At 60.7% G+C, this 66,386-nt stretch overlaps 5 protein-coding genes and 1 non-coding gene across 8 annotated transcripts in view; 4 read left to right on the forward strand and 2 right to left on the reverse strand.

The window, feature by feature from the left end:
• Positions 1-66, forward strand: part of LOC100930520 (transmembrane protein 145) — an 8,664-nt gene extending 8,598 nt beyond the window's left edge. The window contains exon 12 of the mRNA XM_031963248.1: positions 1-66. This exon is cut by the window's left edge and continues 25 nt beyond it. Coding sequence (XP_031819108.1) covers positions 1-60 — 60 coding nt within the window. The 3' untranslated portion in view covers positions 61-66.
• An 18,969-nt stretch (positions 67-19,035) lies between these two features.
• On the forward strand, positions 19,036-21,213 carry PAFAH1B3 (platelet activating factor acetylhydrolase 1b catalytic subunit 3). Of its 3 annotated transcripts, none has more exons than XM_031963251.1 (5): positions 19,036-19,295; positions 19,541-19,630; positions 20,001-20,190; positions 20,346-20,468; positions 20,899-21,213. In XM_031963251.1, exons 1-5 carry the CDS (start codon positions 19,218-19,220, stop codon positions 21,063-21,065), a joined length of 648 nt encoding a protein of 215 aa, XP_031819111.1. In that variant the 5' UTR covers positions 19,036-19,217; the 3' UTR covers positions 21,066-21,213. The 3 variants fall into 3 exon arrangements, with proteins under 3 accessions (XP_031819111.1, XP_031819109.1, XP_031819110.1); XM_031963249.1 differs by having other exon boundaries at positions 19,039-19,295; positions 20,071-20,190; XM_031963250.1 differs by having other exon boundaries at positions 19,049-19,295; positions 20,074-20,190.
• Positions 21,214-22,238: 1,025 nt separating this feature from the next.
• Positions 22,239-38,717, reverse strand: CIC (capicua transcriptional repressor). Its single transcript, XM_031961673.1, has 20 exons — positions 38,144-38,717; positions 31,110-31,259; positions 30,681-30,915; positions 30,438-30,567; positions 30,165-30,347; positions 29,750-29,915; positions 28,562-28,761; positions 28,256-28,478; positions 27,839-27,942; positions 26,488-27,760; positions 25,722-25,909; positions 25,520-25,641; positions 25,259-25,434; positions 24,870-25,169; positions 24,363-24,691; positions 24,036-24,262; positions 23,812-23,966; positions 23,599-23,730; positions 23,350-23,481; positions 22,239-23,264 (listed from the first exon to the last, which is right to left on the reverse strand). The coding sequence occupies exons 1-20, from the start codon at positions 38,715-38,717 to the stop codon at positions 22,912-22,914; spliced, it is 5,352 nt and encodes a 1,783-aa protein (XP_031817533.1). The 3' UTR covers positions 22,239-22,911.
• A 9,893-nt stretch (positions 38,718-48,610) lies between these two features.
• ERF (ETS2 repressor factor) lies at positions 48,611-56,469 on the forward strand. Its single transcript, XM_031961674.1, is given in 11 exon segments — positions 48,611-48,871; positions 51,481-51,681; positions 51,977-52,019; positions 52,021-52,285; positions 52,288-52,314; positions 52,317-52,437; positions 52,440-52,512; positions 52,514-52,720; positions 52,722-52,992; positions 55,717-55,856; positions 56,349-56,469. Coding segments are annotated over 11 exon segments (1,491 nt in total). The 5' UTR covers positions 48,611-48,849.
• Positions 56,470-61,979: 5,510 nt separating this feature from the next.
• On the forward strand, positions 61,980-62,959 carry LOC100920380. Its single transcript, XR_004233417.1, has 2 exons — positions 61,980-62,109; positions 62,207-62,959. It is a non-coding gene; the product is annotated as an uncharacterized LOC100920380 (transcript).
• A 1,869-nt stretch (positions 62,960-64,828) lies between these two features.
• Positions 64,829-66,386, reverse strand: part of ZNF526 (zinc finger protein 526) — a 2,775-nt gene continuing 1,217 nt past the window's right edge. Inside the window, 5 exon segments of the mRNA XM_031961675.1 lie at positions 64,829-65,627; positions 65,668-65,908; positions 65,911-66,127; positions 66,129-66,273; positions 66,275-66,386. The exon segment at positions 66,275-66,386 is cut by the window's right edge and continues 15 nt beyond it. Coding sequence (XP_031817535.1) covers positions 65,411-65,627; positions 65,668-65,908; positions 65,911-66,127; positions 66,129-66,273; positions 66,275-66,386 — 932 coding nt within the window. The 3' untranslated portion in view covers positions 64,829-65,410.

Genomic DNA, 66,386 nt, shown 5'->3' on the forward strand with positions numbered 1-66,386 from the left:
GTGAAGCTCTCTGTCTACATGACACTGTACACACTCACACACGTGGTTCTCCTTATCTAGGGGCTGGGAGGCCAGCCCACCCGCCGCTCTCCCTCCTCCTCTCCTGTCTCTGCTCTCCCTGCCCCGCCCCCCAGGGCTCTGTTCCCTACCGGGGGGGGCTCCTGGGCCCTGGGACGGCACCCGGGCCCGGGTCTCCTCAGCTGTAAAACGCAGGGGTGGGGCCAGGCCGGGGGCTCAGGCTCTCTCCCTGCCCCCTGGGGGCTGGGTTTTGACCCAGGGCGGGTGCTGCCCCTCAGGTCCCCAGCGATGCAGGGCTCATCGGGCGGGTGGCCGCCCCTGTGGTTCTTTCGCCCGTGCTGGTGTCTCTGGGCCTTCCCGGCACCGTTCTTGGGCCCTTTTTGCCCCTCACCTCTGGTGGGCCGGGGCGGGGTCCGGCGCTTCCGTGAACCTCTGGACCCCGGGCGGGGCCTCCCCTCCGGCCCCTTCTCACCCCCGCGTTCCCCATGCGGACCCGTGTCCCCTGCGACCTCCAGTGCCCTCTGATCCTGTGACCTCTGACTCCTCTTTGTGTCTGTTCCCTGATCTTTGCTCAAAACTCCCCTCCTGACCTCTGACCTCTCCTAATCCAGGCACCTTCTCTGCCTCTGACATCTTCTGGTGAGACCATGGCCCGGCTGGCCTGGGAGACCCCGATCCGGGAGGGACCCTGGGCACGGCGCTGGGGGAGGGGTGGCCGCTGGTTCCTGGCACAGGAGCCCTCTCCCTGCCCGGGGGCAGGGGGGCCAGGTCAGGGGCTCCCCACCTCCCCCCCCAGGTTTTTTGGGTCCCTGCGGCCCTCATTGCTACTTTGGCTCCCCAAAGGGCTCAGGGGAAAGGATGTCAATGGGTCCAGCGGGGTTCCCCTTTCTGGGGTCTTTCTGGGGGGCGGGGAGGGCCGGGGTGGGCCCGGGGTTTTTCCCTCGAGGCCCTCTTGTCCTCCCTTTCTTTTCCCCTCCCCCCCCCCCTGTCCCCTCCTTCCTTCCTTCCTCCTTCCCCTCTTACCCCCTCCCCCCCCCCCTTCCCCCCTCCCCGTCCCGATCATGGGGGCCCCTCCCAAATTCCCCCCACTCTGATCGCCTCCGGGGGGGCAGAGGGGGGCCCCCCTCAGAAATTTCCCCAGCCCGCGACTTTCTGGGCGCTCGGTCCCCGCTTCCGGACTCTTCTCCTCCCCTTGGGCTCTGGGGGGCGTAAACTCAGCCCTCAGGGGTCCCGGCCCGCCCCTGGGGGGGGGGGGCCCCCCCCCCCCCCCCCCTGGCTCCCGCCCTGGGGCCTCCCCCGGCCCCCCCCCCTCACCCCACCCCCCTCCCCCCGCCCCCCCCCTTCCCCCCCCCCCTCCGCCCTTTTTCCCCCCCCCCTTCCCCCCCCCCCTTCCGGTCCCCCCCCCCCGGTCCCTTTCGGGTCCCCCCCCCATTCTCCCCAACCCCCCCTTTTCCCCCCCCCTCCCCCTCCCTCCCCCTCAGGGCCCCGGGGGGGGGCGCCTTTCCCAGGGGAAACCACGTTCTCCCCGCCTCCTGGGAGTTCCCGCCAGCTACTGATCATCCCCCTCCCCTCCCCGCACCCTCCCCCTCCCCCCAGGCTGGGAAGCGGGGGGGAGGCGGCGGCAGGGGGCCTCGGGGCGGGTGTCCTCCCAGCCCACCCCCGGTGGGCCTGCCCCCCCACCGCTCCCCCCCGTCCACAGGCCCCACCCTGGCTCCGGTCTTCCCCGTCCAACCGTGCGGGGCTGGGCCCCATCTGGGGGCCCCCGGCAAGCGGGGGAGGGTTTGGGGGGGGTGGCCCAGCCTGAGTCCTGGGACCCAAGAGGCCTCTGCGGCCGGCAGCTTCCCTCCCCCAGCCCCCACCCGACTCAGAACCCCCCACCCCCTCATTTTGTGCCAAATGGCCCCAGTGGGAGCCTCTCTCCCCCCACCCCTCCCTCCCCTCAGCCCCTACCCCGAAGGTCACCGAGGGACCCCAGCCTCCTCCTGCTCCGGGATCTCCGGCCTCCTTCAAGTCTGCACGGATACTGAGGTACTTCCTCCAGAAAGCTCAAGATCCAGGCCCAGGCTCCGTCTGACCTCTGAGATGCCATGACCTCTGGCCTCCATCCCTTCGCAGTCTCCTGCCACAGGCTTTGACCCCTGCCCTGCGACAGATGTTCCGCTGGATTCTGACCCGGTGACCCCCTGGGATGGTACTCAGCCAGCAGCTGGCTTTTTTGTGGGGTGCCTAGGGGAGGGGGTTCCTTTTCTTGCCAAAATAAAAGATATGAACTCTACGGGCCAGTGTGGCCTCTGCCAGCCTCCAGTCTCGTTTGCCGGGTGTGTGAGTCAGGCCCTGTGGGGTGAGGGAGGGTGTGGAGAAGCGCTGGGAGCCCGGTGTGGCCCAGAGACTCCCCGGGGGCCCTGGGTCCCACCCAGGATGCCTTCCTCTACTCCGGGACCCTGGCCCGCCTCTGGTGCAGCAGGAAGCAGCTGGGCCTAAACCAAGAGGCCTGGAGCCCAGGGCCCCAGCCCTGCCCCAGCAGGTCAGCTCCATTCCCGGGGCCTCCACTGGGTGTCCTTGGCCACTTGTGAGCGCGATGCCTGCTCTTGTAGAAGGACTTGAAGCTAGTGGGCCTGAGGGCGGCTCCCCCAAGCACAGAGCCCTGACACGGCCCCCGGGGGATGGGAAAAGCCGTTACTGAGCATCTGTGCCGGGCCAGACCAGACGGTGGGGGGGGGGGGGGGGGGGGGGGGGGGGGGGGGGGGGGGGGGCACTGGTTAGCTCATCTGTGGAGACAAGGTCAGGGTCAAAGAGGACCCTTAGAATGGGGGTGTCAGGACTGGAAGGGGGCTTAGAACAGGGGAGTATCAGGGCTGGGAGAAAAGAAGGCAATCTGGGGGCCGAGGGTCTGGGTTTAAAGCTCAGCTTTGCCATTTGCTGCCTGTGTGGCCTTGGGAAAGACTAGCTCCAAGCTCAGAGTGAAGGGCCTGTGGCCGCTGAGAACTTTTCTGTCTTTAAGTCTCTGTGATGTAAAAGCCAGAGTGGGCCCAGCCTCCAGGAGCTTCCCAGGGCCTAAAATCTGTCTTCTGAGAAATTATACAAGGTGGTGAGTGCATAGAGTGCTGAGCCTGGACCCGGGAGGACCCGACTTCAAATCCGGTTGCAGGCGATTTCTTGCTGCCTGACTCTGCACAAGTCACTTAAGGCAAATCTGCCTCAGTTTCCTCATCTGTAAAATGAGCTGGAGAAGGAAAAGCCAACCACTCCACTAGCTCTGCCAAGAAAAGCCCACATGGGATCACGGAGCCAATGCAACTGAAAACTGACTGAACAGCAGCCTGAACAAGCAGCAACGTCCGGTGTGGAGAGCACGGCACAGGAGGGCTTCATGGAGGAAGCGGCGGCTGGGCCAGGCTCCAAGGAGGATCCTGAGTCCGAAAGCTTGGAATAAGGAGCGGGGCATTCTGGGAGTGGTGGCCTGGGCTGTACCAAGGCTCAGAGGCTGGAGGAGGGAGCTGGGCTTCAAGCACCTGATTGGGTAATTGGTATTCTACCTAAAGGCAACAGTCCCAGTGAAAGGGCCTTGGCTTGGAACTGGACGCAGCTGAGTTCAAATTCTAGCCGTCACTAAGGCCTTGCTGTCCCTTTGACTGACAACCTACGTTCTAGATAAAATCCCTCCAGCTGTGATCCCTGTGAGCTTAGGGCCTCTCTGGCCCTCAATCCCGTCTTCTCTGGGCCGTACAGATTATGTGATTTGCCCAAGGTCACATAACTAGTAGGTTCTGAACTCGAATCCAGGTCCTCCTGACTCCAAAGCTCTGGGGACTAGACCACCCAACGGCTCCCCCGATTCCTTCTAAAAAAGGAGAAGACTTGGACTGGCCGCGCCGATGTCATCCACCAGCAGCTCAGAAAGACTCGGGAGAGCTGATTGTTAAACTGTGCGAGCGCCTCAGAAACCAGCAACTGCCACAAATCAGGGCTGCTTTGGTTGCTCTGTTGTGAGGTTCCCCTTAAGAAAGGGATGGAGACAATGGGAATGATGCAAATTCCGCTTGAAAAGTGGTCCCTGGGCCTCTGTTCTCCTCAAAGAGCCGATCGTTAAACATTTACCAAAATGCCCCCACTATCAACTATAGAGTCGTGATCCCCCCAGGGAGCCAAGGAAGATCCCGGGGCAGAGGAGTGACGTCATCGGCCGGGAGATGATTTTGCCCCCCCTCCTTCGGGAGGGCAGATTGGAGAAGGAGAGACCGGAAGGCCCCGATTGGGCTTTACTGGTTCTGATGAGGGAGGGTGAGATTCCATCGGGGCTGATGGCTGTGTCAGCGGGGAGAGGGGCCGGGGAAGGGGGGTCCGTGGCAGGAGCGGGAAATGGAACCCGGGCTTCCGGAGGTTATTGAGAAAGAAAAGGCCAGGGCTGGGGTGACGGGGAGGGTAACATCCCCTCCCCCTCCCCCCTCTCCCTCTTCCCTCCTCCCCCCTCTCCCTCTTCCCCCCTCCCCCCCACAAAGGTGTGGTCAGGGACTAGTTTGGCTGAGGGGAGATGGGCGGGAAAGCCCCGCCTCCGGCCTTCCCAGCCAAGTTCCTCAGGGGCCATCGGCAAGGGGAATGATGGGAAGGAAGAAGTGTCCAGCGAGCGCCAAGTGTTAGTGTCCGGGACGGAGAACCGGGACTGCGGAAATCGGGGCTGAAACCCACGTTCCCGGCCCGGAGTCCCCCACTGGTGTGCACTCTAAGGAGGGGGGGAGGGGAGGGGAGGAGACAGAGGAGGGGGAGAGAGAGACAGAGACAGAGACAGAGACACACAGAGACACAGAGAGAGACACAGAGAGACAGAGACAGAGACACAGACCCAGAGAGAGACAGAGAGACAGAGACAGAGGGAGAGACAGACACAGAGACAGACACAGAGACAGAGAGAGACAGAGAGACAGACCCAGAGAGAGACAGAGACACAGAGACACAGACAGGGAAAAGAGGCAGAGAAAGACAGAGACAGAGAGGTAGAGACAGACAGAGGGAGAGACAGAGAGACAGACCCAGAGACAGAGACACAGAGAGACAGACAGAGACAGAGACAGACCCAGAGACAGAGACCCAGAGAGACAGACAGAGACATAGAGAGAGACACAGAGTCAGACAGAGACAGAGAGACAGACAGAGTCACAGACAGGGAAAAGAGGCAGAGAAAGACAGAGACAGAGAGGTAGAGACAGAGACAGAGACAGACAGAGACAGAGAGAGACAGAGAGAGAGACAGGGAGAAAGAGACAGAGACAGGTGGGTGGGGAGGGCGAGTGAGAAAGAGACAGGGATGGAAATCCCTGACAGACTGAAGAAGAGGCAGAGAAAAAAGAAGAAAAAGGTAGCATCCTTCCCATCACCCCTCCAGGCCACACCATGTGCACACGCTATAGTGGCTTTGGGGCGGGGCGAAGAACCGGAGACAAGCATCGGCCCATTGCCTGGGGAACGCAGGAGAACCCGCGGGCTGCGAGAGCCCCCGGCGCTGGGCGGAGAGAAGCCCCGGGAGTGAGAGCACCGAGGCCCGAGCCAGGGTCAGCGGGAGGGGCCAGGGCGGCTCAGCGACTCCCCCCGGGGCTGCAGGCCGGCGAGGAGCGGGCGGGCCCACGGCGGGCGCCGGAAACTCCCCCCTTTTTCCTTTGCCAGGTCGGGGTCCACGGGAGCGGGCGCTGGGTCTGACGTCGGGGTTTTAAAAAATATGTTACTGGGAGCCGCTAGGGGGCGCAGAGGAGAGAGCGCCGGCCCTGAAGTCAGGGGGCCCCGAGTTCAAATGTCGCCTCAGACACTTAACGCTTCCCGGCTGTGTGACCCTGGGCGAGTCACTGAACCCCGAGCGCCTCGGGGAAAAGTCTTTGTTCTCAACTGTGGACTCTAAACTCTGCTCCGTGGGAAGGGAGGGGCCCGGACCCGCGGCCAGCGCAGGCCGTATAAAAGCCAGAGATATACATGAAAACACCTTCCTGAAAGGAACCTTCTCGATTTAGCCCAAGGAGCCCCGGGCTTGGAAGGTCGGCAGCCGAACCGGGCGGGAAGCGGCTCCGAAGGCGGGCCCGGCCCAGGCGGCTCGGCCCGCACGGACTATTGCTCGGGACTCCCCACGGGGGCGGCCCCCTGGGGCCTGCAGCGTGGCGGCGGCGGGGGAGGGAGGGAGAGGGGAGGGGGAGGGGGGGGAGGGAGGGAGAGTGGGGGGAGGGAGAGTGGGGAGGGGGAGATCCCTCCGCGCGGCCGCAGCGGCAGAGGCGCTCCGGGAAGGCCGCAGTGCGGGACGCCCGCCCGCCCTCTGCCGCCGCCCGCCTGCCGAGAGCGCCCCCACTCTTTGTTCCTTCTGTCCCCCTTTCCCCTGCGGGTCCCGGGGCGCCCTTAGCCAGGCCCGCGCAGCCCGGCTGGTTCCCCCCCGCCCCCGCCGGGACCCCCGCGAGGGCCTTGGGGGGAAGCAGAGGGAAGGCCTGGAATTATCCGGAAAGAAAACAGTGCGCGGGATTTATCCCGTTCACGGATGTTTCATTTTTGTCTCCCGTTCGATCCCCATAAGAACGCTGTGGCGCAGGCACCGCGGGCCTTTCTGAGGAGGAGGAGACGAGCCTCAGGCACGCGCGCGGTCCCCAGCATCTCCCGGGGTCCCGGCAAAAGCGCCTCACCGACGGCTGCTCCCGCCAGCGCTCTGGGAGGCGGGCTTGGAGCCGGAGGCGGAGGCGGGCGGAGCCGGAGGCGGGCTTGGAGCCGGAGGCGGGGGCTGGCGGAGCCGGAGGCGGGCTTGGAGCCGGAAGTGGGCGGAGCCGGAGGAGGGCTTGGAGCCGGAAGTGGGCGGAGCCGGAGGCGGGGCTGGCGGAGCCGGAGGCGGGCTTGGAGCCGGAAGTGGGCGGAGCCGGAGGCGGAGGCGCCGGCCCAGGCCCCACAGCTGCCCAGCCCCGCATCGCGCTCCGACTCCGGCCCTCTGGGTCGGTGGCGCACGTGGGCGTCACGCTCTTGGCGGCGGGCCCCGGGACTCCGGAGAGAGACCGAGGCCGGGGAAACGCAGAAGAGTTACAGGGCAGCCCCTTGGGAGGGAGGCAGGGAATGCAGAAAGGCCGCACGCAGAAGGGGGTCCCGCTAAAAACGCCTGCGAGGGAGCGGCTCAGACAGGAGGAAGGCGACCTTCCCTCTGGCGGCCGAGCTCCGGGCCTGGTTCTTGGCTCCCGCCGACCCCCCAGCCCGGGCCTCGGCCGGGAGCTCCTCCGGAAGCTCCGCGTGGGGGACTCGGGCCGCTGCGGTGGCTCTAAGCCCCTTGCGGCTCTGCCCCAAGTCACCAGCTTCCCGCCTCAGGCCTCCGGGCCGGCACCTTTGCCCCCAGCCCGCTTCTCAGCTCGCCCGTCCCAGCGTGAGCTTCCTGGGCGTAAGGGGCGGTCTCTGGGGACAACGGGGAGAGAAGGGGAGGAAAAGCCCCAGGACCGCTCCGGAGGAACGCCGACCAAACGCGCCCAGTAAACTGAGGCACCGAAAGCAACGGCTTCCGAACGGTCTTTTCATCTGCTGCACGTCTTCTCCTCCTACGGGCAGCCCCCGGGAGGGGAGAGCTTTCCCACAGCAGCTCAGGTATCCGGTTCCGTGGGAGGAAAAAGCACCGCAGAATGATGTTGGTTCTCACTTCTCACCCACTTGGTAAATAATTTAGAGGCCGCCCGGCTGCAGCCCTGTTCTCTCCCTCCTTCTCTTGTTGAGTCAGTCTCCCCATCCCCGGAGTGGTGGGAGTAGCTGGCCGCCTTGGGTGCGCCTCCTGCCTCCGCCGTTCTCTGCCACAGGGGCCCTTCCGACTCGAACCGCCTCCCATTTCAGAGCTCCAGTCTCACATGTGGAATAAGTGCCCCCGCTGGGGCCCTGAAGCCTGGGGCTGCCCGTGGTCGCTCACACTCCTTTAGAAGCGTGGATGACCGCGGAGCGGAATCGGTCCGCAGGCCTGGGCTTACTCTCTGATCATGACTAGGCTTATGCCCCCAGCGGGGCCGAAGGAAGGGGAAGGGGCCGTATGTCCCAAAGTGTTTGTCGCAGCTCCTTGTGTGGCGGCAAAGAACTGGAAACCCGGAGGCTTCCTCCCTCAGCCGGGGAATGGCCAAGCGAGGTGTGCCATGGGGATGCCCCGGACCGGGAGAAAGCAAGAAAGGGCTGATTCTGAAGAACTCTGCAGAAATAGAGAAAGAGCGTCAAGAGAGCCGTAGAATCACTACGGATTGTAAGCTGTTTGACGCCGGCACTCTGGTCAGCACAACCACCGTTCCAGAGAAACACAGATGGTGAAACGCTCCCCCGGCAGGGAGGTGAGAGGTCCACATTCAAAGGGAGGCCCACATGTCTGGACAAGGCCAACACAGACGTTCATTTCGCTTTGCTCTGCATACTGCTCCCTCTGCCCCCGTGGAGGTGGATAGGAGATAAGATAAACTCTTGGGAGTCTTAGGGCAAGTTTTTCCATTTCTTTATTTTTGTTGTATTTTTTTATGTTTATTTTCCCCAGTTACATGTAAAAAAAAAATCATTTGTAATTTTTTAATATATTTCCTTATGAATCATGTTGGGAAAGAAAAATCAGAACAAAAGGGAAAAATCATGAAAGAGAAAAAAAAACAAGAAAAAAGGGGGAAGTGAATATAGCATGTGTTGATTTATGAAAAAGAAAAAAAAGAAGAAAAGGGGGGAAATGAACATAGCATGTGATGATTTACAAGAAAGAAGAAAGGGAAGGGAAATGAACACAGCATGTGATGATTTACAAGAAAGAAAAAAGAAGAAAAGGGCGGGAAATGAACATAGAATGTGTTGATTTACAAAAAGGAAGAAAGGGAAGGGAAATGAACATAGCATGTGTTGATTTATGAGAAAGAAAAAAAGAAGAAAATGGGGGAAGTGAACATAACATATATCGATTTATGACACAGAAAAAAAAATAGAAGAAAAAAAGGGGGGGTGAACATAGCATGTGTTGACTTACATTTAGTCCCCACTATTCTCTCTCTGGATTCAGATGGAGGTTTCAATCCAAAGTTTATTTGAATTCCCCTCTGAGAAGGATCAAGTCTCTCCAAATTGCTCATCACACAATCCTGCTGTTGCAGTGTATAGTGTTTCCCTGGTTCTGCTTCTTTCACTCGGCATCAGTAAATCTTTCCGGGCCTTTCTGAAATCAGCCTGTTCATCATTTTCTATAGAAGAATAATATTCCATTATCTTCAGGTACTATTACTTATTCAGCCATCTCCTGATCGATGGACATCTACTCATTTTCCACTTCTTTGCCAACACAGAAAGAACTGCTACAAACAAAATAAATACTTGTTAATGGAAAAAAAATTATGACATAAAACGTGGCTAAGAACGCAAAACTTTACAAAAAAAACCCTAAATTTGTTTTACACGTACTCGGAAAAATGAAATATTCACAATAAAAATATGTTTAGTAAACAAGGTGAACTGAAGTTATTCCTTTAGGTAAGAAGAATGACCCTCAGAGGGGCCACTTGGTAGAGTGCTTGGAGTATGGCCAAGGAGGGTTATAGCTGAATTTTTTGTTGTTGTTGTTGTTATGGTTTTTTTTTTTAATTTTTTAATAGCTTTTTATTTACAAGTTATATGCACAGGTAATTTTACAGCATTGACATTTGCCAAACCTTTTGTTCCAATTTTTCCCCTCCTTCCCCCCATCTCCTCCCCTAGATGGCAGGATGACCAGTATGTGTTAAATATATTAAAGTATACATTAAATACAAAATAAGTTTACATGTCCAAACCGTTATTTTGCTGTACAAAAAGAATCAGACTCTGAAATATTGTATAATTAGCCTGGGAAGGAAATCCAAAATGCAGGGGGGCAAAAATATAGGAATTGGGAATTCTATGTAGTGGTTCTTAGTTATCTCCCAGAGTTCTTTCGCTGGGTGTAGCTGGTTCGGTTCATTACTGCTCCATTGGAACTGATTTGCTTCATCTCATTTATTGCTGAATTTGTAAAGAACCAAAATTATCCAAGGCACAAGGAAGGAGTATCTTTTTTTTTCAATCAAACAACAATCAACAAACATTCATTAGGTGCTTACTACTCACTGGGTTCTGTGTTAAGCTCGAGAAAAAAATGTCCTACTCAAGGGAAGGGAGAAAGGGATGGGTCCAAAGTTTCACTGTGAAAAGATCTCCTACCTGAAGAATATTGACCAGCGCAGTTCGGTGCCTTTCTGGTAAACCGTGGTCACCAAGTGCTTCAATCACTCTCTGCAATAGCTGGTAGGTGGGTGAGCTCCCATCTGAACTCAGGTCTTCTGGCATTCTCTCTACTCACCAGCATCAGCAAGAGACCCAGGACTTGGACTTGGGTTGTGGCCATGTTGGTAGAGAAGGCTTGTACATTAGAGAAGCTGTGGAGCGCAAGATCTGTTAGGCAATGTATGGGGTGAAAGACAAAGAGAGAGATACAGAAAGACAGAGACAAAGAGACAGGGAGACAGAGAGAGACAGTGAGACAGAGACAAACAGAACGAAATAGAGACAGAGAGAGACACAGTGAGACAGAGACAAAGAAACAGAGACACAGAGAGAAAGAGACAGAAAGACAGAGACAAAGAAAGAGACACACAGAGAGACAGAGACAGAAAGGCAGAGAGAGACAGGGAGATAAGAAGACAGAGACAGAGAAAGACAGAGACAGAGAGATAGGAAGACAGAGAGAGAAAGACAGACACAGAGGCAGGGAGACAGAGACAGAAAGAGACAATGATAGAGACAGAGATATAGAGACAGAGAGAAAGGAAGAAAGGAGTCAAGGATGACCAAGGGGATGAACCTGGGTTACTAGAGGATTGATGGCAGTGTTCTCAACAGTAATAGAGAAGTTTGGAAGAGAGTGGAGATAGTGGGCTCTGCTTGGGCATGAAGTGTGTGAAATGCTTAAGGGCCCTAGGTGCCAAAGTGGATAAAGCATCAGCTCTGGAGTCAGGAGGACCTGAGTTCAAATCTGACCCCAGGCATTTACTAGTTATGTGACCCTGGGCAAGCTTAAACCTGATTGACGCCCCCCCCCCCCAAAAAAAAAAGAGAGAGACAGAGACAGAGAGACAGAGACAGAGAAATACTTATGGGCTGTCCAGTTTGAAATGTTCAATAGGCAACTAATGTGAGATGATCGCTCAGTAGAGAAATTAGGGCTGGATTTATAGAGTTGAGAATCATCTCTGTAAGGGTCAGGGGAGAAACCTCGCACAGTGCAACAAGGAAGCAAAAAGGCAGTCACACATCTCCATAGCAATGATAATTGGAATTGGAAGACTTTAACGAAATGCTTGGGAGATCACCAAGTGAGACAGAGCAGGAAAAAAAGAGAGAAAGAGAACAGAGATTTGGAGGTCAGGGATGTGCAGGAGAACCAATAGCTAATTTTCAGTTTGAGCATTTACACCTGAGAAATTAAAAGATACTACAAATCAGGGCTTCATTTATTGTTCTGTGGGTTGTCTAGACTTAAGAAAGTGATGGAGGAAATGTGTTTTTTTTTTTTTTTTTAATTGAAGGAAGTTTTTTATTTTCAAAACATATGCCAGAATAATTTTGTCAACATTGACCCTTGAAAAACAATTTCTTCCCCTTCCCCCATAGATAGCATGTAATCTAACATATGTTAAACATAATGAAAACATGTTAAATCTAATATATGCATACATATTTATACAATGCTCTTGCTGCACAAGAAAAATCAGATCCAAAAGGATAGAAAATGAGAAAGAAAACAAAATGCAAGCGAACAACAACAGAGAGAGTGAGAATGCTATGTTGGGATCCACACTCAGTTCCCACAGGCCTCTCTCTGGGTGTAGATGGCTCTCTTCATCATAAGATCATTGGAACTGGCCTGCATCCTCTCATTGTTGAAGAGAGCCACGTCCCTCAGAATTGATCATCATATAATCTTGCTGTTGCTGTGTACAGTGATCTCCTGGTTCTGCTCGTTTCACTCAGCATCAGTTCCTGTCATTTTCTCCAGACCTTTTTGAAATCATCCTGTTGCTCATTTCTTATAGAACAATAATATTCCATAACATTCATATCCCATAACTTATTCAGCCATCTCCTCACTGATGGGCAGCCACTCAGTTTCCAGTTTCTTGCCACCACAAAGGCTGCCACAAACATTTTTGCACACGTGGGGCCCCTTCCTATGGAAAAAATGTTAATGACTCAGATTAAACTTTGAAGGATGTCATGAGTACAACCCCTGTCCCCTGAAAAGTCAGTTGTTTTTTTTTTTTGTTTTGTTTTTTTAAACATTTGGGTTTAAAGGAGCCCATTCTTTCTTTATTTTTTTTTATTTTTATTTAATAGCCTTTTATTTACAGGTTATATGCATGGGTACCTTTACAGCATTAACAATTGCAAAACCTCTTGTTCCAATTTTTCACCTCTTACCCCCCCCACCCCCTCCCCTAGATGGCAGGATGACCAGTAGATGTTAAATACATTAAAATATAAATTAGATACACAATAAGTATACATGACCAAAACGTTATTTTGCTGTACAAAAAGAATCAGATGAAAAGTCAGTTGTTAAACATTTATCTGCACCCCCCCGATTAGAAGACACAGTGGTAGTGATGGGATTCAAAAATCCCATTAAAGGAGCCTGAGAAGAAGTAGTCAAGCAAATGGAAAAGAATCTTGTGTTAGGATATCCAGGAACCGGAGGTGGTAAAGAGCATTAAGGTGGGAATCAAGGGAGGGAGACAGAAAAACAAGTTGGGCTTGGAAGAGATCTATAGACCACTTGGCCAGAAGAAGGATATAGATATACATTTAAAATTCCCATATAAGAAGATAGTGAAAGAGAACGTAGTTGCCTTTTATGAGCCTAAGACACCAGGCTCAGATGAATTACACCTTTGGCAGACCATGTTATTTCTCTACTCTACCAACTCCAATGGCTTCCACTACTAAGTATGTACCCTTAATGAGGTTATTGATAAGAAAAATGATCCCATCTACATAAAAATATTTATAGCAACATTTATTTGTTGTAACAAAGAACTGGAACAAAATAGACACCTACTGATTGGGGAATGTCTAAACAAATTATGGTACTTGAATGAAATGAAATTTTACTATGCTTTAAGAATGATGGATATGATAAAAAAAACACAAAATGATTTACATAAATGCAAAGGAAATAATCAGAGCCCACAAAACAATATATACACTGATTTTATTTTAAAATTTTTATTTAAAATTTTTTCCAATTACATACAAAAACATATTTTAACTTTTTCAAAATTTGAGTTCTAAAATATTTCCCTTTCTTCTTCCTGTTGCCCCTCATTGAAAAGACAAATAAATTGATATAGGTCACACATGTGCAATCATGCAAAACATATTTTTATATTAGCAATGTTGAGAAAGAAAATGAAGAGAGGGAAAGAGGGAGAAAAGAAGGGAGGAAAGAAAGGAGGAAGGGAGGGAGGAAGAAAGAAAGAAAGAGAAAAACAAGAAAGAAAAAAGGAGGAAAGAAAGAAGGAAAGAAAGGAAGCAAGGAAGAAAAAGAAAAAAATAAAGAGGAAAGAAAGGAAGGAAGAAGGAAAGGAACAAAGAAGAAAAGGAAGGAAGGAAAAGAAAGAAGGAAAGAAGGAAAAAGAAAAAAGAAGGAAAGGAAGGAAAGAGGGAGGGAGGAAGAAAGAAAGAAAGAATGAAAGAAGGAAGGAAGGAAGGAAAAAAAGAAAAGAAGGAAAGGAAGGAAGGAAGGAAAGGAGGGAGGGAGGAAGAAAGAAAGAAAGAAAGAAGGAAGGAAGGAAAAAAAAAAAGAAAGAAATTATGCTTCGATCTGCACTCAGATCCCATGAGCTCTTTCTCTGGAAGTGGCCAGCATTTTTCATCAGAGGTCTTTGCAGTCTTCTCAGTGATTTATACAATGATTTTTAACTGTATAAATGGAAACTTCCCCGAGTCCTAAAGCCCTTTGCTGGGGGACTCTCATGAAAAGGCCAGTGTCTGGCCCTTGTTAGAAGCGGAGCTGGGCAGCCGGGGGGGAGGGGGAGGGGGAGGAGGGGGGCGGGAGACGCCTTGGTCTCCGGAGTCACTTTCTTGCACCCCACCCAGAGTCCCACTGGCTTCTCCAAATCTCTCCCATCTCTGGATCTGGGGCACTTCCGGCTCCCACTTCGAGGGGCACGTGGACCTGAAGGGAAAGACTCGGGCAAGGAGCCGACATAAAAGGAGTAAGCAGTCCCCTTCGGGCCCCCCAAGCTCGCCCCACCTTAGGGACTCTGGGGGGCCTTTCCTTACTGAGATTTAGAGCTCTCTGTCCTTCCATGCGTCCGTCCTCCCTCCCTCCCTCCCTTCCTCTCCCTCTGTCTGTCTCTGTGACTCTCTCCACTCTGTCTCTGTCTCTTCTCCCTTAACCTCCCTCGCTGCCTCCTCCAATCCCAACCCCAGCTGTAAACTTCATTGTGTATCTGATATATAGTCATTCTCCCTCTGTGTGTGTGTCTCTTCCCCACTCCTTCCCACTCTGTCTTTGTCTCTCTGTCTCTGTCTCTGGTATATATTCTCCTATGTAAACTTCCTCTGGTTTCTTTTTCTTTCCTCAGATTTCTTTTCTCCCCAGACTTGTTTCTTTGCAACTCGTTTTGCGTGTTCACTGTAGAACTGGCATTCGGGGGGAGCTTTGAATATAAAACTTGGGGTCCAACTCCCCCTAACTAGAGACCAGAAAAGGGTGCCCCTAACTGCCCCAACTACTACTGTTTGAGGGAGCAGATGTCCCTGTAGCCTGGTGCTCCCTTCTCCTAGGACAGCAGTGGGCAGGAGGGAGCCAGCTTCCGGTTCCTGGCAGAAATCCAGCTCTCCCTCTCGGAAGGGTGGGAAGCCACATCCATTCTGTCCCACTTTCTGCCAGGGCTGCATGCAGAGATATCCCCACAACGTCCTTGAAGGGGAATGGCAAGAGACTAGAAAGAACCAGATTGTCTCTAAAGAAGAGTTATAAGACCCCCACCACCACCAGCAATTTCTCTGTAGAAATGAGGGTTTGCCCGTCTGCAATATTCCTATTTTGGGGGCAGACTTTCCCAATATATTGATCAGTTTTGTTCAGTTCCTTCCTCCTTTTTCTTTTCATTGAAAATTTTTTAGATGAGATGGTTCTCTGGAAGAAACGCTGCGAGAAAGAGGGAAATGTAAAGAAAGATCAATGAAAATTTGTTAAAAATGAATCTTTAAAAAAATCTGCACAGAATCGGGAAATATTTAATGAAATAAACATTTTCAAATGTAATTTTAAAATTCAGTATTAAAATTTTAATGTAATTGGGAGACATTTAATGAAATAAAAATCTTTTTTTTTTATTTTATTTTTTGCTGAGTCAATTGGGGTTGAGTGACTTGCCAGGGTCACTCAGCCAGGAAGTGTTAAGTGTCTGAGTCAGATTTGAACTCAGTTCCTCCTGACTTCAGGGCTGGGACTGTATCCATTGCACCAATTAGCTGCCCCTCAACAAATATCTTTTAAAAAATTTCAATTACCACTAGATTCTTCAATTCCTCCTTGCCTATTTTTTCAGTCTTCATGATTCCTATAGGTACAAACTGGTTCCTCATGAAGCAGATCACTGTTTCCCACCTCCTTGCTTTTACCCTGGCTGAGCCTCCTGCCTGGAACACTCTCTCCCTTTTCCTCTGCCTTCAGAATCCCTAATTCCCCTGCCAGGTGAAACACCAGTTCCCTGAAGCCTTTTCAGTTCTCCTCCGGAGGGCCTGCCTCGCTCTGACATTCTCCATGCCCTCCTCTCAAATCACCTCATTTTTGGCGCCCTTGTATGAATGCGTGTTCATTACGACTCTTTCATAGAAAGCCGGATAACGTCCAACTCACACTTTGCATATAGTACACTCAGGTGATCCTCAGCTATCCTCCATATAAGCTAAGTGTGCTTTTTATCATCCTCATTTTAGTAATAAAGAAACTAAGCAGAAAGACGTTAAATGATTTGCCTGGGGTCACATGGCTAATAAACATCTATGGCAGGATTTGAACTCAGCTCCAGAATCAGGACTCTCTCCATTTAGAGGCTCTACTACCTCCAAGAGGCCAGAAGTTGTTTCCCTTCTGTGTCTGTGTACTCAGCACCTGTGGGTACCCAGTGCCCAGGGCATGGTATGCTTAATTCCTAAGCGGTTATGGATTTCGAATGTCATTTTGGAAGTCCCCAGGGCGATTTGCTCCATTTTTACTAACGACTCACACACTTGTAAGATTTGTAGATATCATATCATACATAAATATGTCCTTTTTAACTATAGCCTGTTTGGGGGTGGGGAAGGACAAAAGAGAGGAAAAAAAAGAATAAAGTAAAAAAGGAGTGCAACAGAGAACAAAAGAGCAATTTACAAGGAAATAAAGATGGAACCTCAAGAAAAAATTTTTTTCTCCTAATATACTTTCTGAACCTGGTATTTGTTGTTATATATTTTGAATCCTCCCTGTTGTTCTGCTAGGCACGATATTCTCTTTTATTTATTTATTGTATATACTTTTTTTTTTCCAAATACAATTTTAAAAAGAAAAATTTGTAGCTAACACAAAAGTGGAATGGACTTCTAGCACATTGGAGGGCAGAGTCAAGATCTAAAAAGATTTTGAGTGGAAAGAGCATGGGACTGAATAAAATAAGTTGGAATTTTGCAAGGACTTATCCAAGGCAGACAGTTGCCTTATTGGCTCTCTCGTGATCATTTATCCCAGGTCCATAATCGGGTAGTGGTTTAGACCAAGGGATGGAAAACGACCGCAAGGTATCCCTGCTGATGGCTCCTGTTTGGACATTGGCTCTAGGACAAGGACTTATCCACGGGGACAGAACTGTGCTCCTGCTGAGTTCAAATGTGGTGTAGGTAGAATGCTTTCTTCTTCCTCTCATTTCCTTTGTGAGATCCAGACATTTTGTCCTCCCCAGGAAGGAGAAGGCAAGGTAAAGGGACAATGCAGGACAATGCAGGAGAGTAGCCACTGAACGTGGGAATCTGCTTTGGTGGCTTATGGGAGAGACCTATGAGAGCCTTCAGAGCAGGGGGCGGGGGGTGGTAGGCCTTCCAACAGGACATCTCTAAGCTGCCCCAGTGGTCCCATTTGACAAGCAGGGAGGAGGAGGAAGAGGAAGAGGAGGAGAAGAGGAGGAGGAGGGAAGGAGGATAAGAGGGAGAAGAAGGAGGAAAGAAGGAGGAGGAGGAAAGGAGGATTAAGGGGGGAAGAAAAAAAAAAGGGGGGAAAGGGGAAAAGGGGGGGGGAAAGAAAAAGGAAAGGAAGGGGGAAAAAGGGGGTAAAAGGGAGGGGGGAAAGGGGGGAAAAGGGGAGGAAAAGGAAAGGGGGAGGAAGGGGGAGGGGAAAGGAAAAGGGGGAAAGGGGGGAAAAAGAAGAGGGGAGGAGGGAAAGGAGGAGGAAAAAGGGAGGAGGAGGGAGGAGGAGGAAAGAGGAGAAGGAAGGAGGAAAGAAGAGGAGGAGGAAAGGAGGAAGGAGGAAGGGGGGGGCCAAACGGACCGGAAATTTTTAAGAGGGGAAAGGGGGGCGGGCAGGGCTCCCCTAAGTCTGGAGGGGGGGGGAAAACCCGGGGGGGAGGAAACCAAAAGGAAAATCTTTTGGGGTTCCTGCTGTTTGTCTGGCTTCGTTGAACTCGCTTTTCCCTTCATAACAAATAGGAAGAAGAAAAAACCCAGGGTAACGGCCGTTTATATTCGGGGTTGTCACATTAACTATTTTGATGCCCGTTGAGCCTTTCTCTTAGCAACAACCTACGGGGTTCCGTGCCCGACGTCGGAACCGAGAATCCGGGCCCGGCGGCGGCTTTCCGGACCGGTTCTGAGCGGCTCACAAGCCCACCCACAATGCCTGGGCCGCGGGCCTGGCGCGGCCCTTCCGACTCGGGCCGTCTGGGCTCCCGCGGTGGGCGGGAGGCGGGATCTCAGAGCGGCTTTGATTTGCACCTCCCTCATGCTTAGCGATGTGTTGGTGCCTAATAATTGCTTCCTTTGTTCTTTCTGATGGTGACTAATAATGGTCTCCGGGAGGTTGGTCCCTATTCTCTGATCAGTTTGATGGAGGGGAGGAGCTTTGGGCCATATGACCCGGCGAGATGCGGGGCAGCCGCCTGAGACCCCCGGGGGCAGCCGCCTGAGACCCCCGGGGGCAGCCGCCTGAGACCCCGGGGCAGCCGCCTGAGACCCCCGGGGGCAGCCGCCTGAGACCCCGGGGCAGCCGCCTGAGACCCCCGGGGGCAGCCGCCTGAGACCCCGGGGGCAGCCGCCTGAGACCCCCGGGCAGCCGCCTGAGAGCCGGGGGCAGCCGCCTGAGAGCCGGGGGCAGTCCGGGAGGGCTTCCAGGGGGAGGGGTCTTTCCGGGGGACGAGGCGCCCGGACGCGGGAAGGGCCCCTGGCCCCGGCGGGGAGGGCGGAGGGGCACACTAGTTCCCGGCTGCCGGGGGCGAAGGGGCGGCCGGAGGCCGGGAGCAGGACGCGGGGTTGGAGACCGCGAGCCGTGACCGAGAAGGCAAAAGGCTCCGGAGTCGGGAAAAGCCGAGTTCGAATCCTCCGCGGGCCCAGCGGCGGCCCTTGGCCGCCGCCTGCCTCGGCTTCCTCGCCCGCAAAAAGGAAATGAAGCCGCCAGCGCGGGGGTGACCGGAGGACGGGACTGCTGGCAAAGCGCTAACACGGGCCGGGCCCCGCGTCGGCGCTCGCTAAGGGCTCCTTCTCTCCCGGTCGCGCTCTCGCCCCCCCCCCCCGGTGCGGAATGGCCTCGCCCCTCCCCCCGTGAATGGCCTCGCCCTCCCCCCCCCGGTGCGGAATGGTCTCGCCCCGAGCTCGGCCCAGTCCCCAGCGCCGCGTGGGCGCCGGAGCCGGATCCCGGAGGTGAGGCCGACGCGTCCATCCCGTCCTTCCGCGGGGGGGGAGACGGCGCCCCCCGCCCCGAGCGCAATGGGCGCGCCCGGCCTAGTCGCGGGGCGGGGCGGCCCATTGTCCGCGGCGGGCGGGGGTTGGGAGGGGGCTCATTGTCCCGGACTGCGGGCGGGACCATCGCGCGCGGCGGCGGGGGGAGCGCGGCAGGCTGAGAGCCGGCGCGGGGGAGACGCGAGGAGGAGTCCGGGAGCCGGGCTGACCTCGGGATCGCCGCCGCAGCAGCAGCAGCCGCCCAGGCCGCGATGAGCGGAGATCACAACCCGGCCAGCACCCCGGCCCCGGGCCAGGACGTGCAGGGCGACGGGCGCTGGATGTCCCTGGTGAGGGTCCCGGGCCGCGGGGGGGGGGCCGAGGGAGTCGCACCCCACCCCTTCTCACCTCCTCTCCCGGCCGCTCCCTGCGCCCATTCCACAGCCAGGGAAACTGAGGCGCGAGTGCGGTGGGGGGGGGGCTCGGCCAGGCCCCAGTGTGACCTCGGGGCCCGAGTCAGCCGCGGTGGGGAGGGGGCGGGGACCGTCCTTGTCCGAGGCCCCCGCCGGACCCGAGTGACCCGTGCCCTCTGCAGCACTACCGCTTCGTGGCGGACAGCAAGGACAAGGAGCCCGAGGTGGTCTTCATCGGGGACTCCCTGGTGCAGCTGCTGCACCAGTGCGAGGTGAGGCGCCCCCTCCCCAAAACGGCGGGGCCGCGGGGGCGGGGCGCAGGCCCAGGGCCGGGCGTGGGGGCGGGGCTTCCGAGGGCGCTGCTGTCAGGCCAGAGCCGCCCCCCCCCCAACTTGGGGGCACAGAAGTCACTGCTGGCGGGGGAAGGGGCATTCCTGGGGGCAGAGCTGGCGGGGGTGGGGCCTGGGGGGCAGAGCCCATCTCTGCGGAGGCCCCCTGGGGCAGGACCCTGCAGGGGTCACCACCTGGGGCTCCCATCTGCCCGGTGGTGAGCAGAGGCCGCTCTTCTGAGGGGGCCCCGGTCTGGCCTGCCTAGGGCCAACCCAGGGGCGCCTTCTTTGGGGGCATTTCCTCCGACTGTAGACGCGGGTCCTGCCCGGGGGAGGGGGCTTACCTGAGGGACGGAGCCGTCCCATGCCCGTTTCTGCCCCAGCAGCTCTGGCGGGAACTCTTCTCTCCTCTGCACGCGCTCAACTTTGGGATCAGTGGGGACAGCACTCAGCACGTGCTGTGGCGGCTGGAGAACGGGGAGCTGGAGCACATCCGTCCCAAGGTGAGGGAGCCGGGCCGGGCCGTCCGGGGGGCCGGGCCCCCTCTCCTCAGGTCGCTGGGACGGCGGTCACAGCCCCCGGGAGGCGGCGCCCCCCTTTCATGGGTCACAGCCCCCGGGAGGCGGCGCCCCCCTCTCATCGGTCTCGCCCTTTCCAGATCGTGGTGGTCTGGGTGGGGACCAACAACTACGGGCACACGGCAGAGCAGGTGGCGGCTGGAATCGAGGCCATCGTGGGCCTGGTGAACCAGCGGCAGCCCCAGGCAAGAGTGGTCGTGCTGGTAAGAGGCTGGGACGGGGAGGGAGGGCCCCCCCGGAGCCTTCTCTTTGCCTTGCCCTCAGGGGCAGACCCCAGAGCTGGGAGGCCTTGGGGAAGGGTCCTTGGCACCCGTGCCCCCACGTGACAGGAAAGAGAGCAGCTCAGAGGGGAGGGGGCTCAGTAAGGTCACAGAAGGGATGGGGGCCAGGATGCTGCAGAGGGAGGCACTCAAGAGGGCAAGGGTTTGCCCAGCCAAGCCGAGACTCCCGTGTCCCCAAGCTCTGTTCTGAAGCTTCTGCCCTCCAGCTGGAGGTTGCTCATTGGCAAATCAGGGAACTGGCACAATCTAGGTCAACCTCCAGAGCTGGAGAGGGAACGGGGTTTAGCCCCGGGTCCCACCGGCTTCACGATGGCAGTGGGGAGGCCCCCCTCAGGCTTGCTCCGTCTCCCAGGCCCTGCTGCCGAGAGGCCAGCACCCCAACCCACTGAGGGACAAGAACCGCCGCGTCAACGAACTGGTGCGAACCGCCCTGGCGGGCCGGCCCCGGGCTCACTTCCTGGACGCGGACCCCGGCTTTGTGCACTCGGACGGCACCATCAGCCACCACGACATGTATGACTACCTGCACCTGACCCGCCTCGGCTACACGCCCGTGTGCAGGGCCTTGCACGCTCTGCTCCTGCGCCTCCTCGCCGCCGGCCAGGGGCCCCCGCAGCTCGAGCCCGGCCCGTGAAGTCCCTCCTCATTAAACACCCCCCTCTCCCCAGTCTGGCCTCCTGCCTCATCTTTTGCGTCCGTCTTAATCCTGGGGGGGAACACTGACCTCCCGGTGCCCCATCCCAGCCTCGGGAGACCCTGCCTGGGAGCCCTTGGGGATCCAGGCCGAGCCCCGTGTCTTGGGAAAAGCAGGTCAGCCGAGCTCGGCAAGGAACCGGACCAGGAGGCCAAGTGTGCAGACCTCGAGCCCCAGGGGTCCTCATGCTGACCCCAGACTGCGGCCGGAGCCTCCTGGTTGACTTGGGCTAAGTGTTTGCCCTTTCTTGCCAATTCTTCCATGGGAAGGTCAGGAAGCCGTGCTTGGGACTTAAGAGCTGGAAGGAAAGAGCTCCCACCGGGGGCCAGCGAGGGGCGGGGCGGGAGTGACTGGTGCTTCCCAGGCCTACTTATGTGGGGTAGACCGTGAATGTCCAGAGTGCCCCACCTACCCACGCCTTGAGGCTTGTGAGGGGATCCTACTAGAACAAGGGCCTCCTCCCCCTCCCGTGCCCCAGCCCCCCATTCTTGCATTCCCTTCTAGTCTAGTTTGTCTCGCCCCGGGCAGGGAGGCCTCTGGGGCCCCTTCTGGATAGGCCCCTGCTGCACGTGGCCCCCAGGAGTGTAAGCCAGAGGTCCCAGGTGGCTACAGCCCAGAGCTCCACCCTCAGTCTGGACTGGAGGGGCAGGCTGTCCGGCAGTATAAAGCACCAGTGGGCGGGCCCAACTCCTGCATCCTTCCAGTCTTGTCCCCCCTGCCCGCTTGACACCCTTGCCCAGGGAAGGCCCGTCACCTCCTGCGGCCACATAGTGGCTTTAGGCCCTGCCAGCAGGGCGGGGGAGGCCCTGGGCAGCAGGGGCCCGCACCGGGCCGGGTCCCAGGCCGGCCACCAGACCGTGGGGCCCAAGGACAAAGGGCTTCTCCAGGGGAGGTGACCGATGGCGAAGCTGCCGCTTCGCGGGCTGCCCGGGCCGAGTCCCTGGGGCCCTGGGCCCTTTGTCCTCCCCTGTGCCCCGGGTTCCAGGCCGTCAGACACGTGTGTTAAAACAGCTTTAATCTCGGTCTTCGAGGCTTCTCGGCACAGTAAGAAATATTGCACATGATCAACATGTATTGTTCCAGGGATGGGGGTGGGGGACAGGGAAATTGCCTTCTTAGAAAGTACAGCCTGGTGGGGGAGCAGGTGAGGAGGAAAGGGGCACACCCTGCCTGCCCCCCACCTCGGGCCAAAGTGCAGGAGCCCCCCCCCCCGGCCTGATCCTCCACCCCTACCCCCAAACTAACCTGAGTCCAGCCCCTTGAGGGAGGGGAGAGAGAGAAGTGGGCACCACCACCCTCAGTTCTGGGCTATCTCCCCAGCGGCCCCCGGGGGGAGGGGGCTCCCAGCTTTCCCTCCGGCAGTCCTGCCCTCATGAGCCATTTTGCATAAAGTAGAGTGAAAAGATTCGAAAGGTAACAAACTCCAGGTTATGTACAGGGGCTCCGCGGGGGCCGGAGTCCCCCCTCTGCCCACCGCTGCCCCCCCCCTCCCAGACCCCAGGGAGGGGAGCAGTGGGAGGAGGGGACCTTGTTCCTCCGTTCACTGGAGAGAGGCTTCACATACGGGGCTCCCCCCTCCCCCCCTGCTTTCGGCCCCCTGCACCGCCGTGCCCGGGGCCAGCTCGGGGCCGTCTGTCTCCTCTTGGGGGATTATCTTCCCCTGCGGACCCCTCACCTGCCCCCCGGGGAGGGTCCGGGTGGGGGAGGGGAAGGCTGGCCGGCCCCGTCCCAGCCGGCGTCACTGGGTGCTGGCTCCGAGGCTTGGGGAGGCGCAGCCGAAGGGACGGAGGATGAGGAGTCCGGAGCAGGGGGTGGCGAGTCAGGGCCCTCGGCGGGGGGCGGGGGAGCGGTCCCTGCACTGGCGGGGGGAGGCCCAGGGCCAGGGGCCTCCCCACCGGGGGGCTGTTCTGTGGGGGTTGCTGCCTGCATGATCTTCTGCCGGACCTCTCTGATCTTCAGCTGGAGACACACTTTGGAGGGGAAGATGTCCGCGTAGCGCGCCTGGAACGCGGCCGTGGCCTGGGCTGGGAAGGGACGGACAGCACGGTGAGCGGGGGTCCGGCCCCGGACGGCGTCCCCACCCCCGCCCCGTCGGCCAGCCCAGCTCACCCGAGGGGAAGAAGCCGTGGTCCTGGAAGAGCTGCATGACCAGGGCGCGCCGCTGGTCCAAGGTGCGGCGCAGCGACGAGTAGGGCACCTTCTCGTACTCCAGCTCCCCCAGCACGTCCTCCGCCTCCGTGCCTGCGGCCAAGCGGGGCAGGTCAGGGGGCTGGCGCCCTGCCCCCACTGGCCCTGACCCACCCCCCGCCGGCCCCCACCCTGGCGCCCCGCCCCCGCCGGCCCTGACCCCAGGCTCACCGGTGCGGTCAAAGGTGAAGATGTCACCCTCGCACTTGGCGCTCTTCGGCGTGTTGGGCTCAGAGCTGCAGCTCGAACGACGCCTCATTTTGCGCTTGGGGGAGGTGGGGTCCTCTGGGGCCGAGTCCAGGTCTGGGGGAGAGGGGAGCGGTGTGAGGGGGGAGCCCGCCCCCCCCAGCCACAGGGCGGACCAGGCCGCGGGAGGGACCTCACCCGTCGAGTTCTTCCTCTTCTTCCTGTAGGAGCCCAGGATGGCGCGGGGTGAGGTGGCCAGCGACTGCAGCGTGGGCGAGGGCAGCACCTCCTCCGGCCGGAACTCGGGCAGCTCCGCGAAGCGCTCCTCGAAGTCCACCTCCGAGAGGACCCTGCTGGAGGATGGCCAGCATCAAGCCCCCGCCCGCCGGCCGCCCCCCCCCCTCCTGCCACTGCACACTCACTTGTCTACCGAGTCAAAGGTCTTCTTCAGCGGAGGAGGCCGAACCTTCACCTTCTTGCTGGGGGCTTCCTTCCGCTCTGGGGTGTCTCCGGTCCCGGGAGGCCGCCCGCCACCCCCTTCACTGCCCCCAGGCGCAGGGGCTGGGCTGGGCGGAGCCGGGGGCTCCCCGCGGCTCTCCAGTGCCAGGGCTGGAATCCGCCAATCAGGGGAGCTGGGAATCTTGCCGGCCTAGGGGGTAGCGAAGGGGAGTGAGTTCAGATCTGCCCAAAGGCACGTGACTACAAGGCAATGGGAACAGGCCGGGGACCCCCGCCCCCCACCCCCTCACCATTTCCAGTGCCTTGACTCCTGCCCGATCCTCGGCGGGCGGGCCTGGGGGAGGGCTGGCCCGGGAGCTCTCCCGGCCGGGCGGAACCCAAGTTTCCAGGGGAGGTGGGGGCGCGGGCGTGGCTGGCCGACCGTCGGCCTCCGCCTCTGGGGGCATCTCCCTGGCGGCGCTCTGCTCTGCAGCCTGCCGGGGGAGGGGACCCGGCCGGGCAGGGACCCCCGACTCGTAGGACCCCACGGGGATGCTGGCGATGGCCGCCTTCACTTTCTGCGGGGGCTTGGGTGGGGGGCGCTGGGCTTTCGGGGTCACCAAGCTGTAAGCCACGGAGCCTGTTGAGAAGAGAAACGCCCGGGATGCGACCAACGTGAGCCCAGGCCCCTTCCTGTCCACGCCTCGCTCTGGTGACGGGCTCCCCCTGGCCAGGGTCACCTCCCCATTCCCATCTCTGAAATCCCTGCCCGCCCCCCCACCTCTCCCCATTCCCCCGGGGCCGGGCCCATCACCCACCTGTGGCACTGGGGAAAGGACTAGTAGGGGTCTGAGAGGCAGTGGGGGCCGGAGGAGCGGGTGCCCCGCCCTTGGGCAGGATGGCAGCAGGAGGGGCAGCACTGGTGGCCACGGTATAGACGAGACCCGGGGGGGCGGGGGCTGGTGGGGTTGGCTGAGGGAGGGGCATGGCTGAGGGGCCCCCTGGCCCGCCAGGGTAGAAGGCTGTGATGACGGGACCCCCGGTGCAGGCTGGCGGCAGCTGGGGGCTGGGGACTGGTGACACGCCAACCTGGCCTGGGGCCAGAAGCGGGGCTTGGCCTGGAGGAGAGAGGGAGCGGGTCAGAGCGTAGGAGGGACGACCCCTCCACAAAACGCCCCCCTCAGCCCCTCTCTGCCGCCCCCCTCACCTGAGATCAGGGGCTGGACTATGGCAGGACCGCTGGGCCCAATGGTGGTGAAGCCCAGGGCCACGGAGCTGGCCGGCCCGTAGGAGGCCGGCGCGCCGGGAGCCGCGCTCTGGCTGGAGGAGGAGCCGGGGCCCAGGGGCAGGGCGTGCCCAGCGGCAGACTGCACGTAGGTTATCCTGCCCGGGAAAACAACGGAGGCAGGTGAGCTGGGGCTCCCGCACCCCTGGCACCCCCACACCACCACCCCACCTCGCCAATTACCTGGTGGAAGAGGGCAGAATGACCTTCTGGGACTGGGAGGCAGGACTGGGCAGGGTGGCCGGGCTGAGTGGGGGCACCAGGCTGCCAGGAGTGGTCACTGGCACCGGGGTGAGCTGGATGATCTACAGGAAGTAAGAGAGAGGGCGGTTGCCCTGGACCCGAAGCCATGCCCCCGGTGCCCACCCCAGGCCCGGCCACTTACCTTGCTAGATGGCTGGGCTCCGTTCTGCACTGGCACAGAGAAGGGTGGGCTCACCAAGGGCAGAGACTGGCTGGCCCCCCCACCTCGCACCGCCATGCCAGGCGCCGCCAGGGGCACCAGGACCTTCCCAGGCAGCAGCTGGGTGGAGCCTGCCGAGGGCTGGGCCTGCACTGGAGACACTGACTGGGCTGAAGGGGAAGAGAGGGAGCAGGGGGGCTGAGGAAGACCACCTTCTTCCTCCCCTTGCCCTGACTCTTCCCCACTCCTGACACTCAGAAAGGCAGACTCGGGTCCTTAGAACCCCAAGAGCATGGGGCCGGACACCTTCCGCTAACGACCCAGCAGGCCCTGCGCTCCCCGGCCCATCGTGGGACAGGCGACTGACCACAGTTCCCGTGGGCCTGGGCCTCCGGGCTGCCCCACTATGGGCCCTTCGAGGCCACCCTCCCCCGGATCGGCTCCCACCAGGCCGGAGATGACCAGTGCCTGTCTGTCCCGGAGGGCCCAGCTTGTGGCGAGGACCTCTGGGTTGGCCGGGCTGCTGCGTCTCACGGGGGGCTTCTACGATAGAGCTCCCGGCCCACTCAGGTTTTTGGATCTTTTATCGAAGGAACCGCCGCCCGGGCCCACCTAGCAGCAGCTGCCACATCTACATCCGGACCGTCCCTGGTGGCCGTGCCCTTGCCTCGTGTAACCAAGCCTGCCCCCATGTCCCCGAGTTCTCCATCACTTAACGTTCCCATCCTCAGCCCCCCGGACCCCTCACCTTTGGGGGGTGCGGCAGAGGGCACTGGCTGCAGGATGGGAATCCCAGGGGCTGGGGTGGCTGGTGCCAGGACCTTCCCGTTGGTGGCAGTTCCTGGTGGCAGGGCAAAGCGGATGCTGGCCGTGGGGCCTGATCCCCCGACAGCTGCAGCTTTGGGCCCAGGCACCGTCGGGGCTGGGGCCACTTGCAGCTGCTGGGGCAGGGTGGGCAGAATGTACTGCACCTGGGTGATGCCCCCAGGTTTGCCTAGAGGGGCGGGCTGCAAGATGCCCAGGGGCACAGGGCCATTTGGGCCACTGCCAGTGGGGGGCCCCGCTGCAGCTGCTGTCCCCCCTCCACCAGGCGGTCCTTGGGCAATGAACTGCACAGCCGGAGGGGCGGAGGCACCATAGCCCGGGGTGCCCACGAGAAGGTTGGTCACGGCAGTGGGGGCCTTGCCCACCCCCAGAAGGGGCCCTGCCACCAGATGCGGGGCCGTAGGGGCTGCTTGCTTTTTATCGGTGTAGACCAGACCGATACCGAGCGGAGAGCCCCCCGGTGCTCGGGGACCAGCCCCCGCCTCCCCTTTGGCACCTCCTTCGGCCGGTGACCCCTCACCTCGCCCCGCCCCAGGGAAGGGTTTGGAAGCAATGGGCACCGGGGTGCTGCTGACCGGCCGGACCACATTGGTCACCACGGTTGGAGCGGGGCGTGGGGGGGCTGGGGGGGCTCCATAGGTGAGTCCTCCACTCCCCAGCGAAGCGGGGGCCGTCACCAGCACCGTGGCCGACGGTAGTCGGGCAGCTGCGCTCCCATCCCGCTCTGGGGGATCCTTGGCTGGGTACAGGTTGCCCCCGGGGGGCAGCACTAAGGCCTGCAGGACACCCCCTCCAGAAGGCGAGGCGATGACCGAGGGGCTGGGGAAAGACTGGGATCCAGGGGGCTCCGGCCCTCCCGTGCTCTCTGGCCGCTTGCGCCGATAAGCATTTGGGTCCACAGGAGGAAAACGGGCTTTAGGAGGCAGGGGGCCTCCCCCGACAGAGTGCTGGGCACGAAGAGGCCCTGCGGCAACACCTCGACCAGACTCTTGGGTCTTGAAGGTCCCGGGGGCCAACTGGAAGGAGGAAGAGGAGGAGGAGGAGGAGGATGGCGTGGGCCCGTAGCCCTTGGAAAAAGCTGAAGATGGGTCAGGGGCTCCGGGGGGTTCAGACTCCAGGGGTGGGCGGCAGTGAGTGAAGGCAGTAGACAAAGAGGATGACCGGATCACAGGTGAGAACAACTTCCTGCCAAAGCCCTGGGGGGAGAAGGCACCAGGGTGAAGGAGGGCTCTGTGGCTGGGCCCTGCCCTCCCGGGCCTGCCGTGGCGCCTCACCTTGGCGCCCTCGGGGTCCTCCCCAGAGCTGTCCTCACTGTCGCTGTCCGTCACCCGCTCTTTGCACTTCAGGTCGATGTCGGCGCTGCCGAAGCCGTCGTCCGCTTAGAAGCAGAGGAGCAAAGAAGCCACCGGTGAGCCCTCCCTGGGGCCAAAGCCAGAGCTCTCCCCCCTTCCTCTCTCCCTGCTTTCCTCCCACATCGGCTTGTAATGGGGTCTTGGGCGTGGGGGTTGAGGAGGAGAGCAGGCTGGGAAGTGCTCTCTCCGGCCCCTCCTCACCAAGAAGCAGGCCCGGGGGCAAAGAGGACTTAGCGAGTGAAAACACGGGCCTGCCCCCAAGATGCACCTGGGGCAGGGGGGGCACAGCGACAGCAGGATGGGGCCCCCGCCCTCCCCAGGGCGCCCAGGCCCCCTCACCGATGACGTCATCGTCGCCTTCCTCCTCACAGATGACCATCCGCTCCTCATCGCTGGTCATGTCTTCGCTGGCCGTGCGCTGGGAGCGGGACGGCCGCGCCGGCAGCATCGGGGGCCGCCCACCCGCCAAGGTTCCGCCCTCGCTGGGAGTGGCAAAGGGCCCTGGGCCTCCATACTGAGGTGCAGGCTTCGATCCTGTGTAGGGAGCTGGACCCGACACCATCTGCGGGGAGGGTGGAGACACAGGGTTGGCTGCTGGAGTCCGGCCAACGCCGGCCCTCAGGGGGGGCCTCCCCCCGGCTGTACCTGGGTGAGTTCCTGCAGCGCCTGGCTGTCCGGCTCACCCCCGTCTAAGCCATGCACGCCACTGTGGGAGAACGCTCGAGGCCTGGTGGGGCCGGGCCCCACGGGTTGCAGCCGTTCTGCAGTCCCAGGGCCAGAGGCCGGGGTCTTGACCTCCGTGCCCAGCAAGGTTTGGGCTGCTGCCGACAGTAACTCTGACGAGACTGCGCGGGGAAGAAAGCCGAGTCAGAGCCGGAGAGACCTTGGACGCAAGAGCCGAGCCTTCCCCCCAGCCCTGACCTCTCCAGCATCCGAGACCCCCGGCCCCGCTGGTGGAGCCCGGCATCCCAGAACCATGAGGCTCTCTGGACATCCCCTTCCACTGCTCCAGGGTGTTCCAGAGGGGCTCGGCAGGAGGGGATAATTCCACACTAGTTCCCAAGGACAGACGCTGTGATGTGTCCACATGCCCCCCTCCCCAAAAAAACACTTCCAGACTTCAGGTCCCCAACCTTTACCCATAACGCCGTGGGGGCAGCCAGGTAGTAGGGGGGTGGGGGGGGGGGAGCGCCAGCCCCGGAAGCAGGAGGCTCTGAGTTCAAGTCCACCCTCAAACATTTATTAGCTGTGTGACCCCAGGCAAGCCACTTAAGCCCATTCCAAACAAATAAACTAAAAGTCACGTTATTCCCAGAAAGGAAAGGGGAAGGAAAAAGACAAACAGGGACAGCTATTTCTTCACCACTTTTAATACAACCCTTTCCTCATGACCCCCCCTGGTGGGGCAGGCAGGGCAAGGCCTATGCTCAAATTGTACGAGTAAGGTGCCAGTCTCATCCCTCCAAAACAAGAGAAATCTGTGTTTGGACTCTGAAAATAAGTCTATTTTTGCTACACCCAAAATGGACTGAAATAAGGGCAGGAGAGGGTGTTTGACGGGAGAGCTCGGGAGGGCAGCCCACACACCGGGCAGGGGGAGGGGTGAATGGGAGCCGTAGGAGGGAGCCGGCTACTGAGGCTGTGGGAGGGAAACTGGAAGAGAGCCGGAGAGAGAAAGGAGGGCAGGCCCGAGGCCCGGGGCCCGGAGCTGCGGCGCTCGCCCCCACCCAGCCCCTCCTTAGGTAAGGATTTACAAGGGTGTTTCCCCCTCTCGAAGGTGCCCTTCTCTGGGTCCTGGCCCGCTAGGACGTCCGGGGACTCTGTGGGACCCACCTCCAGGGGCGGCTGCCGTGCCAGTCTCGGACATGCTGCGCTCTCGCATCTCCTTGGGACCTCCCGCCAGGCCGAGGGCCATGGGCTTGGCATCTGAGCTTGATTTCTTCCGGTCCTTGTTGCACCATTTCCAGTCCGGGTGGGCCTTGAAGTGGGCCTCCTTCACCTGGCAGGGCGAGCAGCAGGGGGTGAGGGGGGGCCAGGAGGCCAGGACAGGAGAGCCAGAGGAGCCAAAGACGGGGAGGAGCAGAGAGAGGAAGTGGGCGGGGACGGAGGGACAACCAGCAGGTTCTGGGCCCCCAGCCTGGGCTCGGGTGGAGTCTCCTCCACCAGAGGTATTTCCTGCCTGCTTGGGACTCAGGGCTGAACTTCCTCTTGGCCTTTTACTGGGGAAGGGGCAAGAGCCCGGAGTTACCTGAAAGGCCAGATCGTGGTACTTCTGTTTCTCCTTGGGTCCTAGAGCGTACCACCACTCGCCCAGGATCTTGCTGACGGTCCGGTTATCCTGGTTCGGGTGGCGCTGATGCACCAGGGCCCGGTGTCGCTTGCTGAATATCATGAAGGCGTTCATGGGCCGTCGGATGTGATCCTTCTCCCTCTGAGGGCAGACAACAGAGAGGACATGGGTCAGGCCGGGGCAGTCAATGAAGGCAACCTGTGAGCTGGGCAAAGGGGACGTCTAGAGGACCTTGTTGGGGCTGCGCCCATCCTTCTCGGAGGAAGAGTCCCTCTCCTTGGGCAAGGCGCTGAGGGACTGTGTCCGGCGTTTTCCTGGTGGGAGTGGCAACTGGATCTCAGGAGACATGATAGAGAGGAACCTGTGGAATTGGGGAGAGCTAGATGATGGTCTCAAGCCCACCTCCCCAATCCCTTTCCCTTCTCCCTCCCCAGGGCCCATTCTAGGAGACTGACCCACTCCCAACAGACTCACGCGTCATCGTGGTCACTCTCGGTCTCGCTGTCCAGCCGGCTCTCCCCGGTAGGCCCGGGGCCTTCCTCCTCAGAATGCTGAGGTGGAACCTTGCTGCCTTCGGAGGCCCCGGGGGCTTGGGGAGGGCCGGGAGCTGGGCTCTCAGGGCAGGTAGCCCCAGGTGGCCGTCCAGATTCTGGGCCTCCCGTCCCACTGGGGGACTGCTCGTGGGCCACTGCCGCGGACTCTGCGGGCTCTTAAAAATGGAGAAAAATAAATACTTGTTAAAGCCAGTTCTGCCAGTAAAAAGAAAAAAAACTAAACCAGGACTATTCGTTCAAGTGCCACTAGGACGAACAAAAAGGAGAATATGGGTCAAGCTGATACCCCAACCCTGTTACAATACCTGGGAAAGAGGGTCCCCCCCACTGGAGTCCAGAAGCACCTTACCTTTGCTCTGGCTAGAGGAGACAGAGTGGCTGGCTGGCTGCTGGGCCTCACTGGGCTGAACAGAAGGGTCAGGCTGGCTGGGTGCCAGGAATGGGACAAGCGAGTGCCAGGGAAATACGGCCACCGAGCGTGGCTCCACATTTGTCCACACTGCCAGGAAGGAGAGAGAAAAAGCGGGTGGGAGGTACAGTGAGGGGCAAGGGAGGCAGCACACCTTCCAGTCCCTCCCATGGCTGGTTCCCCTTCTCTGTAACTCTCTGCGTCCCTTTCCCCTAAATACAGCTTCCTGCTTCTGTTCCAACCCGGGTCCCGGGCAGGAGATTCCTCCAGGAGCCTCCACGGGCGCTGGGGCGGCTGGCCACTCTCCGAGCTCTCCCAGCCTCCCTGACTCGGCTCCCGAGAAGGGCACTTCGTAGCCCATTTACCAGCAGCCCCTCCCCCCACATTCCCCAGCAGTGGGGGAGGAGGAGGCTCGACCTCCCTTTTCCCTCCCACAGCTGTCATCTGGGACATAAGAAGGCCCGTGTCCCAAGTCGGGGGGCCGGAACACCCCAGACCCCTTTGGGTGGGGGGCCTTGTGTCAAGAGCCTGGTCGGTCCGGGGGCAAGACCGGCGAGGGAGGGGAACCAGAAGGGGAGGCCGGCAGAGTCAGCCTCTGCCCCGTGGGGGAGGGACCCTGGCCCCAGGTTTTTCCACCAATTTCCCCCCCCGGCCTGGGGAGGGAGGTGGGGGTTCAACTCAGGAAGGGGGGTCCCCGCCTTGCCCCTTGGGACCCCCAGCAAAGTTCCTACTGACAAGGGCTGGCCAGCGCGGGCCGCCCGGCGGCGTAAGAGGGACCCCGGCCCCCCATTCCCTCCTGAGAGGGGGGGGGAGGCCGACCAACTGCCCGAGGCCGCGGGGGGGCGGCTGGGCGGGGGGCCGGGGGGCCCAGACATGGTCCCGGCGGGCTCCGGGCCGCCACCGCCCGCCGCCTCCTCTGGCCTCGGCGCCCCCCGCCGCCCCCCTCCCTCCCTCCCCCCGCCGCCGCCGGGCCCGGGCCGGGGGGGGGAGGCCCCACGCCCCCCCCCGCCCGGCCCGCCCCGCCGGGGGTCCGGCCGGGCGCGCCTGCGCCTCCGGGGAGGGGAGGGGGGGGGGCCCGGCCCGAGCGAGCGAGCGCGCCGGCCCGCCCCTCCCGTGCCCCCCCCCGGGGGTCACGGGGCCGGGGCCTGGGGCACGCGCACCGCCTCCGCCCGCGACAGGCGGCGCCACGCCACTGACGGCCACCCCCCCTCCGGGGGCTGCCGCCGCCGTTGCCGCCTCCCCCGGTGGCCCGGACCGCCTAACGGCCCCCAGCCCCGGGGGGGCGGGTCGGGCCGCCCCCTTCCGCCCTCCCGACTGCCGGCCGGCCCTGCCCTCCGTCGGGCAGGTTCGCGACGTCCGCGCGAAAAAAAGCAGGAGGAGCAAGACACCGCTGCCGCCTTCCCCCCCGCCACTACCACTCACTCCCCCCTCCCCCCTTTACCCCCCGCCGGCCCGGCCCCGGGGGGGCCTTCCCCGGCCGGCCCCAGCGGCGCGCCCATTGGCCGCCGCCGCCGCGCGCGGGTCAGGCCCCACCGCGCCCACCCCCATTGGGTGGGGGGGGAGGAGAAACGTCAGTCACATGCAAATGAGGGCAGGGCGGGCGGACGCCGGTTGGTCCGAGCTCGGCCGGGCGGGGCGGGGCCGGAGGGGGTTGGGAGGGCGCACTGCAGCAAAGGCAGGGAGCCAGGTGGGGCGGGGCCAGGCGGGGCGGGGCCGGGCGGCCCCCAGGGCGCGCTGCTGGCGGCCTGGCTGCTGCTGCGGCGGCGGCGGGGCCGGGCCAGCCGGGCCCAGAGAGGCCCTCCCCGCCTTTCTCCCTCTTTCCATCTGGGCGTACGTACGCACGCACGCAAACAAACACACGCACATGGGCGCCCAGCCGGGGACCACGCACGCACGAGCAGCGCGGAGCGGAGCGCGCGGACTGCGGGGGGAGCTTCGGGGCCCTCATGAGCGAGACTGCCCAGGGTCCGAGCCCCATGCGCTCGCCTTGAAATCGGCGAAGTTGGCCTAGAAGCAGCGGGTCTCAGCCTGGGCAAGCCCAAGGACTACTCAGAATCTTGGTCTAAATGCACCAAATAAAACAAGCGGGCGGCAAAGGCAAGCGAAGCTTAGTGGAAACGAAGTTGCTTCTCTCCCCTCTGAACGCGCAGACCCTCCGAGCTCTGTCCCTGCCCTGGACCACGACCAACACCCTTGGAGGGCACCCGGGGCGAGCTGGTGCTGCTCGCTGGTTCACAAAAGGGGACCCAAGGCCTCTTAACGATGGAGGCTCCTCGTCCTCGGTTCCCCAGGGGGTCGAGGCCCCCCAGGGGGTACCAGTGACCTACTGAGGCCCAGGAGTAGTTGCCGGAATCAGAGCCCCTCCTCCTTCCCTCTGCTGCCCACCCACCCCTGCTGCCCAGGGCAGGGACCCCTTTGCCGCAGACCGGAGCAGTTGAGTGAGGGCACATCTGGTACCCCTGAAATGGCAAGAAGATGGGACGCTGCCAGACACTGGCAGAGGTGCCCACCGTGGCCAGAGGCCTAGGGCTGCGTGCCGGGTATGAGCCAGAGATGGGGAGGAGGGTCGGAGGAGCCCTGGCACTGGCCACCTCCAGCCTAGAGCCTAGGACCCAAAGAGCAGCCCCTCCCCCGTCTGCAGGTGGGGAGGGGAGAGCTGCCTTCGGGCCAGGCCGTGGGGGCTCTGCGGCTGCTTTCCATTCCCCTCCTCCATAACCCCAGGCTCCTCAGCTTGCATTACCTCACTACCCCTGGGACAGCCAGCAGCCCCAGAAATCAATGTGTCCGGCTGTCTGTTGCCCGCAGCCCCCTCCCCATTCGGTGAGTCACCCACCTGGAGCTTAACCTCTTCCTTACTGCCCAGGTTCCTGACTTGACTCAGAGCCCACGCACAGGCCTCTGGGCCTGGCTTTTCTCACCCTGATCCCTTCCCTGGGGAACCCTGGATCTGCCATTCTCCTTCTGTAGAATGTCTGTGCTTGGGTGGGGGGGTCTCTGTCCCCCTCCCCCAGCCTGTCCCTGGGTTCCAAAAAGCTATCCCCCGGGGGAACATCTGGAAATACAGCCAGGGGAGGGGAAGCGGCCTTCCCAAGGCCTCTTGGATGAAGGAAGGGTTGGAATCTGGGCGGGAAGGGCCCCCCCTCTTTCCCTGGGCACGGTGCCAGGCCTATACTTAGCAGGCATTGTTCTAGGGGGGAAGAGGGGAGGCATCAGAACCTGAGCTAATCCTCCCCCTCCTCCGCTGCTCTGGGGCCAGGAGAGCTCGGCTCCCTCTGCCCTCCCCCATGGCTCCCAGGCTAAAACAGGGGCCCACCTGGGGGGGCCCTTTGGGTCAGATGAGGTGTCCCCACTGGGAGGGGAGCAGGACTCCACCCTCCCTCTGCAGACGAACCCCCGGGGCTCTCCAGGCCCAGACACAGGCAGAGGCCACTCCCAGACACACGGCCCCAAGCAGGCAGGTCTGTGGACCCCAGCCCCATGGCTTGCCCCCCAGTGAAGGCCCCCTCCCTTTCCCCCACAATGAGGAGGGGAGAGGGGAAACTCCGGGCCTGGGGCAACCGATTGGGGCCCCGTTCCTGATCCGCATTAGAAGGGGGACTGAGACTGGGATTCTAACCGAAGAAGTCACCAGTGCAGGCTCTATCACCTTGGCCAGGTCCTTGACCTGCACCTGAAGAATGACCCAGAGCCTGCCCAGCTTCCCTTCCCACGCTTCTGTGGCCCGTCCGATCAGCTCTTCTCCTGGAAAGGGCCCGGGAGCAGTTCCCATCAAAAGAGGCCAAGTCCTCCAAGCTCGGCCCGGTGCCGGGCCCTCGGCCCATTTCTGGACCTCGGCTGCTCTCCCTCCCACGTGCCCAGGGGGCTCCCAAAGGTCTTTCCTCAAGCAGGCCATTTGAGAGATGGGAAGGCTGAGGTTCTGAGGGCCTTGCCCGGGCCCACCCAGGGTGAGCTTTGGGGCAAGAGGGGGGCGGCCCTGCCAGCCCCCCCCAAGGTCCTTGACCCAGAACCCGGGCCCCTAGGAGACACACGACTTGTTTTTCCCGCCAGATCCCTCCAACAGGAGTCGCCCCAGCCCCCGAAAAAACGAGTCCCCCATTTCACACCGATCCCACCCACCGTGCAAAGGGCCAAACCCAGGAACCGGGGAGGATTTGGGAGTAGGAAAAGGATGGGGTCTAAAAATTTGGGTGGGGGGTGGAGTGTGTAAAGGAGAAGGATGGAGGAAGGGGGGAAGAGAAACAGAAGCCGGGAAGATTAAAAGGGAGGGAAAAGGGGCCCCAAGGGGGAGATGAGGAAGGAGGAAAACGGGGAGCGGGAAGGAGAAGGGACCCGGACCCAGGGGAGAGGAGGGGAAGAAAACCAGGGGAAAGGGGATGAAGGAAGGGAAGGAGGGTGAGAATGGGAGAAAAGTTAACCCGGAACGGGGGGGGGGGGGAAGAGGGATGGGGGAGGGAGGGGAGATGGGAAAATCAAGATGGGGAGAGGGGTTTGAGGGAGGGAAGGGACACAGAAAAGGAAGGAAGGAGGGATGGCATGGGATGGGGGATGGGGACCTGCCATCCCTCCAGGGGTCTCCCACCCCAGGCAGGGACTTTGGGCTCCAGATTTCCCTCACTGCCTGGCCCCAATGCCCCCCCCGGGCCCCCAAAGGCCTTTTTGGACAGGGGGAGAGGGGAGCCCCCCCGGCCCCGCCCCTGACCCCCGGGGCCTGGGCACCGGGGCCGCTGGGCCGGGCCCCCCCTCCGGGAGGTGACTCCCACCCGGGTCCGGGTGGCCCGGGTGCCAATCGGGGGAATGGGAGGGGCCAGCCCCTCCCCAACGGCCTGTAGGGGGCCCCGGGGCTACCCGGGATCCCCTGCAGGGCCAGGGGGGCCCCACCCGGGACAAGGGCTGCTCTCGGGGCGGGCTCAGGCGGGGCTTCCCCAGCACCTCCCACCGTGGCCGGCAGGGGGCAGCGTGGCCCCGAGAGCAGCTGGGGCTGGGGAGGCCTGGGCCGCCCACCTCCGGGGCCCCAGTTATCCGCGACACCCCCTCAAAGCTCCCCGAGGCTCCTTTGGGCCCAAAGGGCCCTTCAGACCAACCTCCCCTGCGCCCCCTCTGCCTCCCCCCGGGGGCCAGATGTCTCCCCCTATCCCCTCCACCCGGAGGCTGGGGAGCTGATCCCAGAGGCTGGCGCGGAGCTCGGAAGTGCGGGGGCCCAGGAGGGCCGGGGCACTGGGGCACCACCCACCAGCCCGGATCTCCCCGGGCCGGGGACGGGCAGCTCCCGGGGGGGCAAGGGGAACCCGGCCCCTCCCTCCGGGGCCCCGCCTTCCCCCGGGAACAGGGTGGTGGGGGGGGAGGCCCCTCTGGGAGGGCGGGCAAAGGGGAAACTGAGGCCCACAACAACCCTGGGAAACCTGAGACCCAGCACAGGCCCAGAGAGGCCCGGGCCCAGAGAGCTGGGCGGCAGGGGCCGAGGGCCGGCCCCAGAGGAAGGGCCAGAGGCCAGGCCTGGAGGGAAGCACAGAGAGAGAGGGAGGCCGGGCAAGAGCGGCCGGAAAGGCAGCAGGGCCGAGGGCCACAGCAGGGCCGAGGGGCACAGGCAGGGCCAAGGGAAATGGGCACAGGCGGGACTGAGGGGCACAGGTACATGCAAGGCTGAGCGCCCTGGCAGAAGCAGGCCAAGGGGCACAGGAGGACCATGGGCATGGGCAAGGCCAGGGGGCACAGACAGGGCTGAGGGCCACCAGCAGCAGCAGGCCAAGGGGCACAGGCAGCGCCGAGGGGCACAGGTGCATGCAGGACTGAGAGCCACTGGCAGAAGCAGTCCAAGGGGCACAGGCAGAACACAGGGGCAGGGGCAGGGCCAAGGGCCATGGGCGGGGGCCCAGAGAGAGCTGAGCTGGGAACACTGAGAGGGCTAGAAAAGGAGCCCCTTGCCGGGGACCCCCCAAACCCAGAGGTCCGGGCAGGCCAGGGGGTCTGGGCACCCTTCTTGGTAATGGGCCAAATTTCCAGGGCTTTAGGGAAGGGAAAGGTCTTAGCAGGAGGGTGGGGCTTTTCAGTGGCCTTAGAGAATGGGGGGATGCAAAGGAAACCCCAGGCCTGCAGAGACCAAGGGGACACGGGGCATGTGGCCCCAGGAGACAGAGGGCAGAGCCAGAGCTGGGTGGAGGGGCTGAGGGCCAGGGAAAGACCCCAGGCCAGGGAAGACCTCAGATGGGCCCAAAGACAAAGAGCCAAGCCAAAAGCTGGGGAGAGACAGAGCGGAGGGGGGACACTGTGCCAGCTGGCGGCGGGGACCGGGCTGGGAAGGAGCCTTGGACCCCTCCCTGGGTTCCCAGTGCTGGGGGGGGGGGGCAGGCAGCAGCTGCCCAACTGGGCAGGGCCCAGAATGCATAGAATGTGGGGGTGCGCGCTGCCTGCCCCAGCCGGCCCCAAGCGGAGGCAAATGCCCGCTGGCTGTGGCGAGGAGGGAGCGGGTCAGCGTACCCCGGCTTTGCCCTCAGGCCCGTGGGGGGTCACCAGCCTGGGGGTCTCTCCATCCCAAGGGCTTGGGTGCCAGTGGGGCCTCCTGCAAGCGCACTCCCCACAGCCCATGTTCCGGTGCAGAGCCCAGGGCCCGATCTAGGCACCTCACACCAGAGGCCGAGCCGGCCCTTGGCAAGTCACTTCATGCCGTTGGTCTCAGTTCCCTCAGCCAGGACTAGGGGCGCTTGTTGGGGGACCCCGAGAAGAAGCCACCTGTACGGCTCCCTGCGACCCAGAGGGCCAGGGAGGGGGCGCCAATGCACCTCCTCTGGGCCACAGCTTCCAAGGCAAGGGGGATGTCCCAGACGCCAGCCAGCCCCAGAACCCTGCGCTTCCTCGCCAAGTGCCACCGTGTCTGCATGAAGGTTCTGCTGCCCCCAAGCCTGGCCCTCCCCCTGAGGCCCCTCCTTTGCCCCCAGAGGCACCGCTTTCACAGCCCGCCTTCTGTGGGGGCCGCTTACCTGTCCCAGGCCGGCCCATAATGACCTCCTTCTTGGGGGCGGGATGCCCAGGGTAGCTGCTGGGCACGAGGACGGGCAGCAGGGCGGCAGGCGAGGGGTGGAAGGCAACTGGCTGGAACGGTGAGGAGGCCAATCCAAAAGCCGGACCTGGCTGAGCCACGGCGGCCGGCCCGGCAGGGGGGACACTGATGGGGACGGGGGCGGGCAGGGGCGGAGGTGGGCCCGCCCACTGGCCCCCGGGGGGCGGGTGCTCGCCCAGCTCGCGGGCTGGCCACTCCCGGGTCTTCCCCCTGACCACCTCCCCCGGGGAAGAAGGCAGCGGCGCGGGTCCGGCAACCGGGAGAGTTCGCCACAGCCGGGCACCCGCCGCACCGAGGGGCCGGGTGAGGTGAGGCCGGCGGGGGGCAGCCAAGGGGAGGTGGCGGGGGGGGGAAAGGGCGGGGGGGGCCCCCGGGAAGCGGCGGTGTGGAGGGGGGGGGGTGGGAGGGGGTTCCAGTGGGTACCCTTTGAAAGTGGGGCCCCAATGGGGGAGGCCCCGGGTGGGGAGAGTTGCGGGGCCAGGGTTTGGGGGCATGGGGGTGGTTGGTTAAAGGTGGGGATGGGGAGGGGCCGGGGGGGGGGGGCGGGTGGGGCCCTTGGGGGGGCAGGCCTGGGGGCAGGGTGGGTGGGGGGGGCGGGATTGGGGGGCAGGATGGGCGGAAGTGGGGGGGAAGCCGAGGGGCGGGCGGGGGGGGGCGGGGGGAAGGGGACGGGTGGAGAGGGGGGAGGGCGGGACCCGGATGGAGACACCAGTGCGGGCCCGCCTATAAATGGCAATTTGGGGCCCAGCCCCGGAGTCCCGCCCGGGCGCCGGCCCGGTTGGGTTTGGGGATTTTGGGGAACCCTCGGGGGGGGGGAGGGGGGGGGGCCCGGGCGCCCGGGTTTTCTCCCTTTTGGGGTGGACAGGTGGGGAGGGTTGGGGCTGGGATTTTTGCGGGTTGCGGGAAAGGCGCGCCCGTTGCCGTTGAATTTGGGTGATTGGGCGGGTCCCAACCCCCCCTTTTTCTGGGTGGAGGCCCGGGGGGCCCGGGCGGGAGCCCTTTCAGGAGGTCCCGCCCGTGGCCGGGAGGGGCTTTGGGGGGGGGGGCAAGGGGGATTTGGGGGCGGGGGGAGTGGGCGGGGCGGGTGGGCGGCGGGGGGGGGGGGTTTTTTCCCGGGCCTGGGGATTTGGGGCCGGGTGTGCGGGCTAGGTGGGGGGGAGGGGGGGAGGGGGGAAGTGGGGCGGGGGTTTGGGCCCGGGCTTGCCCTTTTCCCGGGGGTAGGGGGTTTTGTTTGGGCCCCGGGGGGGGAGGGGGTGGAGGCGCCCCGGGATTGTTTTGGGGGGTAGCGGGAGCCCCGGGGGGCTAGGGTTTGGGAGGGGCTTGGGTCCCTAAAAAGTGGGAACCGCCGGGGTCCCAGGCCCCGGGGTGACGGCGGGGGGGGTGGGTCGGACAATCCCGTGGCCAGCCCTGGGTTGGGTCGGGGCCCCGGGGAATGGGCCCGGGTTTGGCTGCGGGACCCCCCGGGGAAAAGAGTTTGCCCCGGCTCCAGATTTGGGGGAGAGGCGGGGTAAGGGGGCCCCGAGAGGGGGAGGGGTGGGGGGGAGGGGGGTTTAGGCGGGGGGCCCGTGGTTTGTGGAGGGGATGGGGGGCGGGGTGGGCCCAAGGGGGGTGTCCCTGGGGGTGGCGGGTTTGCCCTGGGGTGTTTTCTTTTGGGGGTGGATTGAAGGTGGGTTTGCTGGGGGTTTTAGGGGGGTTTTGGGGTTAGTTTGGGGGCTTGGGGGGTTGGGGGGTGGGGGAGTTAGTGGGGGGCCTCCCTGGGGTTTCCCTCCCGGTGGGCCTGTTTGTGTGTGTGCGTGTTGTTTTTTCTTTTGCGCCGGGTGGTTGGGTTTTGGGTTTGGTGGGGGGATTTGGGAAAGTGGGGCTGGTTGGGGGCGGGGTTTTTTTTTGGTTGTTTTTTTGGGTGGGGAAGGGGGGGAGGGGGCCGGTGGGGGGGGGGGGGGGGGGTGGTTTTGTGGGGTGGGGGGTGGGGGGGGGGGGCTTGGGGGGGGGGCTTGGCTGTTTTCGGGCATTTTTTTTTGGGTGGGTTTCGGTGTTTTAAGGGGGGAGGTTTGGTTTTGGGGAAATTATTTTGGTGGTTTTCTGTTTTTGGGGTTTTTTTTTGTTTTTGGGCTTTTTTGAACCCGAGGTTTTTGGTGGGGGATTTTTTGGTTTTGGTTTCGTTTTTGTGGGGCTTTGGTTTGGGAGGGAGGGTGGCTTGGGGGGTTTGCGTTTTGCGGGGGCGGGGGGGGGGGGCTGGAGGGAGGTTTTTGGGAAAGCAATCATGGGCGGGTTTTTCCGGTATGGGGGCATTCAACAGACAACCATACCCCCAACTTTCCCCCCTTTCATAGACATCATGGCCCCACCCGGCAACCCTTTTCACCAGGGGGGGGGCCCCCATTTTTTTTCTTTTTTTTGGTCTTGGGAAGTGGGGTGGGTTTTTGGGGTGGGGGGGGTTTGGAGGGCGGGGGAAGGGGTCCCCCCAAAGTTGCCCGGGGGTTTTGTTTTTTAAAAAATTTTTTTGGAGATGGAAGAGGGGAGAGGGGGTGGTGGGGGGGGGTTGGTGGAGAATTTGGGGGGGAGGGGTTTTTCTTTTTGGGTTGGGATTTTGGTTTTTTGCGGGTTTTTGGTGGGTTTTGGGTGGGGGGGGAGGGGGGGTGGGGTGGTTTTTGGAGGGGAGTGGGGTGTTTTAGTGGGGGGAGTTTTGTTGTTTTTGGGGGGGATTTTTAGGGGTTTGTTTATTTTGTTTGTGGTGTTTTTAAGGTTTGATGGGTTTTGCTTTTTTAATTTTTTTTTTGGATGGGGTTTGGTTTATCCCTTTTTTTGGGTTATTTTGGGGTTTTTATTTTTGTTTGTTTTTTGGGGTTTTCTTGGTTTTTATTTTCATTTTTTATGGGATTTTTGCGGGTTTTGGTTTTTTTTTTTTGGTTTTTCTTTCTTTTGTTTTTCGGTTTTCTTTTGGGTGTTTTTGATTTTTACGGATGTTTTTGAGAATTTTTGGGTGTTTTTTTGTTTTTTTTTTGTTTTTTTTGATTTTGGTTTTTTTTCCCCTTTTGGGTTTTTTTTTTCTTTTTTGGGTTTTGTTTTAGTTTTAAAGGTTTTAATTTGGGTTTTTTGGCCCGGTTTTTGCCCCTTGTGGGTTTGTGGGTTTTATGGGTCGCCTTGGTTTTTCTTGAGGTTTTTTGGGTTCCCCCCTGGGTTTTGGCCTTATTGGGTTTTTGGGTTGCCCCCTTGTTGCGCCCCCCGGGTTTTGGGCGGGGTTTGGGGGGAGGCGGGGGGTTGGGCGGGGGGTGGGTGGCGGGTGGTTTTTGTGGGTTTTTTTTCCTTCCTTGTTTTCCCTGTTTTGTTTTTTTTTTTTCCCCCAAAGGGTGGCCTACGCTGGAGGCTCAGGGGAAAGTGACCGGGCGGGGAAATAAGGGCCGCCCCGGCCCCTTTGCGGGGGTTGGGCGGTTTGAGATTTGGCCCGAGGAAGGATTGCCAATGCAGGGAGTTTGGCCCCGTTTTGGGACGAAACTTTGGGCTTTGTTGTTTGGGATGGTACACCCGGGGGGAAGGAAGACCGCGGGTGGGGTGGGAATGCCAAGGTTGAGAAGGGTGGGGTTTTGCCGGGGGCGCCTTGCTCTGGGGTTGTGTGGCGGCCGCGGTAAGGCAAGGGTTGGGCAAATTCCCTGGAGGTGGGGCTGGAGGACCGGGCTGAGGGAGGGAGGGGAGGGGGGGAAGAAGCCGGGGAGGGGGGAAAAGAATCGGGAAAGTTCCCATGCTGGTTGCCGGCGCAACTCCCAGACTACCGATTTTCCGGCTTCGGCGTCGCCCGGCGGCTCCTTTCCGCGGCGGCGGCGGCGGCGGCGGCGCGAGGGGAGGCGCGAGGACGCGGCCAACCAACCGCCGCCCGCGAGCTGCCGCGACCAATCAGCGACGGAGAGGCGGTGCAATGACCTCACCGTGTTCGTCGCTGCAGACCCCGCCCCCTCGAGGCGGCAGTGGCGACCGAGAGTGGGGAAGTTCCAAGAGGAGGGGAGGAGAGAGAAAAAGGTGATGTCACCTTTCTGCCTTCCCATTGGCTACGAGGCCCCTCGACGGGGGCCAATCCACGGTCTCGAAGGAGCAGCGCGCCCGCGCAGAGGGCCCTGTTGCCACCAGGAGGGGAGATGGGGAGAGAGGGAAATAGAGGCTACGCATGCGTACTAAGTTGGGGGGGGCAGGGAGACTGTGTTCTTTCCCTCCCCCTTCTCCCCGCCCCGCCTCCAGAGGATCCTGCAGATTCCCACTCTTTCCACCTTTGACCCTGGAAGGAAGAAGTCCGAATGCGGGAGAGCTACCAGGCAGCCCTGTCCCCGGTGTTTCACATTGTGCCCCACTGGGGGGCCGGGGTGTTCACACTGCCCACGGTGACATCGCCTTCTTGGAGTGGAATGCTTGACATTTCACTGGTTTAGGGAGCTGCAGGTTTGGGACTATGAAGGTCTGACTTAGTGACCCAGGGTTTTAGTGGCAAGGGTCCCATAGAACGAGGTCATACTCAGCTTCCTGGGAATGCCTTCTAGAATGGTCACGTGATCCTTGGAATGCCCACCGTGTCTGGGGAATCCCACCCCGTCAGCGTTCACACCGTCGAGGAGGGGGGTCACACCTCCCAGAGCATCTTGTTCAGGGGGGGGTCACACCTCCCAGAGCATCTTGTTCAGGGGGACAGGCTATGAAAACAAACTTCCGCATCCATTCCCACAGTCACTTCTGCCCTAGAGGAATCACACTGGGGAATGGGGGGAGGGGTCTTCTGATATTTATGGGGATTCACAGTATCCCTGGAGGGGTGAGAATGTCTAAGGGAATTTAGACTTTTCATGGAAAGTTCACACTGTCCATTGGGAATGAAAGGTTCCATCGGTTTTATACTGTCTGTGGAAACACATTGCCTTTAAGGTGTCAATCTGACCCTCCATTGGACAGTCACACCATTCTTAGAGGACTCAAATTGTTGAGAGCAGCTGTGCTGTCCAGAGTCACAGTCACACTGTCTCTGGAGGTCATATTGTCCCTGGTGTAGTCAGGGTTTCCACGTAATGCAAAATTCCTTTTGGGGCTTCATTCTGCCGATTGAAGCTTCCCACTCTCCATGGTGGGGGGCTGGGTAATACTGTACGCAGGGAATCAGACTTAGGTAGGATCACACCATCATGATGTTAACTGGTCCAAACTCATGAATCAATGGGATACTCATTATTCATCAAAGGTCACACTGACCCTAGGAGGATCCTTCTGCCCATAAGAGACGTCAGTCGCACTTTTCAGTTCTAAGGAGCAGTATCTCACCCCCTCACCAGCTCAGTACCTCATCACCACCACCTCCTATTTTAATTATGGGATCAAACTGTCCATTGAGTCTATACATTGTCAATAAGAGGTTCAGTTCAATTCCATTTTTTAAGAAAAATATTAAACTTCACTGTTCAAGACACTCTTCTTGGTTTAGCTGTACTGAATTTGACAGAGCCTACATGGGTTCATACTGTTCCTGGAAGACATTGATCATAGTGCCCATGTGGAGGGAGTCTTCAACCCTTGCATGGAAATCACATTCTGGTTGATATCATACAGTTGATGAATGGGTCACACATAATGAGAATTACATTGTCTGGGGCCTAATTTGGTTGGATGGAAGTGTGCATTTGTGTGAAGACACACTAGAACTGGGTCACCCTGTTTTGTTTTGTTTTTTTTACTGTTTTACAATTTGTGATGAGAGATGACAATTTTATCATTATTAGTAGGACAGATGAGAGGGGAACACTCATTGTTGACAAGCAATTTACATTATGATGGAAGTGTGAACACTTACTCAAATAAGAGAAGTTATACTAGACCCCACGTAATTTTCTGGGTTCTGATGGTCTGTGAAGAGAGCCTCATAGAGCCATGAAGTATTAGTCACAGACTCACAGAATTTCATTGGCTCTCTAGACCAAGCCCAGAAACGATCCCTTCTGAGACCCAATGGCCAACAGAAGTGACCACCTGGGCTCTTCTTGTAGACCTGTGAAGGGAAGCCCACCATCCCTTGAGACTACTTTCAGACCATGGGATTGGGCACACTATCCATGATATTAAACTCATCAGTCCAGGACCAGTAGTCCATGGACTACTATGGTACTCATAGTCCATGAAAGGTCACACTGATCATAGGGATTTACATAGTTGGTAAGAGGATCCCTGTGTCCCCACGGATTGTTCAAAGTTTTCCTTTATGTTCTGTCTAAAATTCCCTCTTATTTTCCATTCCCTGGAACAAAAATAAATCATCTTGGCACACCCCCCAACCCCTCAAAGCCTGTCAGATACATGAAGACAAATCTCCCAAGTCTTCAGGCATTTTGTCAGACATGCATTTTACAGGGAGGGGAAACATGTTGGTGGAGTGATGTTATAAAGGCTCTGGGGAGGGGTGCGTTTCTTGGGTGCAAGAGATAACATCTCTGTGGGAGCGCAGAGGAGCCTGGCTACGGCTTACAGTGTCCGTGGGATGTTACAATGTGAATCCTCCATGCACTCTAGTTGTGGGCTGGGTGTACTGTCCAAAGGGAGGGAGCTGATGCTGTCCCTGAGGTTTGACTTTGTCACTCATGGTGTTACATTTTCCACTGGGGAAGAAACAGTGTCCAAAGGAGTTCATGTTTTTCGTGGAGGAGTCTTATCTCTCACAAAGCGAAGACTGTCATACTAGCCATGGGACCCACAATTCCTTTAAAGGCATTCTTCTGTCCCCAGAGTTTTAAAGTATCTGTGGGATTGCTAGCTGGGGACTCCAATTGCCCCCACCCCCACCCCCTGCCCTCTCCCAGGGAAGAAGAGCCAGGATCATTTGTTTCCTGGCGCATTCAGAATGTGGGAAGCTTTCATTGTCCCTGAGAGTTTTTCATCCTGAAAGAGTTTTACACTCTGGGCAGGGACGGTCTACTCTTCTTGAAGGGTCCATACTTTCAGAGTTTGTACTAGCCGGGGAGAGCTCAGACTTTTCATGGAGAATTTATTAGGTCCTGAAGTGGGGGGCAGTGCAATGTGTTGAGAATTCTGTCAATAAAAAGTTACTATAATTAAAAAAAAAAAAAAGAGAGAGAGAGAGAATTACACTCCCCTTGGATGTTCCAATGTTGGGAATGGGGTGGGGAAGCATGAACTGTGTATGTGGAAAGTCCAAACCATCCTGTAGTCCCTAACAGTTGTTAGGATTGTCCCCCTGCAAAGAGAATGGACTTAACTTTAAAAAGAAACAAGGGGCTCAATTAATTGCTCCAGAGGAACATGGTCAAGAAGATTCCAATAGACCATCCATATTCACGCTGGTCTATTAAGGTAGTTACTGTGTAGGTTGAGAGGCACCTGTGTATGTGTGTGTGCACGTGCACGTGTGTGTGCGTGTGCGTGTGTGTGTGTGTGTGCACATGCATGTACATATGCCTTCCATTATATGCCAGGTCCTGGAGACAGGAAGAAAAAATGGAACATTTGATGTTCTATGGGGAGGAAGGATGAAGTAGGAGTAAGATATGCTCCGAGGACGACGCCCAGGATCCGGAAAGCTCTGGGGTGCTGGGCTTCAGAGGGATTCCTGCCCCTGATTTTGCTCTGATCCCAGCCATTGGTAGGGGCTACTGGGAGGGCAAGGCTCTCTGAGGCCTGGTTTCCTAGCTGTACCACTGGACAATAATACCATGTGGTGTCCCTCCACCAGGGTTGATGAGAGACTCAAATGAGATAAGCAAGAGGCTTATAGGGTGGTTCATCGTTCTGTTAGCTCTCCTGTTCCCCTGCGACTGTTCCTCCAGCTTCTCTACTCCTCTCTGTACCGGCCCATCTCTCTTCTTTCTGGGCCCCTCGGTTGCTTGGTCTGTTTTCTGGCATCCTTCAGGCTCAGACCATCCCAGAGGTCCTTGGTCCTTGTGCTTTGATTCCAGAGGCTACGCCTCAGCAGCCTTTTGGCCCTAGCACAGAGCCCAGCACACAGTAGGCCCATGAGGGTGTGTGCACTGGTGACTCCCAGGGCCCGTTTCTGGGTCTCTCTACCCTTCCTGGTTCCAGTCGCTTCGGAGCATCTTCCTTTACCTGAGTCTGGCTGCCTTCTCCCTTCGTTTCTCTGCCAGTCTCTGCCTTCTCTGAGCCTGGGGCCCCGGCTCCCCATCTCTCTCTCAGTGCCGTGTCCCTCGCCTGTCTGCCTCCGTGGCCTCTCTCTGATCTCCTGCCTTGTGGGGACCAAGCGAGGTTCCTCCGGCTGCTTTTCCTCCCTTCACCCCCACGGCGGGGCCTGCTCTCCCTCCCAGACATTCCCTAACTTGGTTCCAGTCTTTACTGCCCAGTCCCAATGCCCAGGGCCCAGAGTCCAGACCTGCCTCAAGAACCATGCCCCCCTCCGGTCTCTGAGACCCAGGCATCCGGATGCCCGGCCCCTCAGGCTGTAGCTGCCGTCGGAGATAAAGGCTTTCCAAAAATCCCTTCCTCACACTGTCTCCCCTCACAAGTCCCAAGGAACCCCCGATAAAGTCTTTGTCTTTGCTCTAAAAGACATGGCCAAACCCACCATTCCTTTTAATATCCAGTTGGCCTTGTTAATGAAATGATTAAATTGCGCCCCCCCCCCCAAGAAAACCCTTTCTCGGGGACTCAGGAATCATGCTTCCCATTGCTCGTCAGCTCTCCAGACTGTTGGGTGCCCGAGTCCCTCGGATCCACTCGTCCCGGCTTCTGCTGCTTCCCTCCTGCAGGACTCCCCTGCCCTCTCCTGCTTCGCTTCAGGGACCCACCGGCCCTGCTTCTGAGTCTCCTGGAGGCCCACGTGTCCATACCCCACTCTTCCAGGGACCCAGGCACCTGGGCCCCCAGCCCGTCCTTTCCTCTGGCCCAATCCCCCACCCACCATCCAGCTGCTCTGGCTCCGGGGTCCGGAGCCACCCCCTCTCGGCAACAGCTGCAGGCCCCGGCCGGATGCCTCTGAATATGGCTTTACAATGACCCCTCCGGTCACTTCCTTCCCCACACAGATGCCCTGCCACCCCCCCTTAGAGAGCTTGGCCAGGATGGGCTGAGCGCCCCATCCAAGGTGGAAGGAGGGGAAGAGCCGCAGCCGCCCCCAAGTTCCGACCCTGGCCTGGCTCCCGGGCCTCCCACTCTGGCCTCCCCAGCTGTCAGGGCTTCAGGTGGGAGGGGGAGCCCGCTCTCATCCCTTTTGATTCAGAAGAAAAAGTCCTTGCACCCTCTGCCTAAGGGATGGGTATGGCTCCCAACCCCGCAAAGGGACCTTTCTCCCGGGCCTCAGTAGTTCCATCTGCAAAATGAGCCACTTGGGCAGGCTGGAAGCTGCCCAGGTCCCTCCCGAACCTTAGATTCCAACTTCCTTGCCCCTTTAGCTGGGATCTTCCCTGCCGAGCCCCACCCCTGCCTGCCCCCAGCCCTGACCGTCCCCGTTCCACGGCCCCTCCCAGCTGTGACCTTCCCTGTTCTCAGGGCCCTCCCCGCTCCGACTTTGCCCGTTCTCAGGCCTTCCCGGGCCGTCTCTACACCGTTTTTGATGTATCTCCACATGAGTCATGTTGGGAGAGAAGAATCAGGACAAAAGGGAAAGTAAGAGAAAAGGCGGGAAGGCTGAGGTTCCGAGCCTCGGGTTCTGGCCCGGGCCCCCCGCGGGCAGCGCGGCCTCCGGCTCTGGTTCCGGGCGCTCCCTCAGCATCAGTGCGGGGCCAGATTTCCGGGCTGTCAGAGCCGGACTTGGGCCGCCCCTCCCGCCGCCGGCCGGGTCCCCGCGCTGCGGACTCAGAGGCGGCCCTGCCTCGGCTCTAAGGCCCCGGCGCGGAGACCCCCTCCGGGCCTCCCCGGCCCTGACAGCCCGGGCTCTAGGGGTCCGGGCCCTCCTGGGCAGGCCTGCCTGCGGTCCGCGCCCTAAGGTTGCTCCCGTTCTCCGAGGAGGCCCGGGGGGGGGGGGGACTTTGCTCCCCGATCCCAGCCCTTGTCTCAGAGGCGGCCGCGGGCGGGGGCTCGGGGCTCGGACCCCAGGCCGGGGAGCCCCCGGCTCCCGGGGAGCACCAGGCTCCGGCCCCGGGCCCTCCGATCTCCCGTTACGGAGAGGAACATCCCCCCCGTGGGCTCAAGGTCATCGGCGGGGCCGCACTAGAATCCAGGACTTGGGCCTCTCAGGCCGGGCCGGAGCCCGCAGCGGCCCCGCGGGGCGGGGGACGGCCCAGAAGTTCTCAGCCCGCCCGGGCCCGGGGAGGGGGGGCCCTGCCCTTCCTCCCGCTATTCGGCTTCTCTAAGTACCGCCCCCCAGCTCTCTCGGGGCTCGGGCTGTACCCCCTCCCCCCGCCCGCGCGGGCGCGCGCGCGTGTCTGGGTGTGAGTGCTGGGAGGAGGGAGGGGGAGGGGGAGGGGCGGGCGCAGCGTCTCCATGGCGACGCGGCGGTGACGTCGCCGCCCGGGGGGCGTGGGCGTCCCGGGCCCGAGTGCGATATTAACCCGGGAGGCGGCGGGCGGGGAAGGGGAGAGGCGAGGAGGCCGGGGAGCCGTGCGGGACGGGGAGCCCGGGCTGGGGCCGGGGAGCCGCGGCGCGGCCAGCACCCGGACCCGGGACTGCCTCCCCGCCACCCCTCCCCAGCTGCCCCCAGCCATGAAGACCCCGGCGGACACAGGTGCGGGCGGGCGGCGGGCGGCGGGGGCGGCACGTGGGGGGCCGCCTGCACGTGCGGGGGCCGGGCCGGGCCCCCCCGGCCCGGAAAGTTTGGTGCGGGGAGGGGGCGCGAGGACGGAACCACGCCGCCGGGGGGGGGTGCGCCGGGACCTGTTGCTCCCGGGGCTGGGTGGCCCGGAATGAGGGGACGAGAGTCGGGGGGAAGGGTTCTGGGGGAGAGCCCCCCTCTCTTCCCGCCTCCTGAGGCAGCGGGGTCCGGGCCGCCGCGGGGGCGAGCGGGGGCGTCCCGCCGCGGAGCTGCCCCCCTCCCCGGGTCCCTGTGGTCCGGCCCGTGACCTTCAGGGCCGTTTGTGCCTGGGGGGGGGGCGGATCTGCCCGAGGGGGGGCGGGCAGGGGTCCCGGGCTGGCCGCCCCTCCCCCGCCCGCGCCGCCGCGCGGCGGCCACAAAGTTCCCAAAGCTCGGCCCGAACGTTCGAAAAAGGAACTTTTTGTTTCCGACGGTGGAACGCGCGGCTTAAGGTGGCGCCGGGAGGGGGAGGGGGAGACCCGGAGGAGCCGGGGCAGACCCTCCTCCGATCTGCTCGGTCTGGGCGGGGACGCCGGGCGGCGGGGGGGCCGCACCTCCTCCTTTTACGGCCCCCCTGCTTGTCCCTCCTCTCTTCTCCGCCCCCCCCTCCTCGTTCCACCTTAAGGGGCCTGCTACCCCTCCCCCAGCTTCTGTCTGGGAGGGGGGATTAGCCCCTTCCCCCCCCTCCCCTCCCTGGAGGAGGCCCCCTCCCCCACGCAGCCCCCGGGCTCGGACTTTGGGCTGGGGGAGGGGGCAGTCAGCCCCCCGTCGGAATCCGGCCCGGGGCGGGGACGGGGGGAGGGGGAAGGAGGGGAGGGGGGCGCCGGGCTGTTCGAACTTGTTTCCTTCCCCGAGAACTTGTGTGTACTCTCCCCCTCCCCCTCCTCCCTGGACTGCTCTTAAAGGGCCCGCGGCCTCAGAGGGTGTCGGGGCTCTGCGGGGTCCGTGACCCCCGGTCCGCTGGGGGTGCGGGGAGGGTCACGTGGGCCTCGCCCCGCCCCCGCCCCCCGGGCAGAGACCCCCCGTGTTTCGGGGCGGCCGGCGGGAGTGCGCGGGAAGGGCCGCAGACTCTGCCGCGAGCCCCGCGCTGCTTGTGATCCCGGGCGAGGCGAGGTGTGGCGGGTGCAGCAGCGACTCCCTGCGTCCCCTGTCCTTCGGCCCTTTCCATCCTCTCCCGCTCCCACTTCCTGTTTTTCTGTGCTCCTGCTCTGGCGCCAGCCGCGGCCGGGCCGGGGGAGGGGGCTGCCCGGAGGCGGCAGCGGGCGCTGCCCCCAAACTTCCCGGGGGGGCCCGGGCCGGGGCGCCATTGTCTGCGGGCGCGCGCCCCAACTTTGTCCGCACCAGGAGACACGAGCGAGCGCCCGCTCACACCCCCTCGTGCCTGGCTCCGGGGCCCTGGCAAACAGAGCCCCATTGAGAGACCCTGACGTCACCTCCCCGGGAACAGGCCCGCGTGTATGTGTGTCTGGCCCTGCCGGGAGGGCCGGGGGGGCCCGGGCGCCCTGCCCCCCCCGGCTCCTTCCGCGCTGCCTTTGTGTCTCCCTTGCGCTCCTCTTCTCCGCAAAGTTTATTTTTAGCTCCCGCTCCCCCGCTCCCCGGCCCCATCGCTGAGCGCTGGTTGCCTGGTTACAGGGACATGGAAGCTGGGGGGGGAGGAGAGGTGTCTGCCGGGGAGGCGGCCGAGGTGTCCCCGCCCCCCGCGCCCGGGGTCGCCGGCCCCTGGCCCGGAGCGGCGGCCGAGCCTCCCGCGCCCCCCGGCGCCGCCCGGCCCGGCCACTCAGTGCCTTTCTGGCTGCCCTTGGCGGCCCGGCCTCCCCTCCCTCCTCCTCCCCCTCAATTACCGGCTACATGGGTGCTGAATTATTGATGGGCTCTGGTCGCCCGGGCTTGGGAGAGGGGAGCGACCGCAGCCCCGCCCCCGGGACCAGCCGGCCCACCACCAACCTCTGCCCAAGGTTACCGGCCCGGGCAGCGGCGGGACCCCCGGGCGCCCCGGGCCCTCAGACAGTCTGGCTTTCCCTCTCCTGGGGAACAGAGGCCCCTGTGTGTGTGCTGACCTCATCGGCTACCAGCCACCCCGCCCTCCTCGCTGTTTCCAGACACTTCTCCCCCTCAGGCTGTCGGGGCCAGGGCTGGGAGAGAGGGGCTCATCCTCGCAGGGAGGGGCCCCGGAAGCCTCCGGAGCTAATGGGGGACGGGAAGCCGCGGGGGGGCTCGTGCCTCGGGGATGTCTGCCCGCCACCTCTTCCTGCCCCTCCCCCCGCTGGCAGCGCTGCCCGGAGCTGGCCGGGCGCCCGGCCCCTGGCACCGGCCCCGGGACCCGGCAGCCTCCGGTTTCCTGTTTCTGCCGGTGTCGCCCCAAGCCGCTGTCTCCGTCTCCCTCTGAAGCCGGCTCTGCCGCCTTCTCTTCCCCTCGCCCCTGACAGGCCCGCCGGGGACCCCTGCCGCCCCCGAGGGCGGGGGCATTAACGGGGTGGCCCAGGCCCGGACGCTCGGGGAGGGGGCTGGCCCCCCGTGACGCCTCTGTCCCGCCCCCTCCCCAGGCTTCGCCTTCCCGGACTGGGCCTACAAGCCCGAGTCCTCCCCAGGCTCGCGGCAGATCCAGCTCTGGCACTTCATCCTGGGCTGGGAAGGGGAAGTACCAGGATGTCTGCCTGGCAGGGGCACGGAATTCGTCATCAAGGACCCGACAGTGGCGCGCCTGTGGGGGGTCCCCGGTGCAACCCCAGATGAACTCACAAGCTGGCGGGCCCTGCGGGGGGGGAGGGGGGCGGAGGGGCGGGAGGGGCCGGCTCGGGGGGCCCCAAAGCGGGTCCTGCAGGCCCCGGCTCCCGCCCGGGGCCTCCCGTGCCCCGGGGTGAGGGCGGGGGGCCATTGGGGAGGGGGGAGGAGGCCGGCTCAGGGGAGACCCCCCGGGGCAGACCGGTCCTGCAGCAGCCCCTTTCCCGGGGCCCTGCGCCTCCGGGGGCGGGGGGGGCCTCTGCTTTTTTCTGGGGAGGGGGCCTGGGCCCCCCACTGGGGCCCGGCCCCCTCTTGTCCCCCTGCGTTACTACTACAACCGCGCATCCTCCCACAAGACCAAGGCAGGGTTTCACCTACAAGTTCAACTTTAACAATCATCTGGTCAACTACCCCTTCATCGACGTGGGGCTGGCCGGTGGTGGGGCGGGCCTGGGGGAGGCCGGGGCCTCCCCCGGCTCTGACCCCCCGTTTCTCCTCAGGTGGGCCGGCCCGCGGGCGCGCCGCCCGGTGCCCTCGGGGAGGCCCTTCCCTTCCCCCCCTCGGCGGGTCAGGGTGCTGTCCCCCACGGAGGCCGCCTGCCCGCCCGGCCTGCCGGCCTCCTCGTCGGCCCGTCCCTGTTCTCGGCCGTGGTGGCCCCCCCCGCCTGGGCCGGGGCTGATCCCAGCGACTGCAGCGTGGCACCCGGAACTGGAGGAGGCCCTGGTGGGGACCCAGGGCCCGCCCCCGGGGCCCCGGCTGGGGCGCCTTCCGGGGGGCCCCCCCCCGCCCCCGGCCGGTGTCTTCCGGGTGTGCCCGGGCCCCGAGGCGGGCCCTGAGCCCTTCCCTGTCCCCCTGGGGCCCTGGCTCCCTCTCCCCCCAGCTCTCCCCGGCCTCCCGTGACCCCACCCACCTGGCCTCGCCCTTCCCCCACGCGAGCCCCTGGCCCGTGGGGCGGCGGTTCGGGGGGGCTCCCACTTCTTTTCGGGGGACGGGCCTCAGGCCCACACCCGGGTCACAACACCACCTCAGCCCCTTCCTCCTCCCCGGGCTGGTGGTCCCCAGCCGGCCCGGACAAGTGCCCGCTCCGCCCCTGGCCCCCAGGCCCGCCCGCCCCTCGGCCTCTTCCCTCCTCCTCGTCCTCCCCGTCTTCCCCTTCAAGTTCAACTGCAGCCCCGCCCCTGGGCCGCCGGGCGGGGGGCCCGGGGCCGAAGGCAGCGGGGGGGCGTCCCCGGCCCCTGGCCCGGCCCCCAGTCAGGGGTGGGCCCATCCCGAGGGAGTCGGGGAAGTGGAGGTGCCGACATCAGCCCGGCAGGGGCGCGGGCGACGGCGGGGAGGTCTTCCAAGGCCCCCCAGGCGCCCCCCCCCCCAAAGCGGGAGCCCGGTGGGGGCCCGGCCCGGCCAGTGCTGCCCCTCAAACTGCGCCCAAGCGGCGGGGCGGGGATTCCGCCTGGAGGGGGCCGGCGGGGGGAGGAGGGGGGAGGCAAAAGGTCAGGGGGGGGACCCCCGGCCGGGGTGGCCGACCTCCAGCATGCCCACTGCCCAGCTCTCCCTGGACACCCGGGGATTCCTAGGGGCCGCCCGCCCCCCCCCCCACTTCTTGCCTTAATTCTGCCCTCCCGGGGGGGGCCCGGCCCGGGGGGGGGCAGCCAGCTCTTGGGGATCCCTCCCCAGGCCGGGCCCTTGGGGTCTTCTGGACCCTTCCTTTCCTCTGCCCTCCCCTTTTTGTATAAAACTTTGGTTTTCTTTTTTTTTAAAAAAAAAAAATGGGTGGGGGGGGGATCAAACCTCCATCTCTGTATTTAGGCCCTGGGGAGGGGGAGGGGGGTCTATTTCAGGGAGGGGCACCCCTCTGGGGGCAGTTTTATTGGAACCGGGTTTCCCTTCCCCGCTCAGGGGTACAGGAATTAAATAACACAACAGGAAATGAAGCCGATTTTCCCCCCCCCTTGGGGCCATAGCACATTGTCCCCTCCCCAGCCTTTTGTCCTCTCTTCCCTCCCCTTCGGGTCGGCGGGGGGGTCAGTGCCCCGGGCCGCCTTGCCCACCAGGTCGGGGCAGGGTGGGGGAGGGAGGGACCTTTTTAACCAAAACTTCTTGGGGTGGAGGGAGGTGGCACTGCCCTCCTGGGGGCCCAAGTTTTCTCTCTCTACAAGTGCCTACTGCCCCCTCCTCTTCCCTTCCCCCCCGCCCCTCCTGTCCTCCGTAAGCCTCCCTGGGGGGGGGGCCCCAAACCAAACAGAACTGGAACTCGGGGGGGGGGGGGACACAATCAGCCTTATTCTGTATAGCAGGGGGGGGGGGGAGGGACCTGGAGAATGTATCGGAGACAATAAAATTTTGGGATCTTTACCCAGCGAGCGTGTGGCTGCCTCCCTCCCCTCGCCCAGAACATGAAATGGGGCTCTGTTGTTGGGGAGGTGGGCTGGCGGGGAGGGGTCCGGTAGGCCTGGGCCTCCGGCCCGGGTGGGCCCCCCACCCACAGGGGGGTCCGGGGGGTTTGAGGGGGCCTGGGGCCAGGGCAGGGGGGCCAGTTCCCCCTGGGGGGGGCCCCGGCCCCTTTCTGCGGGAGGGCCCTGGGGGGCCCTTTGCCCCCCCGCCCTTTTGGGGGGCCCAAGGGGGCCTGGGCCCCCCGGGGAAGTCACTCTAAGGGGCCTTTGGGCCCTGGGGGCTGCCGGGGAGGGGGGGCCTGGGCCAGGGGTTCCTCCACGGCCCCGATCGGGCTCCCTGGGTTGTCCTCGCCCGGGCTCCGGCCCAAAACCCCCGGGATGGTTCCTATGGGCCCCCAAAAAATTCCCTTTCACGGGCCTTTTTCTCATCTAAAAATGGGCACCTTTGCGTCACCCATTGTACTCAGTTCTTAGAGGGAGAAACCAGGACCCTCTGCGTCCCGGGGAGGGGGCTTGTGCCTCGGACGCTCGGGCTCCCTGGGAGGCGAGCTTAGTAGAAGCTTAATAAACCGACAGCCTCCTAACATTCTGTGCCGCGCTAGGGAAGGTGAGCAGGGAGGAGAGATCGGGGGAAATGCTGCACAAATGGGGGGAACCCGGGGTCAGATGGGAAAGGGAGCTGGCTGGTGGAAACTGAGGCAGAAGGAGGCTGACTGGGCCCATCCCTGGGTGTTAAGTCGCTCCCTGGGGTGGGGGCCGCTGGGGGTGGAGGCGCCGGGCTATTTCAGGAAGTTGTTGCCAGGCAACACAGATGCTGCTGGGAGGGTGGCTGTGGTGGGGAGGGGGGGAGAGAAGAGAAAGAAGGATGTCATCACCTCCAGGAGGGGGCTGGGACCCTGCAAGGGTAGAGACCTCGGTTCCCCCAAATTCTCCTTCTCCCTTGAGGAATGGATTTGCTCAGTAGTCCAGAGGCAGCCCCAAGGCTGCCCTTAGCCTCTCCCGGGACGGTGCTGGCTCTGGCCAAGACGCTAAAAGGAAGGGGTGACCCCTTTCCGGTTCCAAATCATTCCAAAAGCCTCCTTTGTTGCTCTTTCAGCCCCTTCAGGGTTCATAATTGAAGACCTCGTCTCCATGCCTTTACCCATCCTGCCTCCCAGCATCCCCACCTCACTTAGTACCACTCTCCTCACTGGCTCCATCCCTCCTTATATAAACCCTCATCCCTTTTTGAACTTGTGTTCTGAGTGTCTTAGAACCAGGTATCCTTTTAAACAGTCTATTCCATGCCCTTTAAACATGTCCTTGGCTCTTCTCCCCGAGGCAAGCCTCCCCTCTTTGCCAAACTCCTTGGTACAAGCATCCTCTCCCTGACCTAACCATCCCCCCTTCTCGGAGCCCCTAACCCCCGATCTATCCTCTTTACTGAGCCCTAAGTCCTCCGGGGCAAACATCCCCCCTTCAAGGAGCCCCCAACTCCCTGGTCTATTCCCTTTAATGAGCCCTAACTTCCCGGGCAAATTTCTCTTCCCGGGCCCCTAACTCCCTGCCACCTCTACTGGCCCCAACTCCCGGGCAACACCCCTTTTCTCCAGGCCCCAAACTCCCCGGGCAAAGCATTCCCCTTCAGAGCCTCTAACTCCCCGTCTATTCCTTTTAATGGCCCTCTTCCAGGGCAAGCCCCCCTTCGGGCCCCCAACTCCCCGGGGCAAGCACCCCCTCTTTCGACCCCTTCCCTTTAAGGGCGCACCCGCCTTCCAACAAGAACTGGGGCGGAATCTGAGGCAGCAGCCCCCTCTCCCGAACCCCCTAAAGTAACGGCAGCTCTCCCACCCGCCCCCCCGCCCCAAGGGCAAGAGACCAAGGCCCACATTGGATGCCATTTCTTTTCCTGTCTGACGACCGGCAGGGCGCCTTGCCCAAGACGAACTACCTCCAGGGGGCCAAATTCATTTTGAAGTCATTTTCATCCCATACCAAAAGTCTCGTTGGAAAATTACACGGATTTATCTTGTATCCTGCCCTCTGAACAAGCCATATCACCTGAGACCCGCAAATCTCAGACACTCTTTTAGCTGAAGTTCTGGATTTCTCCCAAGCACCCTCCGCTCAGGGAGAACTACAAATTCCAGAAACCTACACGAGGGAGGGGGCGTAGGTTCAGACTGGGACCCTCGTGAGGACTCCAATATCCAGAATTCATGGGATTTAGAAAGTGCGAAGAGTTCTCAGCATTTCCGGAGATGGGCAAATTTGTCCTAGAGGACTTCTCTTTCCCTCGGTATTGAGAGTGTGTTGATGCACAGCATCCGTGTGCTTGCGGGGGACAGTGAGAAAAGTCTGATTGCCAGCATTCCGTGGGTGCGCGGGGAGGTAGCACGAAGTGCAGAAGAGAGAAATGGAGACTACATTTCCCGGCATTCCTGAACAGTGGGGGAGGAGCTGGAAAGTTGAGTATTTCCCGGCGATCATTGCGCGAGGGCGTTGGTTCCTTGCTTTTATCGGTTAAAGGAAGACTCCACTTCCCAGAATGCTTTGTTGTCTAACCCCTCCCCCACTGGAGGGTGGGCCCGTGACGTATACTGGAGCGCTCATCATCCATTCATCCTGCTGTAACTTATCCCACTGTGTCCCCTTTCCTTGCTGGTACTGTTGCAGAGGAGCGGAAGCCGAGAGGAGAGGGAGGAGGTTGCCTTTCCCCTTTGCGGACCGCTTCGCCTCCTTACTTTATTTCAAGCTCTCCCTTGGACCCATAATTTGACAGGAGGGATGGTCTCGAACTTCATCTCCCAGGATCCTCTGTAACTTTAGGTGCCAAAAATGTTACCATGAAGTATTTTTCCCGGCATCCTTCATCGCAGTCCTTGACACGAATTGAGAGTTTCTGGGAAGGGACTACGTGTCCCGACATTCCCTAGAACCCTCTAATCTTTTTCCTCCCATCTCCCCTCCCCCTCTCCAAGAGAAAGGACAACACTTCGCAGCATTCCTTGGGGACCCCAGGGCTCTCCAGAGACCTGGACTCTTTAGGCGTTCTCAGCGTCCTAGAGCGCGCGGATGCTGTTTCCCAGGAATTTCTGGGGTTCTCTGTTCCACCAGGCGAGCCCCGAGAGCGCGCGCAGACTGCATTTCCCGACATCCTCCAGGGCCCTCCGCTTTCCTCCCCCGTCCCTTTAGAGCCAATGACGTTGCTTCTGAGGAAAAGCAAGGACTCCATTTCCCGGCATGCGCTTCGGACCGTGCCCCCTCTCGCTCCTGACGTCGAGCGGCCGCTGACTCCATTTCCCGGTACGCTCCGCGGCGTCGGGCCGACAGTGTGAGCGTGCGCGAACTGCATTTCCCGGCGAGCCCCGCGGCGCGGAGCCGGAGCCGCAGCCGCAGCCGCAGCCGGAGCCGGAGCCGGAGGCCGGAGCGGCCGCGGCCTGGAGCGGAGCCGGACCCCAGCCCAGCCCGGCCCGGCCGGGGCCCCGGGGAGCAGCGCGGCGGCCTCTGAGGCGCCATGAGCGGCGGAGCCCCGGGGGGCGCCGGCGGCAGCGACAGCATCTCGGGCCGGGCCCGGACCACCGCGCCCGGAGAGCCGGGGCCGGCGGCGCCGGGGCCGGGCGGAAGCGGATCAGGCCCTGCGCCCGCCGACTCCAAGACAGGCGGGCCGGGCTTGACCCCCGCCCCTGCCCCGCCGGCCCCGGAGCCAGCTTCGGGCCCCGGCCCCGGTCCCGCCTCCGGCCCCATTCCTGGTCCCGGCCCCGGCGGCTCGGGGACCGTGAATGCGGCCTTGGCTTCGGGCTCTGGCGGCGGCGGCGGCGGAGGAGGAGGGGGCGGCGGCGGCTCGAGCTTCCCACCACCCGCCGTGAAACTGGAGCCCGTAGTAAAGGCAGGGCCCAGAAAACCAACTCCAGAACCTCTTCCTCCTCCTCCTTTCTTCCACCCCTCTCTAGACTTCCCTCTATGCTCCCCCCAGTGGAAACCCCATCCCTAACCCCGAAACTCCCCGCCCCAAAACTTTCTGGGAACAAAAGGGCAAGTAATCCCTCTTCCAAACCCCTTCTTACCCAACCCAGGGCAAAAATCAATCCTTGAACCTCTAATGTCTAAAGTCACAAGCCCCTCTTCTTCCCCAACCCCCACCAGAAACCACAAAAAGAAAAAGTCAAAAATCACCAACCCAACAATCTTATAACCTTTCCCCCCTAACAGCCAAGTAACCCCTAAAGGCACAGAAAATTTAAGTCAAAACACCCTCCCCCCCATCCCCAACTGAGAGGAATACACCCAACCCCTAATCTCCCCCCTTCCACAAACCCACCGGCTCTTGGGAAATGAAAACCAACCCAAGCAAAACCCCACATCAACTCCCTTCCCCTTAACCAAACCCAAAACGAAAACCCAATGCCGCAACTCTCAAACCCCCCACCCCAAACTCCAAAACAAGGAAATTTATACTACTCTTCTCAAGAACAATGAAAAAGAACCCACAATAAACAAAACCAAAACCCAGCACTTCACCAAAAGCCTACAAACATCAAAATGTGCCTCCTTGCGTAAATCTATCCAAACCCCACCTTGAAACGAAAACTAAGAACCATCAAAAAATACTACCAAGAACAAAAATTCAAAATACCCAAAGTAAAAGCAATCTGCCTAAGGCAGAAACCCCGCAAAAAAAGCCCAAACCAAAAGGCACAATAAACGAAAACAAGAAAGAAAAAAATTGTTAAAGGCAAATGCAAACCAACATACCGTAAAATTCCAAAAACTTCAACAAAACGAAACAAAACCCCACAAAAAAATTAAAAGTCAAAACTATAAAGGAAAAACCCTTTCCAATAATCTCCATAAAGTCAAAATAAACCAAAAACCCAAAAAGGAAAAACAAACGGCCGGGCCTTTTCTAAGGCAATTCCCAAAACAAATGGAAAACAACGGGGTAAACCTGGAAAAAACTCTGGCTCCCTTAACTAAGAAAAACCTGGCTTGGTAAAGGAAAAAGAAAAATCTCTCTGGTCCAAAAAACAAGAAACCGGGAAAAACAATTTAACAAGAACCAAATGCAACCTATTTGGAAGCCAAATTTCCTCTTCTCCCTGGAATCCCCCTTGGCTTTGGCTGGGTTTCCAACTTTCAAGGAAAATCCCCTTCAAAATGGGCAATCAAAACTTCTCAGAAAAACTCCCAAATGGTTTTCCCTGGGGCCCAAACACAAAAGGAAAATTGTCTGGGAAAAACACAGCCCCAGGCTCCACTGGGCTCTCCCTCTCCCAAAAACCAAAATCAAATGAAAAGCAAACCCTTCAACATTGTTTCCCTTTATTTTCTACTCAAGAGGAAAGGTAACCCCAACCCAACCTCCTTCCTCCCAACACCTCCCTCCGGGAATGAGAAAAGGGCCCCCCTCTCACTTTCTTCCCCTTTCCTTAAAGGAAAAGGGCAAAACTCTACCCTAAGGGCCCGGGCTTAAACCACCTGAAACCTTACAGTACAACATTTCCAAACCGAACCATCCCTCCATCCTTCAAGGTAAAAACTCTAAAACCCCTTTCAAAACCGCTCTCTAACCCAAACCCCTCCAAATCAAAGGGGCAAAATCCCTTAACAAAATCCCAACAAAACCCAAGGATTAATAATAATTAAACTTTAATTTCCATCCGTCTTAAACCAAAGGTTTACCCCTCCCCCCAAGGAAACAACCCCGGTTTAAAAAACCTCTTTTCCAAACCTAGTTTCCCTAAACACCCAAATGCTTAAAACCCAACCCCAGGAAAATCCCCCCTCTGCACCAAGAAAACCCGGGGCAAAGGGAAAACCAGGTTGGCAAAAACATGGCTCCCAAACCCCTTGGGAAATCTCCCTAAGGCCAGAAAAACAAACCTTCACTTCCCCTTCCGGCAATTTCACTCCCGGCAATCTCCAAAACAAACATCTCTGGAATTCTCCCACTCTTCCAATAAAATCAATCCAAAGGGAAAACCCCGGCTTGGCCTCCCAACCCCCCTTCTTCAAACTCACAAAAGGGCCGGCCCAATTCCGCCAATCCCTTTGTTTCACACAATCTCCAAATCCCTGGGTCCTCCAGGGAAACGCTTCCATCCCCACCTTCCCTCTCCATCTTCCATTACCAACCACACCTTTGCCCCCACTCTCCATTTCCCACTCTGGAACTCATGGTAGCAGGAACCTCCCACACAACGAAAAACTCAGGGCAAAACCCCCAACCTTTCCTAAAACTCCCAACTCAAGGCGGGAAACTTACCTATCCAAACTTGGCTCTGGGTAGTCTCCCCAAAACTCTCAATCCCAAATCCTAAAGAAAGGTTCACAACTTATCCTAAAACCCGGACCCAAAATCCCCTTTATGGCTCTCAACCCCAAATGGAACCCAACTTCTACTGGAAGGAACAAGCGGCAAAACTGCCGCCCAAAGGGAACATCCACCTATTACATTAAGGCGCAACCCCAAAGGGAACCCCAAAACTGGTAAAACTCCCTTAACCCTTTCCAAAACGTCTGGGGCTCCCTCTTCCCCTAACGCTCCCCCCTCCCCAAATGCCCATTACCCACTTTTTCCAAACCCCTACATCCCTGCAGGCGTGGCCCGAGACATCAAGCCGCAGAACCTGCTGGTGGACCCGGACACCGCTGTGCTCAAGCTCTGTGACTTTGGCAGGTGGGCAGAGCTGGGTCCGGGGCTGGCGGGCATGGGGGGGACCCCCGGGGCCTGGCCAGCCTTCATCCTGCCCATGCTTATGGTCCCGCAGCGCGAAGCAGCTGGTGCGCGGAGAGCCCAACGTCTCCTACATCTGCTCGAGGTACTACCGAGCCCCCGAGCTCATCTTTGGAGCCACTGACTACACCTCGTCCATCGGTCAGAACCGCCAGGAGGCTGGGGGAGGGCAGGGGGGTGGGTGGCGGAGGCCGCCAGGTCCTCACTGGCCCTCCTGGGTTTGGTTCTGGGCGGGCCAGGCTCAGTGCAGGCCTTTGGGGATCATGGCAGTTGGGAAGAGGGGGTTCCTTTCTCCCCAGGGGGCAGGGTGAAGAGAGGGTCTGGCAAGGCGGGGCCCGACCCTTGCCTGCTGACGCCCTTCCCTTTGCAGACGTGTGGTCGGCCGGCTGCGTCCTCGCCGAGCTGCTCCTCGGCCAGCCCATCTTCCCAGGGGACAGTGGGGTGGACCAACTGGTAGAGATTATCAAGGTGAGCACGGAAGAGTCCGAGCGCGGCGAGGGCACCAATGGGGTCTGAGCCGCTAACGAAGGCTGCGTTCTCTGCAGGTGTTGGGGACTCCAACAAGGGAGCAGATCCGGGAGATGAACCCCAATTACACCGAGTTTAAGTTCCCCCAAATTAAGGCCCATCCGTGGACAAAGGTTTGGCCAGATTTTGTTTCGTTTTGGGGGGAGTAGTGGCTCCGGGTCCCAGGACCCTGTCCCACTGGGGGAGGAGGCTCACAATTGCCCCGTCTGGGCAAGACGAGGTCCCCTTCTTCCTCTGGGCCTCCTGGGCCTTCAGGTCTTTAAGTCCCGGACACCACCAGACGCCATCGCGCTGTGCTCCCACCTGCTGGAGTACACCCCTGCCACCAGGCTGTCCCCCTTGGAGGCCCTTGTGCCCTGCCTTTCGATGACCCTGCATCCAGGGCCCAGCTCCCCAACGGCAAGCCCTCCCCTCTTCAACTTCAACCCGGGAGGTTGGGGAACAAATGAAAAAACCTAACGGGGAAAGGGAAGGTTAAAATAAAATAAACTTAAAACCTCCCCTCCCTCTCATCTCTCTTTCCCTAACCCCCTTCCCTCTACCCCCCACCCTCTCCTCATTTGTGGATCCCTTGTCTCTTTTGTCTGTCTCTTACCTTTCTTTCCTTCCCTACTCCTTTCTGATTTTCTCCTTTTTCCTCTTTTTCTGTCTTTTCCTTCTTTCCTTCCTCCCCGCCCCAACCACCCCCCCCCTCCTGTCATCCTGGCTGCCCTGCCCCCCAGAACTCTCCATCCAGCCGAATCTCAATGGTGTCCTCATCCCTCCCCACCTGAGGACCTCCACCACCGCTACCGCCGTCACCTCCCCCTCATCCTCACATGGTGAGTTTGGGGACTCGGGGAAGTGTTCCAGGAGAAGCCTGTTGAGCAGCCGGTCAGTGGGGGGGACCTGGCCCTGACTGTCCCTGTGTTGCCTCAGGTTTAGGGGAGAGCCCGGAGCGGCCGGGACAGGAGCCTTCCACATCTGTAGCCAACTCCTCCTGAGGCCCCAGGTTGGCCCCTCCCACCTTCGGTCCGGAAGCCCTGGCCCGGAGGCCCGGGTCCTAGAGCCTGCCTTCTCCCCATCCCTGGCTGGGGTCAGTTTTTAGATGGGGGACAAGGAAAGGGGAGAAGACGGCTGAGACCCAGGTCCCTCCTACCTCACAGAGGCAAAAGCCTGGCAGGGGAAATGGAGGAGGGGGTGCCCCCTGACCCCCTTCACCCTCTGTTCCTCCCCCTCCCCCCGCATTGGGCTGGCTGGCCAAGCTAGCTTTTTAACAGAGGATTTTAACTGGGTGTTGGGGGGTGGTGGAGAGAGAAGGAAGAGGCTCTCTGGGCTTGAGCACTCCCCCCAACCCCTGCCACCCCCCCATTTGTCCCTTGTAAATAGGACCAGACCCTGCCTCAGGCCCCCTTTTTCCTGACCCCTTCCCTTCTCTTCTCCCGGGTGTAAATAGATTGTTATAATTTTTTCTTAAAGAAAATGTTGCAATGATTCGCGCCGCCCATCTCCCTGCCCCAGCTGTGATCCCATCCGCCCTCCCTGCTGTCCCCCCAGCCCCCCTCCTCTTGCCCCCATCCCCCTGGGACAGGAAGGGAGGGGGGCTGGGGGAGCCCCGATGTCTTAGTTCCCACAGTAGGGTTTGCCTGTGTACAGAACTTTCCGTTCAATAAATTATTGGCATGAGAAGGAGCTGCCTCTGCCCCTGGTTTCCCTTGGGGCAAGCTGGGGATGGGGGGGTGGCTGGTCCCCTGAGCAGGCCCTTTCTCTCCTGAGCCTCCCTCTCCCTGCTGGGCAAGGAGAGCCTTGGCCTCCAGGTTCCCTCCAGCCTTCCAGCTGGGGTTCCATGCCAAATTTCATTCCTGTAGTGCCAACTTAGGGCTGGAAAACATGGATCCCCTCCAAAAAACCCTCTGGGGCCAAACACTTGCTGCCATTCTACAGGGAAAGGACCCAAGGCCCACGTTAAGTGGTTAGGGATTTGGCTGAAGGTGCAGAGGGCCACAGGAGCTGGGAAGATGAGGGATTTGGGGGTCCCCTGGTCCTTGGCCATAGCTCGGCGCTGTCTGGAGTGGGGCCCAATCCGCTGTCAGGGAAAGGGCCTTGGGCTGAGAGAGCAGAGGGGGTGGGGGGCTCCAGAGAGCAGAAGAGCACCTTCAGTTATTGGAGTGAGGGAACAAGCAGATACAGAGCAGACCAGGGCCCGTTTCCACCTGGGGGTGGACAAGGAGGTTGGGGGGGATGTCGGGGGGGGGGGGCAGAGGTGGCATCCAAGCTCACGGTTAAGGCTGCGCGGCCCCTTTGTGGTAGAGGGCGGGCTGCCTGAGCCTCCGGCTGGGGATCTCCCGTCTCTTGGACGTTCTCCTGTCCTTTGGATCCCTCTGACCTCAGTCTCCTCCAGGGTCCCGCATGGGTCCCCCAAGGCTCTGTTTGGGGCCCTCTACACCCTGCTGTTGACCTTGATCTCACCAGCTACTGGTCAGCTCTGACTTGTCCAGCCCCATCCTGTCTCCTACCATGGAATCTCAGCTGCCTATCAGACCTTTTTAATTGGGGCCTCATCACCTCCCCACCACACCCTGACCAGGCAGCCTGTCTTCCTGGGCTCCCAGGAGTCCTCCTGGACCCGTTATTTTCCCCTCCTCCCCTGAGGGGCTGCCTGCCTCCAGCCTCTCTTCATTCCGGTCCAGGTCGCCATCCAGGCAGCTCCAGTAGGGACTCCTCGTCACCCCCAGGATCACACACAACCATTCGGCTTGCCGACAAAGCTTTCCACGAGAGGCCCGTTGTGGGCTCTCTGGGCGGCGGGGCTCTCCTGGTTACTGTCCACAAACCCCGCACCTCCTGACTCGGGGCATTCTCACTGGCCCCCAGGCTCCTCGGCTTCCCCGCTCCCCCACATCACCCCCGACTTGTCCAGTGTAGCAGTGGTTTCTATGGACCACTGGTTGGTTGGTCTGGAGCAAGGAGAGCCGTTGGGCCCTTCTATGTATCCCAACGCTGGGCGTGTGGCAAATGCTCGGTGACTGACAGCCTGGGCACTCTCTGGGTCCTTCCGCCAGGACCCTGCTTGGAGATCACTAATGTGGGCGGATCCCTTGGGTTCTGACTTTGTGACACGAGGGGATGTCTTGGGGTGGATGGAGCGGCTCACCCCTGGAGGGCTTCCTCATTTGCTAAAGGACCATTCAGCAGAGCAGAAAGGGACACTTGGAGGGGAGTTCCAGTCTCAGTGATGAGCCCCTCATGTTGCCAGAGGTGAAGACTCGATTTCTTCCGCTGGATTCGCTCATCTCCCATTGGGTGATTGTCAGGACTTCATCATGGGGCTCCCCACATGGCAGATGCTTTTTGGCTACTATCCCATTCCCCAAGTGCTTATTTACGGTCCCATTTCTCACTACGCTTGTGAATTGGTGGCCCCAAGGGCACAGGACTGGCCAGTTGGTCACTCATCAAGAAAGAGAAAGTGGAGGGGAGCTTCTGTTTCAAGTTGTTTGGATCAGGCACCTGAAGCTCTTGGCAACCTGGAGGTGCAAGAGAGACGAGCAGAGACGAGGGGGGGCACTTGAAACCATATAACAACATCCAGTGACCTGGGAAAGGGTAAAGGGATGGCAGGGAATGGGCTGCCCTGGGTGGTAGGGCCAGGAAGTGGTGTTGGTTGACCCCATTAAATGGCTACTTAGAAACTTGTTGGACTAGGTGAGCTAGCGCCGAGATTGTCTGGGGGTCCCAGTGGATCCTTTTTGCTATCCTAATTCACTTGGCTTCTGTGCCCAGGGAAGGACCTTGGAAACCAGATCTCAGAGGACCACTAGTGACCACCTCTTGGTGACTGAAGGACACCCATCTCGTCTCCCAGCACATTTGTCCCCACTTAATTGGGGAAACAAGCTGTGACTGGAGCAGCCTCGGTCCCCCAGAAGCTGGAGACCTGAGGCAGACAAGACTCAGTTTGGCTCCCACAAGTCATTGGGTTCTGGGGGGTGGGGCCTTAATTTCCTAACCTATAAAAGGAGATTGGAATCTTGTCTCCTTCTTTATGAGCATCTGGAGAAGGCAGATTTCTATTTCATTAGCATCGTGACATCAATGCAAATTCATTTATTAAGAACCCAGCCCCAACCCCGTCTCCACCTGTCACACAAAAGCAGTGTCCAGGTGCAGCAGCCCCCCGGTCCCACCTGTGCCTCCCAGGTGCAGCCCCCCAGCCCCCAGTGCCACCTGGCACAGCTGCAATGTGTCCACTAGGGCAAGGGGCTGGGAAGTCTCGATGATGGCTATGGTCTCACCCAGTTCTGTGCACATGATGGTCTGCTGGGGGGCTGGGGCTGGAGGAGTGGGCGGTGCAGCAGGTCTGGGTGGGGGTTTGGGCTCTTCAGCCCGGGGGCCCCCGCTGGGGTGCCGCCCGCCCGGCCCCGCCCCCTGCGGGCCCCTTTCCCTACACTTCCAAGCCAGCCCGGGCTTGGAAGCCGGGCCGGAAAACTGCCGACCGGTCATGCAGCTGCCGATGCTGCTGCAGGTTGGAACTCTGGGTGAAACGCTTCCCACAGTCGGGGCAGGGGTAGGGACGGGCCCCTGTGTGGGTCAACTGGTGGCGGCTGAGGGGCAGCGGGGAAGGTCTTTCCCAGGCGTGAACTGGAAGGGCCCCCCATGGGGTCGCAGATGGGCCCCGGCGGCCAACTTCTTAAAGCCCTTCCCGCAGACCCCACAGCGGTGCCGCCCCGCTGGGGAGTGCCGGGCCCCGGGTGCCGCCAGGGCTGCGAGGAAAAACCTTGGTGGGTGTGGGCGGGGAAAGGCCACGGGACCAGGGGGGGGGGGGGGAGGGGCGGGGGACCCCCTTTCCCCGTGGGTCCGCCCGGTGGTAGGAATTTTGTCTATTGGAAATCTTGCCACAGGGCGCGGGCAGGGGATTGGCTGTGTGTGCCCGGCGGTGGGCAACCAACGTGAGCTCTGTCCCAAAGCCTCGGCCGCAGTCCACACACAAGTAACGGGCCTCCCCGGTGCAGCCGGAGGTGCTGCTCCAGGGACGTGGCTTTCTTGAAAGACTTTGGAAGGCGGGCACCGTATGCCCAACATGGGAAACGGGCCTGAGCCAGGAGACGGTTGGCAGAGC

The sequence above is a fragment of the Sarcophilus harrisii genome, chromosome 3 (genome assembly GCF_902635505.1).
Source record: "Sarcophilus harrisii chromosome 3, mSarHar1.11, whole genome shotgun sequence".
Classification (NCBI taxonomy): domain Eukaryota; kingdom Metazoa; phylum Chordata; class Mammalia; order Dasyuromorphia; family Dasyuridae; genus Sarcophilus; species Sarcophilus harrisii.

Coding starts and splice junctions, on each gene's coding strand:
- PAFAH1B3 (XM_031963249.1), top strand. CDS start 19,218: ATGAGCGGAGATCACAACCCGGCCAGCACCCCGGCCCCGGGCCAGGAC. Junction 19,631..20,070: donor AGCTGCTGCACCAGTGCGAG/GTGAGGCGCCCC, acceptor TTTCTGCCCCAG/CAGCTCTGGCGGGAACTCTT. Junction 20,191..20,345: donor TGGAGCACATCCGTCCCAAG/GTGAGGGAGCCG, acceptor CGCCCTTTCCAG/ATCGTGGTGGTCTGGGTGGG.
- CIC (XM_031961673.1), bottom strand. CDS start 38,717: ATGCCCCCAAACCCTGGCCCCGCAACTCTCCCCACCCGGGGCCTCCCC. Junction 30,916..31,109: donor CTCCTCTAGCCAGAGCAAAG/GTAAGGTGCTTC, acceptor TCCATTTTTAAG/AGCCCGCAGAGTCCGCGGCA. Junction 24,263..24,362: donor GAGTCAAGGCACTGGAAATG/GTGAGGGGGTGG, acceptor GCTACCCCCTAG/GCCGGCAAGATTCCCAGCTC.